Source organism: Sturnira hondurensis, unplaced genomic scaffold (genome assembly GCF_014824575.4).
Source record: "Sturnira hondurensis isolate 20B ecotype Veracruz unplaced genomic scaffold, ASM1482457v3 Scaffold0009733, whole genome shotgun sequence".
NCBI lineage: Eukaryota > Metazoa > Chordata > Mammalia > Chiroptera > Phyllostomidae > Sturnira > Sturnira hondurensis.
Window position 1 is genome coordinate 4,107,115 of NW_028082364.1, and position 70,476 is coordinate 4,177,590.

At 57.2% G+C, this 70,476-nt stretch overlaps 1 protein-coding gene across 1 annotated transcript; it reads left to right on the plus strand.

Moving 5' to 3' along the window:
* The first annotated feature begins 25,250 nt into the window (after positions 1 to 25,250).
* HRH2 (histamine receptor H2) lies at positions 25,251 to 57,296 on the plus strand. Its single transcript, XM_037057804.1, is given in 4 exon segments — positions 25,251 to 25,360; positions 40,650 to 42,218; positions 56,737 to 56,823; positions 56,825 to 57,296. Coding segments are annotated over 3 exon segments (1,242 nt in total). The 5' UTR covers positions 25,251 to 25,360; positions 40,650 to 41,142; the 3' UTR covers positions 56,904 to 57,296.
* Positions 57,297 to 70,476: the final 13,180 nt, after the last annotated feature.

The following is a 70,476-nucleotide window of genomic DNA, read 5'->3' on the forward strand; positions in this document are numbered from 1 at the left end:
CGACGTTACCTTTCACCCCAATAATTCTTCGTCACCCTCTGAGCACCCCTGGTTACGGAAGGATGAAGTGTCTCATGTCTTTCCACTACCCCGGCCCCCAACACCCACACAATTGCCTTTGGCTTTCCTGCTTCAGAGATACCCAGAGGCTCTGGCCCGGGTAGCTCAGCAGACTGAGTGTCGGCTGCGAACCACGGGGTTGCCGGTTTGCGGGCCAGGTCCCCAGTCAGGGCCATGTGAGAGGCAACCACACACTGATGTTTCTCTCCCTCTCTCCTCTCCTTCTCCCTCCCTTCCCCTCTCTCTAAAAATAAATAAATACAATCTTTAGGAAAAAAATGCCAGAGGAGCTTTCCAGCTGATATGGGCTCTGAGGGAGGAGCAGGCGTTTGCCGGGCAGAGAAGGTTCCAGACTAGAGGTGGCACTTTCCTGACCTTGCTGTGTTTGCAGCAACCTTACAGGGGTGGCTGATAAGGGAGTGGAGGCTGAGAAACCCCACCCACCCACACATACACTCCCGCCAACCGCCCCCTCCCCGCCCCACCTCCTTCCTTGCTAAGTCCTGGTGTGTTTGCTGTGCAAACTCACGCTGGGGCCTCTGCTCTGGGACCTCGCTGCCCCGCCCCACCCCCCAGGCTCCTCCGTGTCTCTGCTCCCCTTCTCAGGGGAGCTCCTGCTGCCTCTGCTGGGGTCTCTGGTCCTCCTGCTCACTGCACACCCCCTTCGGCAGGCTTTTGCTCACCGGGCCCTGCACCAACACTGGTCTGCCGAAGTCACGGTGACTCCGCATGCCAGGTCCCAGGCTGGCGGTCTGTGCTTCTCTGGCAGTACCCTTGGCTCATTGAGCATGGCGTGGGAGCCCCCTCCTGGAAACTGGCTTCACACCCCAGTCTCCTGGCCTTCACACCCCTGCCTTCCTCTCGGCCTCTTCTGCTCCAAAGACCTCTTTCCTCCCCTAAGTCCTTGGTCAGCGTCTTCTCACTCAGTCCTCCCTGCTGTGAGCTCTCAGTCCGACTCATGGCTTCCAATGTCATCTGTGTCTTTCAACTCCCAAGTTCACATTCAGAGCATTTGGCTGACCTCCAGCCTCACGTTTCTAAGCCCTACTCAGCACCCCCACTCGACCGCGTAACAGACAAACTCCATCTGTCTCAACCTAACTCAGACTGTCCCTCCAAACGCTGTCCCACCCTGACCTTCCCTGTCCCCGGTGTGGCCCCTGCCTCCTCCCACCAGCCCAGCGGGGACCTCGGAGCCATCCCTGGCTTCCCACTGCCTCTCACACCCCACTTCCCATCTGTCACAAAATCCTGTGGCTTCTCCCGAAATCTCTCAAGGATCCCAGGACTTCTGGCCCCTGGTTCAAGCTACCGTCTTCCCTGACTTGGAGGTTCAGCGAGGCTGCCCGGCCACCCAGGCCCTGGCCCATGCACAGCCCTCCCAACACAGCACTCCCGGGCAGACCGCTCCAGTATGAGCCTAATCTGCATCATTTTTCTGCTTCAGAAAGATGGCTCCCGTGAGTGGCTCCCACGGCACCCAGAGGAGAGCCTCCTCTCTAAGTCTGGGTTTACCAGGCCTCCGAGGCCCCCAGCCCAGCGCCCCTCCCGACCTCTCCCGCCATGTGTCCCTGCGACTCGCTCCAGTCCCCAGCTGCCTGGCATTGCCCCCGCAAGCCAGGCACCGCCCCATCCAAGGGCCTCTCCCAGGACCTGGGTCGGTCTGTCTGTCAGGGACATCCTTCCCAATATCTGCGGGCTAATGCCTCACCTCCCCCAAGTCCTCTGTCAGATGGCTACAGGGCCACTCTGTACAGTGCAGCCCCGTACCCCTGACCCTCGTCTTCCAAAGTTCTGTGTAACGTGCTGATTTATTTCGTTCTGTTGCCTGTGCTCTGCATTCCCCAGGTGGGGATCCGTATCTGTCTTGTTCGTCGATTTACCCCAATATGTAAAACTGTGCCTGGCACAGAGCAGTTGCTAAAAAAACAGTCGTCATTACATCGTTCTCTGCCAGGGGCTGAACCGGCCGCCTCAAGTGGCCGTCCCACGTCGAGTCTCGAGAATCCTGTGCATAACCTCAAGGGCAGAGAGGCAAGGCCGTAAGGAAAGGGACGTGCCCAAGGAGACACAGTGTCAGCACCCGGGCAGCGGCTGCCTCGGAGGCTGGGTGAGGTCCTGGGCACAGGCACCGCCGCTGGAGCCCTGGAGCCCCACGAAGAGGCTGGACCTCACCCAGGCCGCGGGTCTCACGTACAGTATCAGGACCCCTGGGGGGCTTGTTCAGTAGAGTTGTGAGCACTATCAGGGTTCAGATCCGGCCTCCCCGACAGGTGCCACTCAGGCATGTGAGTTATTTTGAGCCAAAGGCAACGGAGACCCTCAGGCTCATGAGAGATTTTTACCACTCCCTGAAAGGACTTGCTTTTGGGGCCTCGCCCGCACTAAGAATTATCACCAGAGACAACTTTTTGTGACCTGTCTACAGGGCAGGGCAGACTTCTCATCGCCGAACCTCTGCTCTGCTCCCCACCTACGGTGACCTCATTCATCCCCTCTGAGTCCCCACGGTGCCTGACTTCACCCTCAGCTCACAACGCCACGTGCACCCCATTTTCCATTTCCGTCTCTGAACCTCTCATGTACCTGGGGTCTCTGACTCGCTCACGTGGCTGGGGATGACCTCCCATACACGTAGATGTCATGAAGTCTGGTCATTCTCTCTTGCTAATCCCATCTGTCTCGTGTGGATTTCACTATTAGACAGATGTCGTCTTCCACATTAAATAGCGGTTTCTCCCCCGCCCCCCACAGCCCCACCTCCCAGGCTCTGAGTCAGCAGGTCCAGGGCGGGGCCTGGAATCTGCTGTTGGAAGAAGCTCCTGAGCTGCAGCTGAAGCTGGTCTAGAAACCTCTTTCAGAAGGACTGGAGCAGGCAGTGGGAGCCACGGAGGGGCTTTTACAGTTCGGGCAGGGTCTTGTTTTCTTTGAAAAGGGGATGAGACCAGGCTGCAGCCTGAGGAACAGAGCAGGGGGCGGAGGGCCGGAGAGCAGGTCAGCAGCAGCCCCTGGGACTCACGGCCCATCCCCGGCCCCCCCACGGCCCCCTCTTCCAGAACCCTCGGCAGATACAGGCGAGCCTCCCGGCTCCTTCCCCTTCACTTTAAATTTCAATGACAGCCTCCCCCACTAGGGGTGGGTGTGAGACAAGACAGCTCTGAAATTTGTGATTACCACCAAAAGAAACCAGAGTCCTGCTGCGGCAGTGCCCGGAAGCCATGGTGATGAATCCAGAGGTTCCCCTCGCCCGCGGGTACCCCGCCGGAGGATTCCTGCAGGGCCTGGGAGAAGCCGGGCTTCCTTAACTGTCAAAGTGGTTACCCCAGAACTACCCAGCAGGGCCTGCTGTGCCCCAGGCCTGGAAGGGACTGGATTTATCCACCTTCCCAAGAGGTCTTCACTTTAATATTCATACATTGATTCAACACTGAACTTGAAAAATGCGTAACTAGCACGTCCAATCTGTGCTGTTAAGAAGAATTCTTTTCTAAAACTTTATTTAAAATGAGTGGATCTCAGGAAAATATGGATTAAACAATACGTATCCAGCGCTTGTATCATGCTTAGTCCCTGTCTAAGCATCAACTCGTCAGAGCCTTATTGCAATCCTGCAAGCTCTGGGCCGCCATCACACCCACTTTACAGATGGAGAAAGAGAGGCACAGAGTGGCTGAGTAACGTGCCTATGGTCACACAGCAGGAGGCAGAGGGTGGGTTCTAACCTAGGCAGCCTAGGTTTGGATTCTCTGCTCTTCCCAACCCCTGGGCACGTTGGCAGGACATGGCAAATATCACACCGTGTTCCCCAGACACCGATGTTTGGGAAGTGCCGAGAAAGCTCCCCTCCTGCCTCAGCCATTGTGAGACCCCGAAGCGCTCTAAAGTAATGAGGCAGGAAGCGTGTCGTTAGAACTATCTGGGTCCTTCCAGCCTCGGAGCCTCCCCAGAGGACACAGGGGGGACTAGTGTCCAGGTCTGTCTTCTCTGAACGTGAAGGGCCCGTGTGACCCATCTCGAGCTCCCCTCCTTGCCTGTTAGACACGGGGAGCCCGTCACTCCAAGGGTGGATGGAGTGGAGCAGGCGAGGCCGGGGCAGACGGAACAGTGAGGAAACTTCCGCTTTCTGCCCTTTCCTTCCCTGCCAGCTCTCAACGTCCAGAAATCACATCCTTAACCATGGCCGCCGGTCCTTGCATAGCAACGGTGAGCCGGGCGGGGTCTGGCTCATCCTCCCATTGAGCCCTCAGGTAGGTACCATAATCATCTCTGTTACACGGAAGACAACACTGAGGCTCAGAGAGGTGCGGCGACTTACTCAAGGCCACACAGCTGCTGCGAATTTAAACCTGCTCTTTCTGCTCCCGAACCATGTGTCATCTGCCATCCCAGCTGCTGTCCCCTTCATGTGACCACATGACACAGGCTCCGTCCCCAAGACGTCTCCTGAACAGCCCTGATCTGAGTGAGGGGAGGCCGAAGCCACTTCGGCTGCCCAGGGACCTGGCTCATTCTGGTGGGGCCCCTGGCAGGGGTGTGCCTGCCCGTATGTGACACCCAGAGGGAATCTTTTTTCTAGCATCCCCTCTGCTATACGATGCAGGTATTAAATTATAATAATCTAAAGTAAAATAATGATCTAAAGTGAAATTGCTATTTTTCATGTATACACAAGAATTTGTACTCTCACACAAAAATATTACACCTCACGGTTTGTACTTTGTTTCATTGCTTTTAAACTGCAAACACAGAGAGAAATTCCAAGCAGTCACGTAGAATGACAGTAAGGAAACCCAAGTGTAGTTTCTTTGCCTTTGCGATTACTGTGCTTCCACTTAATTCACACCTGCGGTTGCCACGCAGGTGTGCACGGCGTCACGCACCTTCTCCAGAGGGAACTTGAATGAGTCCAGACCGTTATGAGCTTCCTCTCAAACAAGGGCCTGTAGCTGAGTTGAAAGTCTAACAGAGAGTCCTCGGAATTCATTCCATGTAGAGCAATATTTCTTAAAGAATAAGCAATAAAAATGTGCTGACTGGAAGCTGACATGTGTTATTAAAACTCTCTGCAATAACCACAATAATTGTTCAGAACTCACGGCAACAAAAGATTTTTTTCTGGGAGGAACATTTTATTACTAAGATTGTTTAGAACTGCAGGCACATGGTGATAATCCAAAAAAAAAAAAAGCAAACTGAGCTTCAGTTCCTTTCATTATTGTTGTTATATTTGCAGAAAATGTCCTTCTTATTGCTTCTCTGCCCACCCTGCCTGACCAGGGCATCGTCCCCAGAGCCCAGAAGAGGCCCAGGGTCCTGGCCCCGACGTTGGCTGCCCAATGGAGCAACGGTGGGGGAAAGCCTAAAATTTGGCATCAGAAGAATGGGCTGAAGCCCCAGCTTAGCTGCTCCTCTTGGAGCCTCAGGTGAAGCGAACAGGGGTGTTGGGAGAAGGAAGTGAAGTCATGCCGCAAGTGGGAGTTCTTTACGGGCCTGGGGCATACACAGAGCCCTGTGGGTGTTCTCGACCAGCAAGCGTCTCAGAAGAAAACACAGTTGGAAAGTGCCCGGTGCACGGAGCGTTCACTCTGCACCTGCGACCTTGGGTCGCCAATGCCCTCTGCACCTGCGACCTTGGGTTGCCAATGCCAAGAGCAGTTCTCACGCCAGCTCCCTGGGCACCAACTGCGGGTCCTGCGGTTCAGTTGCACAATGATGGTGACTGCCTGCAGCTAGCACAGACCCCCTCGGGGTCAGAGGCTGTCCCAAAGACTGTCCCCACCTTAAACACCAGTTGCAAGTCCCGGGTTGCCACCCACCCCACTGACCAACGAACCAGCTATAAATTCAGGGTCGCCCACAACTTCCTCCTCAGGTTCGAGACTTTGCCAGAATGACTCACAGAATTCAGGGAAGTATTTTACTTACTATTAACATTCCCAGTTTATTATAAAAGCCACACCTCACAAACAGCCAGAAGGAAGAGGTGCAGGGCAAGGGGTGTGGGGGGGGGCGGGGGAGGGCACAGAGCTTCCCTGCCTTTCTGAATGCACAGACCTCCCGGTACCTCCACATTCACCGACCCAGGAGTTCTCTGGACCGTCTGGGAGTTTCCATGGAGATGCTGTTCCTTAGGCATAAAATCATTGGCCGTTAGTGATTAACCCAACCTCCAGCCCCTCAAGGCTACCAGAGGATGGGAGTGTGGCTGAAAGTCCCAGGTCCTAAAGGCGGTGTGGTCTTTCTAGCAGCCAGCCCCCACTCTGAAGCTAGCTAGGGGCCCCCAGCTACTAGTTATCTTAGCAAACAAAAGACACTCTTATCACTCCCAGAGATTCCGAGGGTTGTAGGAGCACCAGGGTCACGGGCCAAATAAACAGCTGTCACCACCTGCCACTTTGTATTTACTATCTTATTTAACGTCTTTCTTCTCCTCATGACTCTGTGAGGTCGATGCTGTCATCCCCATCCAAATTATTCAGACACTGAGGCTCAGAGAGGTTAGCGGCCTTGCCTGAGGTGTCACAGGCCAGTCACGGTTCCCACACCGGTTCTGGACAATTCAGAGCTTGCCAGATACAGAGAACGGGTGCCTCACCCTGCTCGGCATGGGTGGAAGGGGGGCAGCTCCTTTCCGGGCACCATCCTGAAGGCAGGGGTCATGGGAACCGCTGGCTGATAAAGTGAGGGCTGTTGACCCTGGGCGAGAAGTCACGAGGGAGCTAATTTAAGCACGGAGGAGGGAAGACGGGTGTGCTCGCTTGCTCTTTTTTTTTGGCAACTGAGTGAAAGAAGGGTCAAAGTGATCTCGTGCTCTGGGCCAGCTGGCCAGGCAGCTTCTAGAACAAATGAGATGATGCCTTGAGGGGCCAGGTGGCAAACAACCAGGAACATGGTTTCAAGGCTCAGCCGGGGAGGAGACAAAGGGACAGGAAGACAAATTTGTAACCCTCTTTCAGATTTTGGATGCTGAGGCTGAGAGACAGAAAATGGCTTGCCCAAGGCCGTACCACCCCCACGCGCCAGAGCCGGGCCCTGAACCGTACACAGCCCGTGTGACAGCACGGTCAGCGCCGTGTCGAGAGTGCGTGGCCATCCCAGGGGCGGCGTGAGGGACTAGGGTGTGGCCGCCCTGCGTGGAAGCCAGGCTCGTCTCCCGGGGCGAGATGCTCCCACAGGAGCGGCGATTCTGCAGCCTCCGCCCACGACGTTTTCTATTCTGAGTGCAGGGTGTGCAATTAGCATAAATTTGAATATATTTCCCATTTTTAAGAGGAAATAGCAACACGGGAGAAAAGAGATGAAAAACTTCACGTGTAACCAGTACAATTCTGTGCCATCCTTCTCTAAGTCCTACCCCACGTACTGCCTTCTGCTGAGAGTCCCATCCTCACCTCTGCCCCCCAAAGAACTCCTCTCCGGCCTTTGAGGCCCAGCCCCAGGGTCCCGTCTTCTGCAGAGCTTCTCGTGAGGCCGCCAGGCAGAGTGGACGGCTTTGGCCCTTCCTCGGCCTTGGACAGGCGTGCCCCCCTCGCAGCCCAGCACCCTGCACTCAAACACGCGTGGAGGTGAGCCCCTGTGCCCGCCCTGCCTCGGGCAATTTGCTCGGCTGGAAGGCTCCAAAAAGATCTCTCCGTGCGGCAGGGGCCTGACCCGCTGCCACACCCAGCCTCAGGGTGAGAGCCCTCGCACCCCAAAAGTTGTCAGGCTAACTTCAGACCTTTTGGTACGACTATCTTCAGATTTGGGGGGGGCGGTTCTGAGGGCCTGCCCAGCCCGAGACTGTCCCTCCCAACGCAGCAAGGGTGCCATTCTGTCTCCACACAGGCCAGTGGGGAGCCCAAGCTGTAAAGGGTCCTCCACAGAGTCTGAAATTATCCCGATAAATCCCCAAATAAAGTCAGACGGCGACCTCTGGAGACTCCTGCCCGCGGGCATGGGCCTATTCTTGGATAGTTAAATAAAAACAGCTCACATTCCGTTCTGCATATCCACAGTTCTCCCCACCAGCCTTTGCTCTTATCACTCACTTCCTCTGAGTTCTTACCCTCACCGTTATCTTTGCTGCCCAGGCCTCCCGGGCGCACCCGCCCGACGACCTCTCTCCCCCAAATTACCGTGCACCCTGGGTTCTGCGTGTAGCAGGCTGTTGCTGGCAGCTCCGGGCAACGGAGGGCGGTTCCTGCCCGTGGAACAACATTAGCAGTGGCTTCCACTTGAAAACGACCCTAAAACCCCACCACGGGGAGCCGCTCACTGGCCACATTGACCCTTAGACGCTAGACTACCAAGTCCTTTTCCTGCCTCTTTCCTTCCCCGACAGTCTGCGCGGCCCCTCGAAATTCCCTGTCCTCTCACTCAGAATCTCCTGTAAGTTAGGAGCCTGCGGGTCTCTGGTCTCGTCTCTGCTTGACACTCTGGGTGCAAGTGTACGCATGGATGCATACGCCCATACGCACACAGATCCTCACACTGTTTTTCCTCCCAGGCCTTTGGCCTCCCTTCATGAAAAACGAAAGGTCCAGTTCTTAGTGTCTGTGAGTGTCGCTCACTCAGCCCCGAGGGGCTGAGTCATCCAAGGGCCAGCGTCATCCAGAGGTCCCTGCATGCCAGGCGCTGCCCTGGCCCGGAGGGTGCAGCCGTGACCAATAGACAGGTCCCTGTCCCTGTGGATCTCGCAGGCGAGAAACACAGAAACATAGAGGAGACTTGCAGAATAAAAGCACCACAAAGGACAAGGTCAGGGGTGTCAGGGGGGGAGCCACCCCAAAGGGCAGCGTCCCCCGAAAGGTAGGTTTCCAGATGAGGATCTAGGGGATGACCAAGAGCCAGCATTATAAGCACAGTGGGGAACATTCCAGGCAGAAATAACAGCAAAGGTGGTGGGAATCAACTTGACCTTTGAGGGAAACAGACAGGAGGCCAGAGTGGCAGGAGGGTGGTGAGCGAGGCAGGGCTGGAAGGACATGGGTGGGGTCAGCGGGCTAGAGTGGGCGAGGAGGGACAGGAGCCAGAGAGCAGGGCTGGGATTTTGTTCCCACTGAGGAGGAGGGTCCTTGGTGGGGGCGGAGGAGGAAGGGTCCCGATGATGTTGTCATGCGGAAACTGCATTTCTTTATCATGATCTTTCCTCCTTTCTTCCCTTTTGATTCAAAATGGCCTTGCCCAGCACCCTGACGCCCCTGCCTCCTCCTGCATTGCACTCCACCCCCTCACTCACTGACTCGAGGAAAGCCTCGGGTCTGTCGACCGCAGAGACAGTTTCCATCCAGCTACCGATAACACCTCGAGTTCAGCGGCGTTCCAGCCCCGGCTCCTGAAAGCCAAGACCCCACCTCCGGACCACACTCTCAGCACCCAGACAGAACTGCGCCGCGGCTGACGTCAGGACCTGGTACAGCGGTCAGCTACCCTGGCCCCAGCAGATCCATGCAGCCCACAGCTCAGCGCCCTTAGCCACCACAACTGACGACTTTTCCTGTGCAGAAAACGTGTCCCTGGGGCCACCGGGGAGCCAGGTCTTTGAGCACCGGCTTACCTGTGACTCCGGGCTTGGCGCCATTTCCCCAGCTAATAAAGCCCTAACTCCCCTGGCTGCAAACTCCCATTCCCGTTTGATGGCACTTGGATGTGTGCAGGTGACGGGGCCTTCTCCACGCCTTTGCAGGGACCACGGACGTGCCCTGCCAGCTCTGGATTATGGTGTGCCCGTGAGACGGGGTGCACGCTGCTCCTGGGCCCCGGCTGCGTCAGGCAGAGAGTTCACCCCCAGGACCCTGTTCTCTCCTCTCAGGCCTATCTCCACACTCTCGGCAAACGGACACGCCTTGGGCGACAACGGGTTCCTCTCACTTCCTTTCTTACCTTCCCAGGCCAGTGGGCTCTGCCCCTGGATTCTGACCCTTCCCAGGACCTTGCTATCGGAGCCACTGGCAGGCAGACAAGGGTGGTGTTTGCCACTCGGGCAGCGAAGCCAGGGCAGGCACCTCCCTGGGCACGCCTTGGAGGAAAGGACGCCTAGAAAGGAGAAAGCAGTGAGGAAGCTCCAGAAACAGGGAAAATTAATGCTGGGCACACTGAGGTTGGAACAGAAAGCGCCTTGTCCAAGGTCATGTGGCAAGTCGGAAACCGCCGGGAGTAATCTAAGTCTCCAGCGGCCCCGGCGTGAGGCTGTCTCACCAAACCCAGTAATCGCGTGGCCCTGGCATGTGTAACAGCAGCAACATCCACAGCCCTTGACAACTAGGCTTCCACTCTGTGCCGGGCACTGTCCTGTGGCATTTACGTGTTTAACTTTCTAGCTTCTCACAACAACCCTACGAGGGAGGGACTGTTGGATTCCCAAGTTCACAGACAAGGACCTCGGCAAAGAGATTCCGCTGCTGGACGGGATTCAGAGTGAGATCCGCTGCCTCCAGGGCCCCACTCTGAATGACGGCTGACCGAACTGAGGCTCAGAGAGTGGACCTCGCGTGCCCAGGGTCACTCCGCTCACTCCCAGCTACCCCCACGGGCTGTGCCGTGAGCATCTTTATACCAATGTCAAGGAGCCCAGGGAGGGCTTGGCACAGAAAACACTAGTTGAATCGAACTAAACATGGTAACAAGTTTTGCTTCCACGTGAAAGCCAATTCACTTGATACATGTAGGGGCAGCGGAGGGAAAGGAGGGAAGGAAGTGGACCCAACGCCCCAGCGTAGGCTTTCTGGGAAGTCACAGGGTACTCGGCGGAAACCTATGGCATCTTGAGCAAGTCACTTAGCCACACCCAGAGGATAAAACCCTGTCTCCCAGGGCAGGGATGAACTCAGCGGACAGCCATGGAGCTGGAGGCAGCCATTTTTTTTTTTGGCACAGGGCCAGACAATGAATGTTTTTGCTTTGTGGGCCAAGAGGTCTCCGCCACATCTTCTCAATCGCCTTTGGAGTGTGCAAGGGGTACAGACAATGTGGGGTTACAAAAACAGGCAGTCGCCGATTCGGCCCACGGGCCCTGGTCTGCTGACCAGGGCCAGGCGCACACAGTGCTGTGTGAGACTTTTGTGGGCCACGAGGACTTTCGCTTTTGTAGGTCCCTCCCACCGTAATAGAATTGTGTGGGTCCTGGAAATTTCCTTTGTTTATGTGAATTTTTTTTTTCCAGTTTTTAATCTTATGATTTCAAAAGACACTAAAATATTCTTCTGGGTCCCTAAAAGTCCTGGGAGCCCTCGGGGCAGAGCCCGTGTCCTGGGTTGGCGCGCGGCAGACGGCAGGGGCTCAGTGCAGGGGGACTCCCCCTCAATGGAGGAGCTCCCCCCTCCATTCCCCTCCCTCTGCTGGGCAGGGGGAGGGGGCTGAGGTCCAGGTCAGCTCATGCTGCCATAACAAAACCTGGTCAGAGACCAGGTGACTTCAACCACAGAAATTTAGTTTCTTGCAGTTCTGGAGGCTGGACACCCGAGATAAGGGGCCAATATGGTCAGGTTCCGGTGAGGCCTCTGTCCCCGGCTTGCTTCGGTGCCCTCTCACTGGGCGTGGCATGACCTCTTCTTTGTTCCGGAAAGAGAGGGGCTGGGCTCATCATTCAACCACATGTGAACCCATTCTGCTCACCTCTGGGTGCCACAGATTCTCCCCGAACCTCCTTCTTACCTGGATCCTGAGCTGCTGGCCCGAGCCCCACTTTCTAGGCTAAGGCTGGGACCCACTCTGGCATTACTCATTCTCTCCTCAACCCGCAGGTCCTTCCTGACCACCAACTAGGGGCACCCGTGCCAGGCAAGTGGGAGCACGTGGCCCCCAGAACAGGAGAAACATATCACTTGTGTTCACTGAGCACTGACCATCACCCAGGCTCAACCCTAATAATATCACACGGATTTTTGTCATTCGGTTTTTATAGCAACCCAGTGGGATGTGCTCTCTCATCACCCCGCACCCCGGTCACTCGTGGAGTGGGGCAGCAACAGGGCGCCAGGAGGAAGCCACGACCCGTGCTCATGTGATGGGCCCGCAGTGAGCAGCACATGCGGAGGGACCTTGGTCGGAGTCCCTCCAACCACTGGTCCACACACGCGGCCTCGCTGCCCGCTCGGGGCTCACAGCCTAGGCCAGAGGGACGCAGTCTGAAAACTACCCAGACCAACCAAGGCAGAGTCACAAAGTGTCCGCTGGGTGGGCACGAGATTCACGGAAGAGCTGGGGAGGTCAGTGCTTCGCAACACAGGCCCTGCTCCATCCTCCTGCTCCGCCCCTGACGTGGCGGCTCCTCGCGTCCGTCGGTCCACCCTGAGCCCTCTCCTGCACCGCAACTCTGTGGGCCCTGAGACACAGGGCTGGAAAAATAGTGCTGCCCCTGCCCTCCAGGGGCTCTCGGAGTGCCCGCGAGTAACTGCCAGGCCAGATGGAGGGTGTGTGGTGTGCGTGAGAGGGTGCAGCTCAGATGGGGAGGGATGTACAGCCAACAAGTCTCTTCTGAATTTGAGAAGGTGGGAGATCGGGGTGGGGGGCTTTCTGCAGCAGCGGCCTGGCAAGGCATGGCAGCCCCCTGGCCCACCTCTCCTCCCGGGCTCCCCCTCCCTCACTCCCACCACTCGGCCTTCTTTCTGTTGCTGGAACTCCTCAAGCACACGCCTGCCCCAGGGCCTTTGCACTGGCTGTTCCTTTGGTTGGAAGGCCCACCGCCCACCCTCCATTTCCCCACCACTGGTTTCTTATCATCTAGGTCTCCTGTCAGATGTCGCTTCCGCAGATACGTATCATTTCTTGGCTGCTCAGCCTCAGACCAGCGTTCGTATAAGGAGGTCGCACAAGGGTTAGCTATCCAGCTTCTCCCTCTCTCGCCCCCTGGGAATTATGAGGCAAACACATCACCCAGACTTGGCCACTCCAATGGGACGGCCCAAAACAATTCCCAGCAGCGAGAGCAACCGTGGCCAAGGTCCAGTCGGGCAGCAGAGGGCACGCTGGCCCTAGGGCGGCTGCTTCTTAGGCTGACTGACCCGTGGCTGATTCAGCCAAGGTCTCGCTCGGGTCTCGCCTCCTCCCCCGCTCCCCAGAGGCCCGCACTCGGGACCTGCTCGGCATTCCGCCTGCTGCCTGCGCTGTGCAACCATCCCTCACCTCCCTGCCCCACGCAGCCAGCCCTGTTCCACCGGCCACACGGTCCAATCACCACGGCTTCATCCTTTAGAGCCAGTCCCGACATTTGAGTTATCTTGCTCAAGGTTTCTTGACTCCTCTCCCAACTCAAATGCAAGTGACCTGGGAACAGAGGCTTGATCTGTCCTTTCGTAGCTGTGTCCTCGGGGTCTTGACCAGCGCCTGACACAAAGTCCGGGGCAGAAAGACGATACGTGATTGTCGAATGGGTACGTGAATACACACGGAGGGAAGGCAATGGGGGACAGGGGGAGGAACAGTGTAAACCAAGGCTAGGAGGCAGGCAGTGTTCGCGGAACCACAAACCCACACCTAAGGAACAGAGAGACAAAGGAGAGGAGATTGTGGGCCCTCACAGTGGGCGATGGGCTTCCTGCCGGCTCTCCAGTGTCTCAGTCCCCGCCCACGGCCGGGCCCACGCACAACGCAGCAGCTCCGGTGACAACTGCCAGGTGCATGCCCCGACCATGCCAGGGGCGGCAAAACCCAGGGTTCAACGTCCCCACCGCACAGGTGAGACAGGGAGCCAGCACAGGCATCAGCGCCATCTGAGCAGCTGCCCACAGTGCGTCGTCTGGACAGCAACATCCACGTTACCTTTTCAACGTCCACATCACACGCCCCTGTCACAGCAACCCACCACTCTGTAACTCACCCGCTTTGCTGCCTCCAATCTGTCGCGTTATCTGTTTGCTGAATTGTAACTCTTTCCTTGTCTCCCGTCTCCCCCCCAGGCCCAGGAGCTCTGTACGGGACCCCAACCCCACAGCCCAAAGTCTGATGGAGCTCAGTGATCAGTGCGCAGAATCAAATGGGGACTCAAAGACCCTCCACCAGCAAAGGAAAGAGAATGAGAACAACGCACGTGGTGGTCTGGAGCTCTCCTGGGTCACAGCGAAGCCAGGGAGGCCACCTCTGGACGGAAGCTGCGGCCCACGCAAGGAGGGAGGGCACTGTGGGCCCTGCCAGCCTGCCTGCCAGCAGGGACCTCTGAGGTCTATGAGTGGCCCTCACACAGGGCAGCCCAGCAGCGCTTTAGGTCCTGGGGCCAGGAGCCACAATCTGCTAGCAAGGACAGTGTTGTGGTCGGGCCAGGGCCGGAGCTTTCCCTGTACAGCCCTGGCCGCAACCCCGAAATAGGCTGAGCCGGCCTCCCGTCTTAGAGCTCAGGGAGGGAAGCGAGATGAGAAATGCCGGGGCGCCCCACCTTCCACGCTGGTGGAATGCAGCTCTGGAAGCCCAGAGAGACCCCGGACTCTGCTCAGGAACAGAGCTCAGGAGGAAGGTCGCCAACGGCTTAGCCGCTGCAGAGGCTCGTGTGGAGCTGGAGCTGGGGGACTCTCTGGGGACAGGCGTCCTCCGTGCTGAGTTGGGAAGGGAAGACCCCGTTCCCTGGAGCTGGGCTGGAGGAGAACCAGACAGAGGGGCTCGTGCTTTCCCTGGTAAGACGTGAGCCAGGATTAAAACGTGGGAAGAGAGGTTTGACGAGACCTGGGCAGCAGGTTCAGGTTGCAAGAGAACTCGTTAAAGAATTTATTAGGAGGGTCCATTTGGAACGTACTTGAGAGTGCGTTTTTTTTTTTTTTTCTTTTTAAGCTTCCCGATCAAGCCAGGAAGAGAGAACTTGACCTTGAAGCACCAGCCTCCAAGCCGTGAGAAAACGAGGGCCGGCACGTAAGCCCCCGGCCTTTGGCATTCTGTGGTGGTGGCCAGACCTGTTGGCCAATGATGGGGCTGAGACTGACGTCTGGGAGAGCAGCCCCCTGTCTGGCCCCGCAGGGACACAGGGTGACTCTGTGGCTGGGAGCCCGGGGAGCTGAAAGGCTGACTGGAACACACTGTGGAACCTCGGCCGTCAGCCAGTGCAGGCAACCTCACTGCCCTTTTCATCTGTGCCGGCAGGATACTTGCCACTGTCTCGTCCCTGAGCGAAGTCAAGGAGTGCGACCCTATCCCACTAGGGGTCCTGCCAGGTCTGGGCCCCTCCCAGGAGCCCTCCTCCTGTGGTTCGGTGCAGAGCCACGTCAGAAGCCAGGCCGCTCCCCTGGGGGCCCTGATGGTGGTGGGGGACAGAGCAGGGAAGGCCCTAGACCTTAGCCTCCAGGACGGGCTGCCCGATGATCCAGGTCCTAGCTGGGTGACCCGGAGCAAGGCCCTCACCTCTCTGAGCCTCAGTTTCCCTACGAGGAAAACAAGAATGCCGACAGTGACAGCACCTACCCCCGAGAGTCGTGGTGGGGTCGACTCAGTGAATGTGAGCGAAGAGTTACAAAGAGCCTGGCACGTGACCCGTCTGTGTGTTTGTCGGCCGTCACTCTCCCACAGACCATCCTGCGGCGCCCCAGCCCCCGCTGTGGGGCAGCCCTCTCCCTGTCCCTCCAGACCATGTCTGCACCCAAAGGCCCACCGTACCAAAGAGCTCCCCTGCCCTCCGGCTTCCCGTGGTGCTCAGTCAGTGGGCGGCGCTGCCAGGAAGGCGGGGGACGGTGGGCTTGGGTCTGTGCCCCCCACTTCTCTGGGGAGTGGCTGCCCACCTCCCCAGAAGGGCGAGGGTCCTTCCAGGCAGCTCTTTCCACCCAGCCCTCTACGTGCCGGTGCTGGAAGCTGCTGGCTGTCTTGTCCCTCCAGCCCCAGTGGCGCAGGGGCCCAGCTGGGGCCAGCGGAGGGCGCCACGCCATCTTCTGTCGCTTCCCTTGCCCGGCCTGCCGCTCTATAAAAAGTCCCCACACTCCTCTAATGGTCCGGCTGGAGGTGCCATCTGCTTCCTTCCGGGACACGAGTGCACCCCGCAGGGCTGTCAGGAAACTCCCTCGGGGGCCAACAGGGAGAGAGTATGCTTATTAACACATGGGGCAGTAGGTAACTAACTGTGCCATCAGAGGGACTAGGGGACGAGCGGCAGAGAGAGGGGTTTAAATTCCCCCACCCTGTGGGAGCTCACCGGGGCTGGGGAAGCGGTGCTGGGCCAGAGCAGCCAGCTGGGGAGGCCGAGGTGCTGGCCTCCCTCCATAGGCTCGGGCCGGCAGGGCTCTGAGAACCCCAGGGACTCTGCCACCAGACCGGGCCCTGCCCCCTCTGCCAATGCCCCGGGAATGGGGGGGAGCTGCCAGGCTTCCTGGTGGGCTCAGGCCCCAGAGACCTGGGCAGAAAGCGGCTCAGAGGGAGGTCAAGGTACCAAGGAAAGACCCAGGCAGGGCCTCTGGCCGGGGCGGGGGAGGCTCACAACTTCCTTGCTTGGCCACTGTGGTATTGTGATTTATAATAAGAAATAGCGATCTGGTCTTTGTCCTTGTTTCTGACTCAGCATCTAAAGCCCGTAGAATGTAAGTATTAAGAGGAGGAGGGCATCGTTACGAGCCCTTTTCAACCACAGAGAATTCGTGTTGATCAAGTGACTGTTGGGAAGCCCCTAGGGATGGGGGCTGGTCACCAGGAGAGCCAGCCCTGTGATTTAGAGGGTTGGAACTTCCGGTCCCACCCCCTGACCTCTTGGGAGGGGCGAGGGCTGGAGGTCGAATCAGCTGTCAAGGACCAATGATTCAATCCACTGTGACTGCACAGAACCCGAAAGGACAGGGTTTGGAGAGCCCTGAGTTGTGGACACTCGGAGATCAGGGGAGAGAGCGTGGAAGCCCCACACCTGTCCCCACACCTTGCCCAATGTACTTCTTCCATCTGGCTGCTCCTTGGTAATGAACCAGTGACCCAGGAAGCAAAATGTTTCTGAGTCCTGTGGGGCACTCTAGCAAATTAATTGAATCGGATGCGGGGGTCACAGGGACCTCAGATCTATAGCCCAGTCCGTCAGAGGCAGGGACGACAATCTGAACTTACCATTGGCATCTGAAGGGGGGGCAGTCTCGTAGGACAGAGTGGGGTCTGACGCTGTCTCCGGGTAGCTATAGTGTAAGAATGGAGTTGAACTGTATGACACCCAGCTGGTGTCGAAGACTTGCTTAGTGATGTGGGAAAGCACCTGGTAGCCGTGGCAGTAACAGTGGAAGAGCCAGGGAGCCGGGGGCCGGGGTGGGGGGGGGACACACACTTCTCCCCATGTCCCCACGACATTTGAGACCTCCACTCGCCCCTCATCTCCCTTCACCTGGTCTCTCTCTCTCTCCCAGAACGCTCCCCTCTGCCCCTCCAGTCTCTCCCAAGATGCCCTGCACCCCACCCCAGCTCCAGTCTCCACCTGGTCTCAGGCAGAGCTTTCAAGACTGTGAAAAGGGTTTAGACACTGAGTACTCAACACACGTGTTTAGAGAGCAGAAAGGCCCCTCCCCCAGCCACCAAAGAGATGGGGCACAGGGAAGGGGGTTAGAAATACGTTTTGTGTGGAGTGAGAATAAAATATCCACCCTGACAGTGCATTGCTGAGAGGTGTAAAATATTTGTGCCAGCAATATCGCTGTTATCAGACCAGCAGACACTTTTTTTGCACATTTGCACAGTATAGACAATACCCTAAAGGCTTTCACTAAAATATCCTGCTTAACGCTCACGGTAAACCCAGGAGGCAGACGCTACTTCTTCTCTGTCTTGGTCCAGGACACTGAGACTCAGGATGGTGGGGGGGGGGGGGCGGGGCTTCCTCAAGGTCACACACCTAAGTGGACTCACACCCGGACCTCAGGGCTCCAAAGCCAGCGCTCTCTGTCACAGGTGCCAGAGAGAGGGAGCCCAGCCCAAGACCCTGAGAGCTCAATCACTGCAATGGGAAAAGACCAAGCGAAACAGCAGAGCTTGCAGAATAAACCTGCCACAAGCAGGCAAGGCCAAGAGCGAGGAAAGGGTGCGGCGTTGTAAAGCAGCAAAGGCGGAGGGTTTGGTAAGGGGAGCACAGAGATGGTCCCGGGGTTGTAAGGTGAATATTGCTCCGCTTACTCCGTTAGTTGGTTGTAATGCCAATAAAAATCCCAGTAGCGCTTGGGAGAAGATCTGAACAAATGAATTAAAATGAATTAGAAAGAAAAAATGTTGAAGGGTAGCAAGAAAATGTTTAGGCAATGGAATAAGGCAAAAAGAGTCACTCTATGTTCTTACAAAACAAAACAAATCAAGATTAAAAAACACTCTCTTCCATTAAAAAAAGTTAATTAAGCGAGTTCAAATGGGTTCATGTCGCTGGTAACCAAAATAATACTGACCAAAATGAGTAGCTGATAACACAAAATACTGAACTTCTGCTGAAAAACGAAGAATTACAAACCAGAATAGAGATCTGCATCTCCACCCATCACACTGGAAAATGCTCAACAGACCGTTAAACGCTCAGTCCCGGGAAGTGTGGAAAGAATGAACACTCACACACTGTCGCTGTACCACACACAGTCACATTCTGGGAGAGCACTTATCCGAGAATCTCTTTGCCTGCTCCCCCCCCGCCCCCTGACAAGTTCACGAAGATACAAGTCCAAGGGTCATGACGCTGTTTATGTTGGTGAGAAACTAGAAATAACCTCCGTGTTCACCAGCAGAACAGTTAGTACACGGGACGTCCTGGCAGGCAGCAGCCCCGTGATCCCTGGCTCCTGGTGCTCACCCCACCGGGTCAGGCCCTCCCCTTGAGTGTGGGCGGGACCTATAACCTGCTTCGAACCAATGGAATGCCTCGAGGTCGAGTGGCTATCAGTGTTGTGATTAGATCGCACAAGTTTCTGACTTCTGAGAGGGAGCGGGTTGCCAGGCCGGGGAGGACTGCCGTGGAAGGGGTGTGAGGTTGACTTCCAGCCCACGGTCCAACAGAGGACTCTCACACCAAAAGGAACTGAACCCTGCCAAGGACTGAGGGAACTTGGAACTGGTCCTTCCTTGTCAAGCTTTCAGAAGAGAAACCAGCCCTGCTCACCTCTGGACTGCAGTCTAGTCCCTGGGAGACCTCGGGCAGAGGACCCAGCTAAGCTCCACCCTGACTCCTGACTCACAGAGGAAATAAATGTGCGTGGAGTTCAGCCACTGAGCTGGTGGTAACGAATACAGAAACACCACCATTCAGAGGGTTAGGTGAGACCTCTGTCTGTATAGACACAGGAACATGTCCGTGCTACTCTGATGCTTTTGTCTTAAAAAAAAGAAAAAAGGTAGTCAGCGGAATAGTATGTGTGACATCATCCTATTTTTACATATAAATGCCTAAAATATTTTTAGGCATTGAATGAAATACAGGTCAAATTATTCATAAGCTTATCTCTGGATAAATAAGATTTCAGGAAACTGACCCCATGTAGTTTGAATTTTTACAAGAAGCTTTACTATTTTTATTTGTTTTGTTTAAGAGTTTTATTTATGTTCAGAGAGAAGGGAAGGGGAGGGAGAGAAACATCAATATGCAAGAGAAACATTGATCGGTTGCCTCTCGCGCGCGTCCCAACCAGGGATGGGGCCCACAACCCAGGCATGAGCCCTGGCCAGGAATCGAACTGGTGACCTTCTTCTTTGCTCGATGATGCCCAATGCACTGGACCACGCCAGTCAGGGCAAGTTTTATTACTTTCGGAATCGGTAAAAAAAATATTTTATTTCGAAAAAAAGTTAAAATAGCACAGCTACAACATGTAAGAGCCCAACAGAATACCTTGCCCTTTGTGGTTGACGCCACTTAGTGACCCGCCCAACACGTCCATCCCCAGCCCCCTTCTCCTCTGCCTGCCTCCCACTGCAGAGGCTGGCAGGGTGACACTGTCACCGTGCCAGTCTCCTCTGTAGCTAGAGGTGGCCACGTGGCAGGTCCGCACCACTGGGACACGAGCGGAAGCCTGCGGAGGGCTTCCTTTCTGCCCCCTTGTCGTTTGCCCACAGGGCACCCCCTTGTGGGAAGAGGTCACCCCTAGACCCGGTGGCCCTGTGCACACTAGTCTGGGAAGGTGTGTGGCCAGCTGGGGAACGTAAAGTCGAGCTTCCAGAGGAAGTACTGCCTACGCTTGGCAGGAGAGCAGGCGGGCACTACGAAGGAAGCCGGTCCTCCCAGAGGACAATTAGGTCACCGCTCTCAACAGGCAGCACCCTGGGACGGGGTCATCTTCTCTGCACACGCGCGCATTTCCTTTTCAAAGCAGGATGCGTTGGGCTGGAAACTGTCGACGCCCCGACTCACCGTGGGGGGTCTCGTCGTCTCCCAGGTGGCAAGGTTGGGAAGCAGCCGTTCCCAGGGTTTGTCCAGCAGCCCCGCAACGTTTCGAGGCCGAGTTTCTCTGCGGTCCCCCTGCTTCTCCCTCATGGGCACAGCACGGCTGCCTCAGCTGCAGGAGCACGAGAAGGAAGCCGTGGAACCAGCAGGCAGGTGAGCAGGGAGCACCTTGCCCTGTCCCTCACACCCTGAAGTCTTCCCCATCACCTCATTGGCCAAACTGGGTCACATGACAATCCCATCGGTCACGGAGGTTAGGAAAGCAAGTATCCGACTTCCCAGCCTTGACGGTGGGTAAAAGGCAGGCAGAAAGGGGGTCGGAAATCACAGTGGCAGACAGCAGCAGTCCTCTCTGCCCCGCCAAGGTGCCTGAGCCTCTTTCTGGGTCCCAGGCTCCCCTCCTGACTCACCCAAACACCTTGCCTCCTGGCAACTCTGATTAATGACCCCCAGCCAGGCTCCCACAGGGCCAGCCCAGCGTGATTCCTGGACCTGGCTTTTCCTCCATTCTGGGCTTTTGGCGTCATATTGAGTCCCAGTCGGGGCTGCATCGTGTCCCTCCCTATCTTGTGAGCCAGAACCAGCACGGTGTCACCTTAGAGACCTAGGGGACACAGCCAAGTCCCAGCTCCGCAGAGCAGCCCTGGGAGGAGCCCGAACCTGTTGCAACAGGCTGGGGAGGCTCACACCCCGAGGCCTTTCCAACGTCTCTCTGAAGACTCCCAGCATGTGACAGCCAGGAAACTGCACCCTACACACTCCCGCCACATCTCGTGTGCCCCACCACACCCCCAGAGCCGCCCCAGAACCCAGGCATCAACGAGAAGTAGCCGATGATTAATACAAAACTGTGGGTTTCTTTGGCATTTTCCACAAAACCTCTTCAGCAAATGTTATCTCTACTCCATGTACCATTATTTTAATTGTTGCAATCTTATTGGAGTTTTTTTTTCAATCTTAAACTGCCATACTTGGCCAAGATTACTCATCCGAAGAAAGCACTTTCTTTTTCTATTTTGATGGAAGAGTGATTTGATTTTCCTTAGAATGAAAAGCTGCTTCTGACTTCCTTTCGAATAGTTCTTAACACACATTAAGAGCGAGGAGGACTCTGTGGCCATCGGACCCCACAGCCCTCAGCCAGGTGGGGGGCCTGTGAGTAAGGAAGGCTTGTTACACCACCAAAGTGCTCAGCCGTTTTCAAGTGTAGCTCAGAATTGGAATCGTTTAGAGCTGGCAATGGGTCACCAATGTCACCCCAATCTGTCAGGTGACTTAACTGTGAACTGCCTGCAGCAATAACTCGCCCCACAGTGTTCCCGTCTCCACTGAAACTCCCCGATGGCTCCATTTCATTTTGGACGAACTCCACCTGCCTCGCCCACGGCCTGGCACCAACGCCAGCCATCACCTGTCTCCCTCACACACTCAGTCATGGCGACCTGCTGCTGGTCCTCGCCGGGGCCCAGCTTGTACCTATTCTGGGTCATCTGCACTTGCTGCTCCTTCTACATGGGTTGCTGCCCCCCTTTCTCCTCGTACGCCTGACTCGGCTCAGGCCGCCTGCCTGCCTGCCCAGGAAAGCCTTCTCCAGCTGTCTGAACAAACGTCCGGCCCCCGGTTCCCTCCAGGCTGCACGGCAGGGGGGATTCTCTTGCTGGGGTTCTCACAGCAGTCCTGTTCGGCTGGAAGTCTCTGGCACACCCTCTTCCTCACTCCTCCAGCACGTCAGACCCTGTCTCGTGCGTCACTGTGCCCTAGAGGAAACCCCGTTGGACAAGGACACCTCCAGTAGACACTGTCGAGGGGATAAGGGGATGTAATATCCCCCGTTTTGGGTACCTGAGTCCCGTCCAAACTCTCTGGGGTGGACATCACCGTGATGCCCATTTCTTGGTGGAGAGGATGGGCTCAGAGATGTGAGCCGACTCCTGCTGAGGTCCCCTTTCCAGCTATGCATTGCTGTGCAGCAAGCCTCCCGCCAAAGTTACTGCCTTAGCCTGGCCAGGACACACCACTTCTCTCAGTTCCATTGGTTGCCCGGGTGCTTCTTCAGCCGGTTTTGCCTGAGCTCACGCACGTGGCTGGGACAGGTGGGACGCAGCCGTCTTCCTCCACGTGGCCCCTCATTCCAGCTGTCTTCACAGCCTGCTGGTCTCAGAGCATGTTTCCCAGAGTGGAAGGAAGCCGAGCACCGCAGCCTCAAAGTGGGTCAGCATCCCTCCCACCAGGTTCTGTCGGTCAAGGAAGCCACAGGCCAGCCCAGACCAGCCAAAGGGCCATAGACTCCACTCCTGCGGGCAGGTGCTGTTACAGCAAATGATCTGGAGCCAAACTGGGACCCACCGATGAGAGTCCATCACAGCCAGGCAGTGCTGGAACTGGCCTGACCGGACCCCCTACTTGGTAAGGAAACGCGAGGGGTCCTGATGATCCAGCACCAAGTGACTCCAGGAACCTGAGTGGCTTACAGCGAATTTGTCTGGCACTCCTATTCCGTGTCCGCCGGGGGCTGGCGGGGGCTCTGGGAGGACTCTACTCTGGGAGAACAGCCCTCCTGGGACGTTGCCTGAACGGAGCCAGGCTCGTGATGGAAAGGGAAGGGACAGGCCAGCAATGGCTGGCCCAGAGCCTCTTCACAGAGGGGACACTGATCACCTCCACCCACACATCAGTAGCCTGCAGGTCACTGACAGACCATCCTCTCTCTGGGAGGGAGAAGTGAACAGTAACCCCACACACATGGAGTCCATTTCCCTCTTCAGTCCTAAAAAAACAAAAACAAAAGCATCCTCTAAAGAACCAAAAGGACTCCTTCTACCCCTACCATTGTTCGAAGTGCTGCTGTCTCACCTGCCCCCTCTGCCCAGAATGCCCTCCCCGGAGACAAAGGTCGCCGCAGGCTTCTCCCTTCCGGGATATACCTCCCAGCCTTTCCAGAAACCCAGCCTGAAAACCTGCCAGAGACCTCGCTACTCACAGGATCAGGCCCAAACTCCCATCCCTGTCACGTCCTTAAAGCCCCCCTGTGCCCCCCGCCCCCCCAGGGCGGAATCCCGCGGGGCTGCCCTCTCTGCCTCCAGGCCCTTCCCTTCCGCCCCACCGTGTGAAATGTGGCTTCTCCCGTTCAGGTCTGGCTCTGAAATCCCTCCTCTCTGAGGCCGTTCTTTCTCCCCCTGGCAGGTCAGCGGACTTTTTCTTTTTCTAACCCCCTTCATTATAGCATCACGCATTCACTCGTCACGCACAGGTATCGGGCATCTATTACCATGTGCCGGGTGCTGTTCCAGGCTCTCGGGAGACACCGGGAATCGGACAGGCAAGACCCCTTCTCCCTCCGTGGTTCTGTCCTGGTGCAGTATGGCAGGCAGACAAGGAGTGTGTAAACAAGGTAATTTTAGATAGTGATAAGTGTTTTCATCTCATTACAATAAAAAGGGGTGATATGAAAGGCACTGTGGCAAAGGAGGTCTGTGGTGAGAGGGTGGGGCCTCGCCGACTGCGGGAGGGGGGCGGGGGGGGGAAGCTGCGGGAAGGTGTGGGGGAGGGCTATCTGCCTGAGATGTGGTCCATGGGGGGCACCGGGTGGAAGTCACCCCCCGGGGGGCGGCACACGGAGGGGGGGAGGCAGGGGATGGCGAGAGGGGAGATCAGAGAGGTGCACTGTGGCCAGATGGTGTTGACCGTGAGACAGAGTGTCCCGATTTCTTCTGACTACAACAGGAAGTCATGGGACCGTGTTCAGCACGGACGTTGCTTTGTGGATTTAGCAGGTGAGCAAGAGGGGGATCTGGGAAACCAGCCTGGAGGCTCTTGATGTCCTTCCAAGACGCTGGTGACTTGGATACACAGACCACACTGGCCTCACCTAGAAGCTGTGACCTCGCGGCTCTAGGGGACTGTGCCCTTAGCCTCTGCCTCCCTGTGTAGCACAGGACTGGGTCCACGGTAGCAGAAGGGTTTAGATGGGTTTGCCAGTCACTACGCATACATGTCTGGGATTTACAGTTACCTGAACTAGCCCCCTTTCACTCACCTGTGCTAAGCTTCTCCGGAAACCCCCCTACAGGGATCATGTTCCCCAGGCAACTAGGGGGCAACCCACCTGCCCCTCTGCTAGGTGAGCAGCCCCAGGCTTCACACAACACCCGTGGCCATCCTGCCCACCGGGCTCCCACCGCCGAGGTCTGGGGGGTTCACGCAGCCGCCAAGATAGCTTGGTAGTTGAGAGCTAGGTGTGTAGCCCACATTTGAGCCTCCATTTTCTCACCTGGAAGATGGGGGTTACTTCTCTGCCCAAAAAGCCCCTTTCCCAAGACCTTCTTCCCTGCCTCTTCTGTCTCTCCACCCCTTCTTCCTTCAGCTAGGACAAATCTGCTGTCTTTTCTGAAGTTCCACTGACCCCAGAATGACCAGAGCTTTCCCTGGAAATTAGTTCTTCCTTTCTCTTTCAGTCTGATTCTGAGCTGGGGCACCACCTGACCCAGAGATCCAGCCCTCCCAGGGCAGACCCTCCAGCTGCGGGCGGAGGCTGGTGCTGGGCCTCAGCTGGGAGTCCCCTTCCACCCAGCCAATTACCGCACAGCTGGACGCTGGGTTCCTGGCCCGGCTGCAGGGGGTGTGGGCACAGGCTAGGGGAAGGAGTGAGAGAAAGAGCAGGCAGTGTGGCAGAAAGAAAGAGGGAGGGGGAGGGAAGCAGGTCCAGGAAAGAGGAAAATAGAGAGTGGGTGAGAGAGTGGACAGGGACACTGAGTGGGGACAGGAAGAAGAGCACAGCGTGCGCGAGCACTGTGCACCCTGCAGCTGGGGGAAGGGGACTGGGAGGGGGAGAGAGAGACTTGGAGAGAAAGGAAAGGAAGGCGGTGGAGAGCGAGGAGGAGCGAGTTGGAGGCGGAGACCAGGAAGTGAGTACGAGGCTGGGGCTCCGGGCATGGGCTGTCCTCTCCATCCCTGCTGGGAGCCGTCGGAGCCGGCTCCACCGGTGGGCACAGGACCAAGGAGAGCCGGCACCGCGCTGGGCAGCAGCAGCCCCAGGTAACTCAGCCGCCACCTCCCTGAGGGTCCTGGGCTTTCGTGGGGTCCCAGGCTGCGTCTGCCCGGGGTTTCCCCATGGCTGTCCTGTCCCCAGCCCCGGGTTCCAGCCGCTCTGCTGCTCCCTGGCTGTGTGTGACCTTGGGCTAGTTCCTCAGCCTGACAGTCTCAATTTCTTCTCTGTGACCCTCGGGGTCATACTCCTCCCCAGGGGGATGCTGTGAGCACGGCATGCAGTCCCGGTCTGCCCGGGGTTGGGCGTGTGTCCCCTCTGCCCACGTGGGGTTGGATTTGCAAAGTCCACTTGTGTGGAGACACAAGTTTCTGGTTTGACCCTGGGTCTCGGTGGGAGCACTGGAGCAGGAAGCCACTTTCTGCCTAAGGAAGGCCAGCAGAGGGCCTGGGCATCGAGGCGGGGGACTCCGTTCTCCAGGGCTGTTGCCCACGCTGGGAGCTAGGATGCACAGCCATCAGCCCAGTGGGAGTCGTCCTCCGGGGCCATCTGGAGACAGATTCACCTTGGGGACGAGCCAGGCAAGTGACCTCGGCTAGAATCCCAGTCCCCCGCTTAGACAAGGCAGCTGGCCTTCAGCAAGAGACCTCAGTTTCCTCCCCAGGAAGGGTTATGCTAATGCTGGCTTTGAGATGGAGTGAGGATAAGGGGGGGCAGGGAAGCACCTGCATGTTGTGGTGTCCTCACCAGGCATCTGTCCTACCCTAACTTGGGGGCCCAGAGTCCAGGGGACCCATACCCTTTGCCTCCCTGGGACTCATCTGTCATCACCAGGTCCTCCCTGGTTTCCTTTACTAGAGACGATGAGTGGCCCCACTGGGCACGAAGCAGGGCCCAGGGAATGGGGGCGGGGCAGGAGGCCTCCCACCGCCACCCCCCACCAGCCCAGACACCCATCCTGATGGTTCTCTGGGACATGAAATCTGTGAGATGACACTTCATGTCCTGTAGAGATTCCTGGGTTTATCTCAGAACCTCAGTCCCCTGTTTGCGACAGGAAGTTATAAACTCTTAACCTACGGACGCGTTCCCTGTAGGTTATGAAGGGCAGTTAGACAGACACGTGTATTGTCCCCTCTGACCCTGAGGGAGGACGAGACCCGAACAGAACGAGAAAGCCACACCTCTCTGACAGCTGCCCCGCGCGCCCCGCTGTGCCGAGTGCACAGTAGTGGCTACGGTCATCCCGAGGGTCCTGGGAGGCAGTGCCGCTAGACCCCACTCTACAGAGGAGGAAAACAAGGCTGACGGGGGGTCTCTAATGCCCACAGGGCCACCCTGGCGGGAAGCGCCCATGCTGGCATTGGCCCCAGGCCCGCCTGGCTCCAGACTGCTTCCAACAGCACCACGCCAGCCCCAGGGTGGGCTGTGAAGGGTGCCTGGCACTGGACCAGGCACCTGGCAGGTGCCAACCCGACCCGCGTGGATTTTCTCTTGCCCCACGTGTAATAGGAGGAGCTGCTACATAATCACTGGGAAAGTGAGTTTGGAAGCTGGCAGTGGGGCTGGGGTGCCTTTGCCAAGGGATTTCTCAAGGGGCCCAGAAGGAAGGAAGTTCACTGTCAACACCACATGGGAGGCAGAGATCAGGCTGACGCCCATCCCACCTGCTCCTCGTCCTTCCTCAACCGCTTCGTCCGCGGTAACCTTGTCTCCATTAACCCCGGGCCCAGGCTGCGTCTCCTGGCCTCACGCATACTTTCTGTTCTCTGTCCACCGTGGAGGACTAACTCCGCCAACCGTCCCAGATGAGGTATCTGAGGGGAAAACAAGGCCAGCTGCAGCCCATCTGCCTGCACCAGGGCCCCAGAGAAGGGGAAATGGGATTAAGACCCAGTCCCCAGGATTTAGCTCAGTCCCCGGGAGGGACTCCCTGCTGGTGGGAAAATGGTGTTCAGACAGGCTAGCGAGGTTTCTTTGCCAAAAAGTGTTTTGAAAGAAGATGTGCACATCCAAACCAAATGATGGGAAATGAACAGAGGCTCTTTCAAATGCAAACATATTCACCAACAACTGGAGAATGCCTAAATGTCCAACCAGAGGGATCAATTGAGTTATGAGACACTATGTCACTGCTAAAAATGGAGAGTCTTTAATGAATGGGGACATGTTGATGCATATGCATGTATATGGCATGGTCACAAATCTGGGGCAGGCACTTGGGAAAAAAAGACTGGAAGGAAAGGAGCCAAAGAGCGTGAACAGTGCTTGCCAGTAGGTGGCAGCACTATGGGATGCTGGCATTTCCGAACTTTCCGGATTTTACGCGGTGAGCACACACTTTAACAATGAGCAAGCATAGTACTGTCTGGCTTCTGGTGACAAGCCAACCACTCCCACCTCCTCCTGGTCAGCACCCAAGACAGGGCTGGCACGTGGACACTTGTCAATGATCGGGCCACCTCTGCGTTGGGGTCTGGGTGGCCCTTTAGAAGGGAGGGAAATACTAACATTTTTTAAAGATTTTATTTATTTATTTTTAGAGAGAGGAAGGAAGGGGGACAGAGAGGAGGAGAAACATCAATGAGTGGTTTCCTCTAGCGGGTGGGGATCTGGCCTGCAACCCAGGTGTGTGCCCTGACTGGGAATCGAACCAGCAACCCTCTGGTTTGCAGGCTGGCACTCAATCCATTGAGCCACACCAGCCAGGGCTAAAATACTAAATTATTAATGTCTGACATCCACTGTGTCCTTACTATGTGCTCTCCATGAGCCTGTGAGGTAGGGGCTATCAATACCCCATTTTATAGAGAAGAAACCGAGAGTCGGATACATTCAGCCACTTACACAGCCCAGTGTCTGTTGCGCACTATTCAATCCCAGGCCTCGACATCCAGAGCCTGCACTTCTCTAAGCAGAGCCGGGGGGCGGGGGGACCGACAGATTCCGTCAGCTGACACTGGAGCACCTAGTGCAGACCCCTGGGGGCAGCGGTGCATCTCTGCAGGTGAAGGAATCTCTGAATGGCTCTGCATGGCTCTGCATGGCATCTGCATGGCTCTGCATGGCATCTCTGCATGGCTCTGCATGGTATCTGCATGGCTCTGCATGGCATCTCTGCATGGTATCTGCATGGCTCTGCATGATATTTTCAAGGTCCGTCCAAGTTGCAGCACGTGTCAGCACTTCGTTCCTTTTCATGGCCAAAATCACATACCTCCACCGGTCGACGGGCACGGGGGTGTTCCTACTCTTTTGGCGACTCTGAGGGATGCTGCCATGGGCATCGCTGTACAGCGATGGACGCCCATTTTTGCGAGGACGCCCATTTTCATTTCTTTGGGGAGCGTACCTCAGAGCGGAATGACTAGGTCATGTGGCAACTCTGTGTAACCGTTTGAGGAACTGCCAGGGTGTTTGTCCCATTTCGCATTCCCACCGCAGTGAAGGTGTGAGGGTTCCAGTGTCTGTCACCTGACTTCAGCATTCTGGCCGTCGTCGTGGGTGTGACACGGTACCATTGCCTCGTGGTGCTGATCTGTGTTCCCTGATGGCTAACGAATCTGAACATCTTTCCTGGGGCTCCTCGACCGTTGCCAATGCAAACCTGGCAGAGGCCTGCCTACCGGGCTGTACATGATCGGGCGCCGCTGGTGTGGGCTGCATCCCTCCTCACTCACTCTGCTCTGGCCACACGGGCCTCCAGGCGGCAAGCTGGTCACCCCCCAGGGTCCCCCCACTCGAGGGCTTTACATGGATGTCTCCCCTGCCCAATCACCATCTGCAAAGCCTTTCTTGGGTCAGCCTCAGCAAGGCCACCCCTTCGTCCCTGTCCTCTCTGTCTCGAGGGCTAGCACCTCCCAGCCCCCTTCTAGCACATCTCAAAACTTCTTTGGACATAAATGTATATATTTTTTACTATCTGATAAGAGCTGGAAGAACTGGGCTGCAGACATGACAACACCTCTCGTCATGGTGTGAACCTGGGCCAGCCACCGCCCCACCTCAGGCCCAGACAGGGGCACACTGGCTGAGGTCCCAGGGCTTTGCTGACTCAGCCCTTCTGTGATCCTGGCTTCTGCGAGACAGCACTGCCAGGAGGGCACGGGCCTGGCACCGTGGCCGTGAGAGCAAGGTGGCTGGAGCCAAGTTGGTCATGGATCAGAGCTGGAGGAGTGGCTGATTACTGCCAGCCCCGTGGGGACAGTCTCCAGGTCCACACGGCTGCTTTGACTTGGTGCCCAGCCTCCAGGAACGGCAGAAAGAATTGTCAACAGCTCTAGGAAGGACTGGACACCTCGGCCACTTTCAGTTCTGGAATGGCCTGGTTGTCCCAAGAGAATAATCTTCTCCCGGCTAGAGACCCTCTCTGAGCATGCGTGAGGCTGTCTGGGCGCCTGGGGCACAGACAGCGTGATGGGTGGGGGGAGGAGGCCGAGTGGGGGGCTGGAGGAAGGCGGGGCCAAGTCTGGGCCAAGCGTTGTGCCAACTGCTTGTGCATCATGTGAGCTCACACCCACTGAGTTCTGTGAGTGCTGGGCCATTTACTCCTCCCAACAGTCTGATAACCGGGACTCTAGTTACTTCCTTCCGCCAGCTGAGGCATCCGAGGCAGAGATACCAAGCTGCTGCTCCCTATAGCCCTGCGGAGAGATGCAACAGGGCCAGAATGTAACCCGGGTGGCCAGTTCTAGAAGCTTCTTGCTCTCCAGCCCCACAAGCCTCTTGACCTCCCACCGCCCCACCTGGCCCTGTGTGGTTGGGATCATCACTCCCGTTTCCCAGGAAGAGAAGCCGGGCTGAGAGCAAAGTCGCCTGGCTAGCATGGCCTCACAGTGAGAGCAGAGCTGGGAGCAGGACCCCCCAGCTGCTGCGAGAGTCCTTCCCCTCCAGGGGCCGGAGGCTGAGAAGAGGGTGGGGTGAGCGGCAGGCTGGGAAGACTGGCCTCCTACTGGAGCACAGCCCCGTCTGGCCTCGTAGACCGTCAGGGCGCTCCGCAAGCCGGCCCTGCACATGCTCTTCCAGGTGAAGACCCCTGGTTGGTTTCAGTGCTCATGTCTCCCTGATTCTGGCAGCTTCTCGCCCAGAAGGGCAGCCCAGAGGGTGGCCATGGGGAGGGGAGTGACACTTTGAGGAGCCGCTACCCTCAGTACCATCGCTTGACCGTCCCATGTCCTCTTCCCATTTCACAGGTGGACAAACTGAGCTTCAGAGAGCTTCTTGGCTCCTTTGCACTGCACAGAGTTGGCCCCAGGGGTGAGTGTGGGGCAGGCAGCCCTGGGGTCCTGAGGTGGGCTTGGGTGGTCTTGCACACCCCCTCGAGCACAGGCCAGCCTGCCTTCCTCACGAGGGGAGGGAGAGGCCGGGCGCTCCAGGCGGCAGCAGCTGCAAGGGATTCAACAGCAGTGATCGTGTTTCCTCCGCGTGCATTTCCAGGGTGACCTGAGGGGAAGCGATCCCGGTAGTTGCTGTAACAATAAAGCAATTCCTTTTGCAATCAATTCAATCACTTTAAGAAATGTTAAGTGAAAAAACAGAGCTGGTATCTTGTGCGTTTGGCAAAAATCATGGAGGTGGGGCTGGAAGGAGTGAGGTTTGGGAAACAGATTGGGCCGGGCAAGTGGTACTCCCGGCTGTGCCATCTCAGCCTAGGCACTCAACCTCTCTGTGCCACATTTGCCTGGAGCCCAATTTCCCTAAAGAGCAAGAAGCTTCTAGAATGAGCTACCTGGGTTACATTCTGACTGCTCCACAGAGCCCTCCTGCAGGCCTCGAAATGAGAGCGTGGAGGGGCCAAGGATGTGGGGAGGGCCAGGAGCCGGTGTGTAACCAGTGTGTAAACGTGTTCCTGGCAGGCGTTGGCTGCTTGCTGCTGATAGTGTGCAGGTGGCAAGGTGACCCGGCGGCTGCAGGACTTGTGCCTGGAACAGTGAGCTGGGTCTTGCTGGAAGGGCACAGCCTTCCTGAGGGGCGGCTGGCGGGGGGAAAGAACAGAGGAAGGGAAGTGCAGGGTGGCGTGGCTGCTGGAAGCGGTGGTGCAGGTGGAGGTGAAGCTCCCGGTGGTTAGGTGGTTCCGTGGTTACTGCAGTAATCAGTAATCAGTAATCTCCATCGGTGAGGCGGTAATCACGAAAAGCAGGGCAAGAGCAGTGGGCGTGGCCCTGGTGATGGGGGGAGGGGAGGGCTCAGTGGAGGGCCTGAGGGCTGTTGTCATAGAGAAGCAGACCCCTGGGGCACGAGGGGCCCTGCAGGGCTGCCTGGAAAAGGGGCTTGTTCTCCGGCCTCGGGGCTCTTTAGGGACCTACAAAAATCTCTGCAGACTCACAGACCTACGCTTGCGTGTACCAGATCTAAAAGGAAACCACAAAAGTGCAAGTTATACATGTTTAACTGGGCATCTAAATGTAGCACCATGACAGCTTAGTCAACGGCAGCAGCTCACTATGCTAAATAGCTACATACAAATGCTATTTCCTGAGGAACGTGCCTATATCACAATGTGCTCATTCCGCAGAAGGGTAGGGACTCCAAGAGACGGAGTGGGTATGGCTCTATGCTGTCTGGAAACAGCCGTGGCTGGCAGGCAGCTACTTTGTAAGACGGAAAGCCCCCAGACCCCAGTCACTGGAGGGGTGCAAGGAGAGGGGCTGCCTTTCTGGGATGCTATAGAGGGGGTTCCTGAACACCAGGTGGTCCCCGAGGGTTGTTTCTGCCTGGGTCGCTCCCATTTTATTATTTGGGAGGTCATGGCTCCTTCCCTCCTACCCCCTCTATATGCACACAGGCATATTGAGTTTCTGGCAGAAACCTTTGAGATGCTAAGCCTGTCTCCTGACCTTTCTGCTGAGGAAGCTGGGGCTACAGAACATATTCGAGGTAATGCAGCAACTCAGAGTCACCCCAGGGACTCAAACCCTGGTCCAGATTGCCAGCCCAGGGCCCTTTCCTCCCGGACCCCTGCCCCCTGGGCGGTCTGCCCCCCGGCGGCAGGGATTCGGGCTTCCCAGCGAACGTTGGCAGCTAGAGCCTCGCCTTCCCCAGAAGGACAAAGGCAGGATTTCCAGGTGGCTCAGTCCAGCCTCTGCCCCGAAACTCCCTGCCTGGCCACTTCCCACAGGTGCCAAGCACCCACTGCTGTCATTGGACTTCGGCCAAGTCACAAAATACCATGAACCCCAACTTCCTCACCTACAAAATGGCAATAACAAATGGTGTCCACACAACAGGGATGTTGCAGAGAGTAGGTGGCGTAAAGCACCGGAATGTAAAGCACTCAGAACATTGCCTGGTGCTTTCAGACTGCCTGGCAAACAGAACATGACACTGTCCTGACGGCTGTTTCTGATGTGTGTGTAGTCACCCCCGTAAATATGAATGTCAACTGAGCCCCAGGCAGCGCCTGCAGGGGGGAGCCTGACCCTCTCCAGTGGGGAGAGGACAATGGTGAACCCAGAAGGCCCAGTGGAGAAATGGAGCAGAGGTGGTCGGCCTTGGGGGCCGAGGAGGGCCCCTCTGTGGAGCTGAAGGGACTTGCTCCGCCACAGGGACACGGACGTCCCGGTCAGCGGCGGTCCTCCGGCAGAGCCCCAAGGCGGGGTGTCGGCATGTCCAGGGCACAGCGGCGAGGTTGGTGTGGCCAGGTGCCTGCTGAGACCTGGGGTGAAGCAGGAGGTCAGAGAGGTGGGGTGCATATCCCAACAGGCTCGTGGGCCCTGGGGAAGGTGGAGCAGGACAGCGTGGGACAGAGAGAAGCAGGGAGTGGGGGGGTGGGGTGGTTAGAGGGCGCTCAGGGAGGCCGACTGAGAGCAGTCGCAGAAGCCAGGGCACAAGGTGGTGCCGGCTCGGAGCAGGACCAGGATGGTGGCGGCAGCCAGGAAGAGTAGCCACGTCCAAGAGAGGTGTGTTTCAGAGGCAGCCACCACCGACCCCTGATGGGCTGGATGTGGGGACGAGGACAGGACAGTAGTCAAGGACGACGCCTAAGGGCAACACTCAGCCTGAGCACCCAGGTGGGTGAAGGGGAGGCAGAGGGTAGGAGAGAGGGTCAGGGACCGTCCCCAGCCCCCACTTCCCAACTCACATGCGCTCTGTGCCCACCGTATCTGGAAGAGGCACGTGCACGGAGCCGTAAAGCAGGCTGGTGGCGGCCAGGGAGCACGGAAGGGGGCAGGGGTGCAGCTCCGTGGGAATGGAGTTTCCTTGTCAGGCGATGGAAGCGTTCTGGAGCCAGACAGAGATGGTGGCCGCACCACGGGGCGAAGGGACTGAACGCTGCTGAGCTGTGCACTTTAAAATGGCCATACGCCTTTGACCTCGATTTTCGAAAATGAAGGGGAGACACAGACTGTCTCAGGCAAACAGTAACTCAGGGAATGTGACATCACCAGATGTCATCACCGCCACCGGGGAATGAACTAGACCTGGTGCATGTATTCAGGGGCGGGAGGGTGCAGTTGGGGTGCAGGGGTGGCTCTAGGTGCTGAGAGCCTGGGCGAACCAGGCCTAGCTTCAAAGCCCTGCCTGCCTCTGTAGCAGCTGTGTGACCTTGGACAAGTCACTCAACCTCTCTGAACCTGGGTTTCCCCATCTGTCAGATGGAAATAATAACGACCCCTGACGCACAGAGACACAAAATCATCCCCATGTGCACAGCAATGACCTGGCTTCTGGTCCAGGCCTCACTGCGGGGCCCCGGGACCCCTCATCGCAACTGTCCTGCTCAGGACGCAAAGGTGCACTTTGGAGGGGTGGGTGGGGCTCTTCCCAACCTAGACCCAGAGCAGCCATTACAGAGCCCACCCCAAATTCCAGACAATGCTCACTGCTGAGCTGCACAGAGGGGCTCACCGAGTGGGCCACGATGCATGGAACGAGGTGCGCTTGAAGGACAGCCCCTGGCTTTGGGCCCCAGGGGGCTCAGAAGAAATGAAAGGGTGGGTCCCAAGACCACTGGGAGGCCAGCCGGGCCTTTCTCTCTCGTGAGCAGCCTCAACCCAAAGTTCTTTACTGTCTTGCAAGACGTTTTTACCCAACACCTAGTGCATTGCGGGGAGGGGGTTGCGTATCTGCAACCACAAAGATGAAAGAAGCGCTGATATTGCGAAGGAGGAAGCGTTTCGTGCCTCCGGTGTGCAGAGTCCTGCCATTTCCCCGAGAGCCAGAAGGGTGGCTCCCTTCTCTGTAGGATGAGCTAAAGGCACAAGTGTCCCTGCTTCTGGGACCCCTGTGGGATTCCTGACAGGGACAGAGCTCCCGGGGGGCTGCTGCTGGGGGCCCCTCTGGTGCCCACAGCCCTGGGGACTCAGAACACGTGATATGGTCAATTCTAGGTGGAAAGTGCTGAGAAGTTACAGCTCATGAAGATGAGAAACTGCCTCCCCAGTACCCAGGACACGGGGATAACCGGGGTGGCCAGCAGGGCTGGCTCCGGCACCCCCTGAGCTGCCATGCCCAACCCCCGGTGCACGGCAGGCGAGCAGGACCCGGAGCCCCTCCCCGCCTTCCTGCCACATCACCTCCTGCCCACCCCGGCTCCCCTCCCCAGTGTTGAAAACCACCATCTCTGCCCACAAGCTTTCGCAGGGGCCATTCTCCCTGCCTGGGAACCTGCGTGTCTCCATCTTCACTGAGTTACCCCTACCCCTCAAATACCTCCGCCTCGGGAACCCTCCGTATCCCCCATTACACACTGCTGTGCAATGGCCTGTCTCCGCCACCATAAGAGAAGGTCCAAGCGGCGCCTGTCACGCTCGCCCCTGGGCCCCAGAACCCGGCACCGTGTCTGCGCATGGAAGGCACTCAACCACGATGGAGGGTGGCTTCAGACAATATAAAAATAACATCTTTGTAAACACAGATGCTCCTCAACTTACCATGGGGTTACATCCCAGTAAAGCATCGTTAAGTGGACAATGTTGCAACTGGAAAATGCAGTTGACACTACGCTGGAGACGCACGTTGGCTGTTTACTTGTGGTCCCGGGGCTGCCACCGGGCCGAGCTTGTGGCTGCGGTCCGGCACCAGGAGAGAGTGTCGACCGCACACCGCTAACCCGGGAACCGATCAAACTCGAAAACTAGAAGAATGATTGCTACTGAGTGTGTGTCGCTTTCCAACCATCTTAATGTGACCGACCACGTGCCAGGCGCTGTTCTTCACACCTTCACCCTCTGCATTTCCACACCCCCCAAGTGAAGGAGGACATATTATTACTCCCACTTTACAAATGAGGAAACCGAGGCTTGGAGAGCTGGCAGTAATGGGCCCAAGGTCACCTGGTACTGAATCACGGCCCCGGAATTAGAACCCAGATATGGCCAATGCCAAAGTCCTTGCTTTCAGCCCCTGGGGCTCCCCTAGCTTCTCTGACTGCCAATGTTTGCAGAACATGGGTCCAAACCCTTCCTTCTCACAATTGCCCAGAGTTGCCTTGTGCACGGTTTGCCTGACGAGTGTCGTTTTCTTTTCCTACTGTGAGTTATTGCCTAGAAGAATCAGACTCATCTTCCAGGATGAGTGAGAAACCCTATCAAAGGTGCCTTAACTGATTCCTTAGAAAGGCTGGCTGCTTGAACAATTGCCGGTCCCCTGAGGACTGTGCCCGAGCTCACGTACTGACACCAGAAAGGGGACTTCCTCTCACTGCCCAGTGACAAAGGAAAAGAAAGTGCTGGACTCCAAGTTCATTGAATTTGATGGGCAGGAGACGCCAGCCCCCAGACCGTTTCTTTTCTGGACGGCCTCGCCCCTGCAGCTGGCAATCAAAACGTCCCACCAGCGGCATGTCGTCTGGGATTGCGGGAGAAGCAGTGAGAGAAGGGACTTGGGGCATTGGGCGGACCTGGGTTTGCCTCCGAGTGACACCTCTGATGGTGGGTGACCCTTGACCCTCCGAGCCCCCAGTTTTGTTGCTGCTAGATGGCAGGATCCAGGAGGGAAATGGTATCCCAGATACCACCCGCAGCAACTCACTTTCTGGGGAGACACATTCTGATGGTGAGTCACCGGGGGCTCCACTAGGATAGTTTTCCTGGGGTCCGGAAAACTAAAAATTCTATCCAGTGGGGTTAAGGAATCCCTCCTTCCTGTGCACCCCAGAAAGCGCAAGCCTCTGTCAGAGGTGCAGGTGGAAGGTGGAAGTGAGAGAGGACAGAGCAAGAACCTCTGGAAGACTTCCTGGAGGAGGTGACACTCAAGGCCAGGTCTTTAAGGAACAGTGAGGGCTCACCAGGCTTGGAAGGGAGGAAGGGCTTTCCAGGCAGTGGGAACAGCATGTGCAAAGGCACAGAATCAGAATGGGCCTGGTCCTTTCCGAACCGGGAGGAATTAAATGCCACCAGAGCTGTGTTCCTCAAGGTGTGGTTCTAACACACTAAAGGGCACGCAGCAGGCAGGAGCTGAGGCTAAAGACTGAGACAGAGCCGGGCCACCGAGAGCCTTGAATGCCATGCCAAGATCTATACACAGAGACGCCCAAGCAAAGTGGTCGGAGCAGACCCCCCACACTGGGGGTTTCACACACATCTGCGTGTGCATCCAGCACATTTAACACACTCAGCTGTGGCGGCCCTTGAGGGCTAATTGGCCAGTGCGGTCTCTGAGAGCCACAGAACAAAGTAGACACTGAGTCAGCCAAGGCCCCATGTTATGGCCACATTTGCTGGGTGGTGACTGTCGGTATACGTCAGAAGCTTCCCCGGCGGGGCAGAAAATTCTCCAGAAAATGACTTTCCAAAGGTTGTTAAGGCAAAGATGAGAAGACGTAAGAGGAAGCAGTGTGGCATGCACGCCTGCCGCCCCTGTGGTCAGCCTTTGTGGTGGGGAGAGGAAGGCACTGATGCCCGCCGTGCTGAGTGGCGTACATCTCCCTCTCTCTCTCTCCGCCCACACGCACACAGAACACGTAATTACTGAATCTGCACAGTCAGACAGGATCTAATGTACATTGTGTTGTTTTTTTCAACTTTTGTGCATACGTTTGAAAATGTTCCATATAAAATATTGGGAGAGAAGGCCCCGTTTTCTCACACCCAGTTAGACGTACTAACCAGACCCAGTGCATCCCCGGTGAGCATCCCCCAGCTCCCAAGGGGACGATACCCACAGGCCCATGCATCCACACGCATGCACAATCCAGTTATGTCACCAACAGGAAATTCTGCGTGGACAGATGTTCGGACAGATGGACAGGTGGATGGGGCGTGGAGACGGGTGGCCAAGATTCAGGCCCTGCCCGAGGGCCAACACAGAGCCACGTTAATAACACAAGGCAGCAGGGGCCAGTGGTCCTGCCTCCAGGCAGCCAGGAAGGCGGAGGCATTGGAGCTGGGCCTCGAAAGGAGGGGCGGTGAGATGAACAGGGCGTTGCAGGTGACGGAGGCGGCGAGGGCGGGAGTGAGAGGTGCTGCATTTGGGGCCTGGCTGCCCAGATGGCAAAGTCAGGGGACAAATGGAGCTGGGAGGACATACCGGAGTCCACCCCAAGCACGGGCCCTGCGGCAACGAGAGCTGGGTCTGAACGCAGGCTCTCCGGCCACTACGAGGGCTGTCACTTGGCCTCCCTGAGCCTCACTCCCCTCAGCTGTTGCCCTGAGCAGCGATTACCCTGTCGTGAGGGTGGAATGATATTTGACCTAATGTGCGTGGTATCGCCTTGCCCAGGGCTGTCCTCCAGGACAGCTGTGCCGCCGTGCTTCGCCGAACCATCCTCCTGCTGACGGACATCCAGTGTCCGTCATGTGTCCTTCTCTTTCCATCTTCACCCAGCAGTGGTCCAAGTCCAGTTTCCCAGGAGGACGAGTGGAATCTGAATGACCTGGAAGGGCATCCATCGTATGGCAGTAATTTTTAAAAAGATTTTATTTATTCATTTTTAGAGAGAGGTGAAGAGAAGGAGAATGAGAGGGAGAGGGTCATCAATGTGTGGCTGCCTCTCGTGCACCCCGTACCAGGGACCTGGCCTGCAACCCAGGCATGTGCCCTGACTGGGAATCGAACTGGCGACCCCTTGGTTTGCAGGCCGAAGCTCAATCCACTGAGCTACCCCAGCCAGGGGCGATAGTCATTTTTAAAGAGGCTAAGGAAAGCCGCTAAGTACTGTGTACCACGTGTATGAACCAGTGTCCTGTGTGTACCTGTGTCCATGCAGGGGCACAAAGAGAGAAGGGACCCATCACCCCTAACAGTCGGCAGCAGACAGACACCTCCCGGGAGTGGGGGCTTGGGGGTGCGGCGCCCGAATAGGCGGCCCTTCCTGCATGCCTCAGGACACTTGGTTGGCTGGGATAGGCATGTCATTGCTTTGCGGGTCTGAGAGGAAAGCTGAGGAAGTGTTTTTTACGTTGGCTGTGATGGTGACAATGGTGATGGTGCTGTGGGGATGCCACGGCCCCCTGTGGCACTCATTCAATCTACTGGGTTTGGGACGGACGGCGCGCCATACAAACGGTCACCAGAAGCTTCTGGTACCTGAGCTGCAGAACAGAAACGCCACAGGTGTGGTTCTCATGGGAAAACGGAACCACTGCTATTTGGGTCATCGCTGTGCGTCCAGCACCTGTAGCCAGCATTTGGCACATTGGAGGCTCTGAAAAGTATTTGCTGAATAGAACAGGGGAGGGGGGGAGGAGGGAGGAAGGAAGGAAGGAAGGAGGAAGCAGGGAGGGAGGGAAGAGGGAGGAATGAACTTCTCATTATATATGACACCGGTTCATTCCATCCGGAAACCCCCCAAACATTAATTACAACATCGGGCCAATGCCAAAATGCCTATACCGCACTGTTAAGGGAACTCAGAGGATATTTTGATCAGAAATAAGGATCCTCAAAAAGATGACCCTTGCTACCACGTCCCCAGAGTTGAGTGTGGTGGTGAGAGCCATGCTGTCTGGGCTTTTTACGTAACGAAAGGATCTAAAAATAACACCCGGAGGCATAGTTGGTGAGGCCGAGTGGCGGAGCCGGCTGGAGCAGCAGAAGGTACCCGGGAGCCGTGATCCCTCCAGCAAGACGGCGGCTACGATCAGATGCTGCCTCTCACACTCGGGGTGCAGGACCACTGCAAGGGGGAGCCTGGGAGAGGCTTAGATTACGTTACATGGCGGCAGGATCGCTCCCGAGAGGTTCTGCTGTCCCCCGGGTTCCTGCACACCCCCAGACCCCGGGACACCGGCGGCGCTGGGGAGAATCAGGAAGCCCTCCCACGGAAGGGCCCGGCAATCAAGCGGGGAATGAAGCACGGTTTGCATCCACTGGGGTCGTGGGACATCACCATTGGGAGGCAGTCTCTGAGATGTAACCAGGAGGCACCGTGGGTGCAGCCACTGCATCGCAGTGATGTTTTCAGTGGGACCGGATGGGAAGACGGGGAGGGAGGGATTGGAAACCACCCAGATACTCACGATAGGAGGGCGATAAACTTCAGCCGGCCCCAGTCACGCAGCCACTCGAAAGACTGCGTGAGTCCTGTAACAGCCAACCTGGGTGTGCGACCACACGTGTGGCCACACAAGAGAAGGTTTAGAGGGGTGGGTGGAGCAGGGGTCGGTTGGGGTGCAGCTGGCCGACTTCGAGGGCAGTAAACCCGGCCCTCTGCCTGGGTCTGTGCTGCCCGTGAACTAAGTAAGAATGGCTTTCACATTCTTCAATAGTAGCTGGAAGTAGTTGTACAGAGTTGGAGAAAACAGGAAGAACGGTATTTTGTGACCTGTGAAAATCATGTGAAATTCAAAGGTCACTGCCCGTAGCCAGGTCTCCTTGGAGCACAGGTCGGCTCGCTCATGTGCCCGGCTGTGGAGGTGACAGTCCTTCCCCCCAGGGTGCCAGAGCGGAGTCCCTGCAGCAGAGACCCCGTGGGACACAGAGCAGAAAGCATGTTCCTGAAACAGTGCGTCGGCCCTCGATCTGGGCCACAATGGCATTTAGTACAACGACTATTCTCGGCACTGTCTCAGAGTAAATTCATTACGTTGGTTCACTTATTCATTCGCCTTATGACTTATCCATCAGAGTCTTAACGCCTGCCCGTGGGGACCCAGCACTAAACGGTCAGACACGCCCACCTCGTGGAGCCCGGAGCCTCTGTCTAGATCTTTCTTTCCCCGGTAGAAACAGTCCCTCCAACCAAACCTCGCGCAGTGACCGCGGTCACCCTGTTGTATCCCAACTCCCTTCCTCGTCCACTGTGTACACTGATGGCCACACGGCCTCCTAAGAAGAGGCACTTACACGGGCCTCCTGGTACCGTGTAGGGAGGTCAAGGTCTGGGGCGAATCATTATGCAGCAGGTCACTCTCTTGGTCTGGTTTCCAGGTGCTCAACACTCAACCTTTGCATTTTCAGCTCCTGCTCTCCAGTGTTCCCAAGGGGCAGGGGCAGCGGGCCTGGACCCCTGTCACATGGATGGGAGCAGCCGTCAGCTATGAAGACGGATGCAGCCACATCTCCGCACGACCCCTCCCGCGTAAAACCAAAGCCACTGCCAGACAAACGCTCCAGTGGCCCAGTCTCGATGCCAGACCCGGAGAGAGGAAAGCTGCTCCGGTCCCGGGAGGAAGCCACCTCCTCGGGGGGCGATCTGAGGACTGGAGTTTCAACCACCGACTTGGCCTCTTCTCCGGCCACACTCATGCCCAGCACCTCCTAGGAGACTGCTGTATTTATTTGCAGAAAGGCAGCCCTGAGCTGGTCATTGTAGCGTCCCCACGCTTGGACACTTCCTTTTGGCTCCACTGGGCAGCCTGGAGCCCCGTGGTTAACATAACTGACACCCTGGGTTGCAGGGAGAGAGGCAGCCAGGGGCTGTGGGCAGAGGAAGGAGCTTCGGGGTCCCAGGATGGAGCCCAACAACGCGACCTCTTCCTCTTGTCTAGACTCTACTGCGTTCAAGATCACTGTTAGCGTGGCCCTCACTGTCCTCATTCTCATCACTATCGCCGGCAACGTGGTTGTCTGCCTGGCCGTGGGCCTGAACCGCCGGCTCCGCAGTCTGACCAACTGCTTCATCGTGTCCTTGGCCATCACCGACCTGCTCCTCGGCCTCCTGGTGCTGCCCTTCTCGGCCATTTACCAGCTGTCCTGCAGGTGGAACTTTGGCAAGGTCTTCTGCAATATATACACCAGCCTGGATGTGATGCTCTGCACGGCCTCCATCCTCAACCTCTTCATGATTAGCCTGGACCGGTACTATGCCATCACAGACCCCCTGCGCTACCCTGTGCTGGTCACCCCGACCCGGGTCGGTGTCTCCCTGGTGCTAATTTGGACCGTCTCCATCACCTTGTCCTTCCTGCCTATCCACCTGGAGTGGAACAGCAGAAACAAGACCAGCGGGTTCAATGCCACCATTCTGTCCTGCAAGGTTCAGGTCAACTTGGTGTACGGCTTGGTGGATGGGCTGGTCACCTTCTACGTGCCTCTGGTGGTCATGTGCATCACCTACTGCCGCATCTTCAAGATCGCCCGGGATCAGGCCAAGAGGATCCATCACATCAGCCCCTGGAAGGCAGCCACCGTCAGGGAGCACAAAGCCACAGTGACGCTGGCTGCTGTGATGGGGGCCTTCATTGTCTGCTGGTTCCCCTACTTCACCGTGTTTGTCTACCGTGGGCTGACAGGGGATGATGCCATCAACAAGGTCTTCGAAGCTGTGGTTCTGTGGCTGGGCTACGCCAACTCGGCCCTGAACCCCATCCTGTACGCCGCTCTGAACAGAGACTTCCGCACGGCATACCAGCAGCTCTTGCACTGCAGGTCTGCCGGCCGCAACGTCCATGACCCTTCTCCGAGGGCTGGCTGCTCTCGGCTCTCCAGGACTCAAAGCCAAGAACCCAGGCAGCAGGAAGAGAAGCCCCTGAAGCTCCAGGTGTGGAGTGGGAAACAGGTCACAGCACCTCGTGGGACCACAGACAGGTAACTTCCCTGGCTATTGGTGCCCAGGCAGGGGCACAGGGACGGGCCCCACTAATGGTGACCATTAAGGCGGTCACTGCCCACGGGTGCTGGCACTCTCACGAGCATTTGCGAACGTTGCAATGTGTCACAGTGCCCATAATCCCCTCAAGGTGAAACATTTTTCCTCTATTTTAAAAGGACTACAACTTGCCCAGAACCACAGAACTGGGACCAGGGCAGAAGTCCCCATATCTGGAACTTGTGGGCCCTTTTTTCCAGCTGCATCGTCCTGACCATCAGAAGTCCTAAGTGTGAGGCCTGACTCTACCCCTTAGCCAGCAGTCGTTTCGTAAGCACTCACTGAAACCCTGTGGGACAGTCCTCGGGGCCACACAGCAGTGCCAATTCCTGGGGGTGGAATGAGTAATCCAGCTGGTCCGCTGAACACCTGTTGTGCACCTGCGTTTATGCTGGGGGTGCACAAATCAGAGGGGAAAGAGGACTGACCAAGTTAGGGAGGCAGGGCCTTGGACAGTGTACCACGGGCCTCAGGGGAAGACTGAAGGGTTAGAAGCAAGGAGGGGTGACCCAGGCAGCTCTGTGCTTTGGAAGGAGGGCTCTGGTTGCCCCTATGTTGTGGATGAGAAGGAGGAGATGGGACATGGGTGAAGGGGTCTGGGGTGCTGGTCCTTGAGAGAGGAGAAGAGAACAGGGCAGAATCTCGGCTATGGAAAAACAGGCGGGGATCGCTGGGTGGTCAGGGCATAGGGGACTTAAGAGAAAGGATGCCCCAGGATTCATCTCCAAGGGGTAGCCCAGCTGAAAAATAAACAGGATCGGAAGGAGACATGTCCACCTAAGCCTCCTCCTCACACAGCCAATGCAGGGTGTTCAGTGGGAACCACGGACACGGAGATGCCCGCTCTCCGCGTGGGGAGGAAGGCCTGGGTGACCTGGGCAGGAGTGAGTGACAGTACGCTGGTAGGACGCCTGGCCCACAGGTGTGCTCAGTGAGTGTCCCTTTCCTTCTCTTCTGCAGAGCATGCCTTTGTGCCCCAGAATGGGGTCCGTGTGACTGAGCCATCCATTCATTCATGGATTCCCTCACCCACAGACATTTATCATCTTCCCACACAGGCTGAGAACTGGGCCGGGCACCAGGGATGTAGCAATGACTGTCTGAGCATGTCGCAGCCCTGCCCTCACTCCCCCGGCTTGAGCAAGTCCCTGCCTCTCTCAGGACTCAGTTCCCTCGTCCCACAGAGCATGAGGTCAGCCCTCATGCAGCCTGCCCTCCTCCCCTCCCAGAGTCGCCTGAGTGTATGTGACTTACGGAGGGCAGCAGGCTCTGTGACTCCCCTGGGTACACGTTCGGTCTCGAGAAAGGCTGGGCTGGACACCGCAGACCCCCACCCTCGGGGTGCCAGACTCTGTGGGTCATTGCGGGGGCAACTGCCCACTAGACTCCTGGGCCCCATGTCCTCCCTGGTCACTGCAGCAGCCAGGTGTGGGGGTCCCGCCGTCCAGAGATTTGAGTCTGGGGCCCTCCCACGGCCGGCTGCTGACCTTCTGTATCCAGCCCCCTCCCAGTCTCTGGACTGTCCCTCTCGAATCCACCCTCAAAGCCACCTGCAGGTGTGTCTCCACAATGCCCGTCTGGCCCTGGTGGGTACGACGCCCATCCATGTCCTGCCTCACCCCTCATTCAGGAAGCAGCCTCGAGGGCAAAGCTAATGCAGTTCACGAAGCAAACAAAGAGCAAATTGGGCGGTGTGGGCTCTGGAGAAGGTGCCGATGCGACTCAGTCATATAAACCACTTCCTCCTGCTCCTACCCATGTGACCTCCGGGTGAATAGGCTGCTTTACCCTGATCTTCAGGGAAGCATCAGCAAAACACTTAACAGCAGCTTTCGCTCACTGGGCACCACTAGCTGCCGGGTTCACGACTGTGCCCTTGTTTCCGAGTAGGGGTCATTCTGTGAGGGCATCCTGTCCCCGACCCTGGGCCAGAGGCTGAGGGTGCCAAGGGAGACAAAGCCAGACCCCTACCCCGCACCCCCCGTGGCTGCGTGGGGGTAGCTGAGGAGCACACTGGCCGTGGCTCAGGGCAGCACGTGCCGGGGATTGAAATGCTGAGCGCCAGGTGCAGCGGCACAGGACCTGGGCAGCCCGACATGGGCAGCCCGCCCCAGGCAGCAGACCTCTGAGCTGAGCCTTGAGTGAACACAAGGAAGACCCGTCCATCCAGGGGGTGGCGGACCCTTCCGACTCTAGGCCTCCTTCCATCCTCTGCACGGCCCAGCAAAGGAGGTGTTCGCTTAGTCTTCCCTTTACAGACGGGAAAATGAGGCTCGGAGAAACCCATTAAATGGCCCAAGTGACTCACAAGCCAGTGAGCCAGCCACCGCCAAGGCCCGAGCCACCACAGAAGGAGCAGCCCCCGTTCCTGACTTCCCTGTGGGTACCCAGCACGCTGCAGGGCGGGGGCATCCTCCTGCTCCTCTGATCCTCATGGCTGCCGTGGGGGGCGGTGCCTAGGGAGACGCCCCCCATGGAGGCCAGCCAAGCAGCAGAGCCCACCTGCACCCCACACAGCAGCTGTGGAGCACCCCAGGGAAGCAGTGGACAGAGGGGTTTGGCAGAAAGGGACGGGGAGCCAGCTGGAGGGCCTCACACGAGGTGCGGGACATGGGGTGGCGGTGCAGCAGGCCAAGGACAGACGGAGGTGGGTTTTCCCACCAAGGTTGCAGGGCAATTGCGACCTTGAATGGCCCTCCATTAAGGAGGGCTCTCAGCTTCCCTGATGTCTATAGCATGTCCTTCCTGCTGTCCTTCTGGGAACAAAACCGAGTGTTGGCCTAAGAACCTTGTCACTTCTGGAGGGGCTGGGGTATCTGCTCGAGCTGAGAATTCCGAGGGACTGATCCAGGCCTGCCCTTGGGGTGGTGGCACGGTCAGCCGAGGGGACGCTCAGGAGAGGGGGAGGCCCAGCTGACCTGTGGCCAACCAGCCGCCACCTCCACAGCAGGACGTCCTGTCTGCCCTCCCTGACCCCATCCGCCTCCTTCACCCCACGCCTCAGCACCTCCGCCCTGGACAGCCTCCCCTGCCCCCTCTCTGCTCCCCAGCCCCTGGCCTCTCCCCCTGCTCAGTGACCTGAGCTTCTACTAAACAGAGGCCGTGTTCGTTTCCTGGGGCCGCTGTAACTCATGGCCGTGCACCTGGTGGCTGAAAGCACACAGACTCATTCTCCTACAGCTCTGGAGGCCCCGAGTCTGAAACCAAGGTGCTGGTGGGGCTGGCTCCCCCTGGAGGCCCCAGAGCAGAACCCGTCTCCTTGCCTTTTCCAGCTTCTGTGGGCTACCCGCACGTCTTGGCTCGTGGCCCATTCCTCACATCGCCCCGACCTCTCACCTCCACCCTCCCATCTCCTTCTCCTTCATGGCCAAGTCTTCCCCTGCCCCCCTCTACAACAGGGCACCGGGGATTCCATTCAGGGCCCCTGGGAGAATCCAGGACTACCTCCCCATCCTTAAGTCCTCAATCACACCTGCCAGGATCCTTTTGCCGTATTAGGGTAGCGTTCTTGGTTTCGGCCACGGGGATGCGCGCCTCTCTGAGGGCATGTTCAGCCACCACGAGTCCCAGTTCCTTAGCCTGTTGGCAGAGGCCCTGCCCACTTCAGTAAGCATGGCCACCACCCCCAGACCCCCGGGGACCCTCCGCCCCCTCCGCCCCTGCCGACCCGAACCACCTGAGAGCCCAGTGACTCACAGGCACTCATCAAGGACTTGCTGTGTGCCCTCACTGTTTGGGGCATGGTGGTGAGCAAAGCAGAGGCCCCCACCTCTGAAGGGTGTTATTCGAGAAGAGGGATTCTCGAAGCGTAGCCCCCAGCCAGCAGCAGGCTTCCAGAGGCAAGGCAGTCAGCATCGGGCCACGCAGCCTCACGGGTGACAGCTGGGACTCGAGCCCAAGGGGCCTCACCCCGAAGCCTGGGCTCCTTCCGTGATGAAAGGCTGCCTCGGCTTGAATTGAGCCCAGACTCATAGCTACCAGAGGGGGAAACGAAGGCAGGGGGAGGTCAGTGACCCGGCTGAGGCCCACAGCCAGCTCGGGAGGGGCTGGGAGCAGACCCTTACCTCTGGGCCCGGGGCTCTCAAGTGCTTCTCCCAGTACTCACTGCCTCTGGATAACTTCCCTAGGCAGGGCGGTGCTCTCCACACGCCTCTGGCGCAGCAGCGGCCTCCCTGGGGTGGGTCGCTTCCTCATTCCCACGGTGCCCCTGTGCCCACAGCTACAATACGCCTGGTGCCAGGAACCAGGGCTTAAGAAAGACTTCGGGAGAAGAGGTGCAAAGGGGGGAAAGGCGCCCCCTCCCCTCTGCCAGGTCTCCCCTGTCTGCTCTCCTCGCCTCTGCAGCCCGAGAACAGTTCCCAGCGTAAAGGGTCGTATGCACTACCCTCAACCATAAAACCCCGAGTTCTTATCCTGGCCGCTGAGGCCCTGCACCCCGTGTGCCCTGCACCTTCCCACCCCCCTGCTGCGTCCTGCATGTCCAGTGTCTGCTCCCCTGGACGGCGAGCTCCCTGAGGCAGGCCATGTCTCTGATGTTCTCTGCCGTGTCCACAACACGGAGACACGAGACAAGGGCACGAGACAAGCACCTGGCACGAGACAAGCCTGGCAATATTTGTTCAGTGAATGAGTGAATGGCCATAGTACCTTGTTCTATGTCCTCAAGAGCCCTGAGAAGTAACTAATATGCTCCTACTTTAGAGATCAGAAAACCAAGCCTCAAAGAGGGGAGTTCCGGGAACCTAATGGGAGCTCGGAAGTTCCGGGTTCCCCTTTTCTAAACTAGATGTGACAATGGTCCTCCCTCCAAAGCACTGGCATCGGGGGCAGGCCTCTCAGGCAACGTGTGCCAAACGCACAGGAAGTGCTGCGAGGTGGGGTGGGGTCCCCAGACGCTGCCTAGCCTGGCCAGAGGCTGGGGGCCCAGGGGACAGTGGAGCTGACTCCTCTTTGCCAGAAGTCCAGGCCAGGCAGGCGGACGAGGCCACAATGCCGTAGGAGAAAAAGCCGCAACTGCTGCTCAGAAAGGAACTCCCCCCTGGAAGAGCTCAGCTTGGCTTACTGGTGTCATTGGGGCTCAAAGGCAGCCTGGCCGTCTGGCACACTGACTCTGGCACTCCCTATGGCCTTTGGGAGTGCCTTTGCAGACGCACCCCAAACAGTTTGCTCCCCACCCCCAAAGTAAGGGGCCCCGCTGCTCCCTGGCAGCAGATCCTGCTGGCTGCTTGTCCCCTGTGTCCTTGGTACCTGGCCTGAGGATCCATCGCGCCACAAGGCGGAGGGGGTGCTCTCCTGCCTCAGCGTGAAAATTAGGGAGCGCGGTGTGAGCCCTGGCCCGACCATACGACAGCCGGCTGGTGTTGGGCAAGGCCCTGGGCAGTCGGAGCTGCAGCCTCCTCACCTGTACATCCGTGGGAATCGGCTCTGCGGAGCCGTAAGAACGAGAGGGAGCCGGGGACACCCTGTGCGGTTCCCGGCAGAGGGACAGGGACTTGAACAGACACGAATTTTGTTCTTCACCATCCATCATCCCCTCTTTTCTCTCGTTTTGCCTCTTCTTGTTGTTCATGTCCCATCTTCTATATAAATAGTCTCATTGAGATGCACTCCACACGGCAGAATTCAGCCGTTTAAGGCGTACAATTCAGCGGCTTTCAGTGCATTCCCCGGGCTGTGCCCTCATCGCCACCATCCATTGGAGCACACTTTCCCCACCCCCAGAGAAGCTCGGGAGCCTTCGGCTACCACCCCCGACCCCTGCCTGCCCCAGCAGCCACTAACCTGCTCTCCGTCTCTATAGACTTGCCTACACTGGCTGTTTCCCGTGACGCCTGGTCTTTTGCACCGGGCTCCTTTGTGCCAAGCTGTTTTTGAGGTTCTTTCTTCTCTACCTTCCCCTCCTTCTTGCGTTTTCTCTATTCTGTTTTGTGTTTTCTTTTCCTCTGTTTCAGCCCTTCCTCCTTCCCTCCCATTTCTCCTTCACGACGTGCTTGGGCTTTACAGCAGCGCCCGGCCGTGGCAGGCCCGTGAGGCTGCCCCAATCTGAGGCCGTGTCCCGGTCCACTGGGTGCCCACATCCCCAGTCCCTACCCCCCGCCCTGGTGGCCGGCCACAACAAGGAGTTAATCCTTTTCGTCTTCTGTCTCTTCAGAGAGTTTGGGGAGTGAGACCTCCCCACCTCCGCCTGGGAGAGGAAGTCAAGGGAAGGAGAGCAAAGGGAGAGGAGGCGGAAAGCCTTTTACAGCCTCAAAGGTCAAGGAGAATAAATCATGACCCCCCAGGAGCCACTTGAAAGGTAGAGAACCCTGCATTTACCACCCGCCCCCTTCCCCCATGATTGTGCCTTTGAAGCCAGCCCCCCTCCCTCTCCCTCCGCCTTGAGCTCTCCCACCCACACTTCTGGCTTCTTCTGATGCTGATGGGACCTGATGGGACCTGCTGCGCGGCTGCCTTCCCAGGGGCTGTGATGGGGAGCGAAGGGGACCTGAGCTTTGAGGTCACGCTAGTAGCTATGTGCCCGTGAGAACAAGGTGAACAAATTAGGGGAAGGCCCTCTGTCCAGGGAAGCTGGCCCCAGGGCACACGGTTTGGCCAGCTGACAGAGCTCTTGGATTTCAGTCCCGATACCCTTGTGCAGGGAGCAGGCTGCCGACCCTCCTGGCCCCAGGGGGATGGCCTGGTGGAGGGCAGGCGTCAGCAAAGCTTCTCTGCAAGGGGCCAGGCTCGCAGCTCCTGTGCTGTCTGCGGCAACTGCTCAACCCCGCCCTTACTCTACTAAAGCCGCCACAGACAGTTCGTAAGCAAATGAGGCGGCTGTGTTCCATTAAGTCCGAATGTATGGACACTGAAAATTGAATTCCATATCATTTTTACCAGTCATGAAATATTATTCTTCTATTCCTTTTTCTCCCCGCTGTTTAAAAAAAATAGGCGGTGGGCTGGATTTGGCCCACAGGCCCTGGAGTCTGCCAACCCCCGATGGAAAGGAAAGAAACAGGGGCCAATCCCAGCCCCAGCACTTGCTGGCTCTGTGACTTTGGGCAGGTGGCTTGCCTTCTCTGAGCCTCAGCTTGCTCATCTGCAAAATAGGAATGAAAATGCCTCTTCTTGAGGATTGCAATGCAGCTTAGCACCAATTTAAGCAAAGCATGAGGCCCTGATCCTGAGCCCGGTCTCCCTCATCTGAAAATGAGGGGCCCGGATCAGTCTCCAGAGACCATCCAACATGAATTACGTATAAATGCTGAATAAGCGAGAGAAACTATGCAAACCCCGAGCTGTGTTTGTGTCAAGAATCTTCTGCAAGAGCAGAAAAGAACATGCTTTTCATAGTAATGAACAGTTCTGAGCTTGGAGTTCTGAGTTCAATGCCAGTACAGTAAAATATGTCCTTGTCACGACCTGAGCTGTGCGCACAGGGGCAAGCGGCAGGCGAGGTGCAGACGGGGGGGCAGGATGGGGCTGCCGAGAGCCCCAGCCTCGCCACCAGGGCCTGGGCCTCTCACTGCCTCCGCGGCTAACTGTCTACGTGGCCTTGAGAAGAACACGCCCCTCTCTGAGCCCGGTTCCCTTGCCTGTCGAAGAGCTAACACTTCGGGTAGCTGTCACTGCTCCCGGAGAAACAGGGATGAGTCTGCTTCGTGGGGTCCCTGAAACCCACGAGGGCTGTTTGTGGCAATGTGGGGGACAGGGTCGTGTGCGCCTGAGATCCATTGGCATTGCAGGGTGTCCACAGCCCCAGAGGCTCTCCTGGGGTATGGGGACCACTTCCCCTCTACCCAGAAATAGAGGGGGGCAGTTGTCCCAACTGTCAGAATGTGGCAGATGGCTCTACACAGCATCGGTGGGTCTGCTCGGCTCCGACCGTGCACAAGGCCGCGTGCACAGGGAGGGACATGGGCTCTGGGCATCACAGGCTCCGTGGAAGAGATGAGGGCCCTCCTCACGCCGGGACAGGGCACATGCCCCTGTAACCTGCGCCCAGACCCTCAGGGCGGGTGGCCAGGAAGTCCTCAGTGCCCAGGGACCTTCCCTCTCCACACCGACCTGGGAGACGCAGAACACTTGCAAACACTGAACTGTTGTTGAAACGGAGTATGGGAATGTGAAGCCAAAGAGAGACCCCGTTCCCATGGCCGGCGCCCACCGCCCCTGAGGTCATAGCTCTGTGCTCCCTTCCTGACTTCCCAGGGCAGACGGGGCCTGAGCCACAATGGAAAGAGCCACACCAAATCCCTGAGCAGGCCGTGCACGTCTCCTGTGTGGGGGCTGCCGAGTCTTACTGACTCGTATTCCCTCACGCTTCGTGTCCGCTCCCACAGGGTGTGCGTGGGGAGGGGGACGCTAATGAAGGCACCCTCCCCCCAACACAGGCCAGCAGGTACGGGCACAGGCATGTGCAATGAGCTCGGCCCTGGCAGCTGTGGGCCCTTGGTGGAGCTGCCACACAGGCAAAGGAGCAGCGTGTGAAGGCTGGGGGAGGGGCGGGGGAGCCCCAGGCAATGGGGAGCCATTCGGTGCCTGGCCTGCTGGGAGATCTCTGAGTGTTGCTGGGGGGTGACCTTGGACAAGGTCACCTTCCTTCTCGAAAACTCTGTCCCCGTTTGAAAAGTCAGGCCGATGGTTACGGCACCTCCCTCCCAGGGCTGGCGGGAGGACCCAGGACGTTGACGCCGGCTCCTGGACACAAGCTTACAGCATGTCCCTGAGTCCGCCCAGGTGTGAGAATCTCTGTTTCACTCTGCCCCCTCACAGACCAAAAAACGTGTTTTCCAGGTCAGGGGAGCTCAGTCTACTCCAGTCGTAAAGCCAGTCAGTGCAAGATTCTCTCCACCCCCGCCGCCTCCGTCTCCCCAGGACAAGCTAAGTTCCCGGGCTGTCTGGCCCCTGTGGCATCCTCTCGGACACTGTCTAGACCTGCCCTGCTGGCTTCTCCATCCCCAGCACCCGTGCCACGCCTGGGCCCAGGGGACATAAGTGGCCTGCTCCCAGGCTCTCCTTGGCACTGCAGAGGACCAACCATATCCTCCCAAGGGCCCGAGCCTCTGCTGCAGCCCTCCGGCCCCCTAGGGTGCCCCCAGCAGGCAGGCCCCAAGGCCCAGCCACACCCTGGGGCTCGTTGTCAGTCTGGGGGATTTTAGGGGCCTCCTACACCCCGTGGGAGAAGGATTGGGGCACAGAGGCTACACGAAGCCTCTGCGGAGGCCCCTCCCGCGACCTGGTTTCCAGCTGGTAAGAAGGGCACAGCCTCCTGTGTGTTCAGATCCCCCCACACCCCACAGTGGCCCGACCCCGTCTCCAGTCAGGGCTCCCACCCCAGAAGAGAGGGGCAGCGGCAGAGCCCACTCTAGCACCTAACTCTCCGCCTCCTGCCCCAGGCGGCCCCCAGGGGTTCCGCTGCCCCTCTGGGTGGTGGGGAGAGGGGAGCTGCTCTCGCAGGCTCTAGAAAACCACACGCCCCTGGGCTGTCTCACCAGGGTTTCTGTCTGAGGCTTAAGAAATCGCCTGGGCCCTCACCTGCAGTTGCTGCCCGAATGGGGGACAGGTGGCAAGGGCGGGGGCAGCCCTGGCAACGGGGCAAGCATGGGTGAGAAGCCACAGCACCCCCTCCATATCTCAAACGAGTGTCCTTCTCCCTGCACCTGGGACACAGCACACACCTGGCCCCAGTGGATGACTAACCCCCTGGTGATGGTAAGGAGTAACCGCCGCTGCCCTGGGAGCAGCTGTGCCTGCAGGGTCGGACTGCCTGGGGGTGGACTGACCTTGGGCTGGCTACTTAACCCCTCCACGCCTCAGTTTCTTCATCTGTAAAATGGGGTGTTACTAGTGCCTGCTTCAAAAGCGGCTGTAAGGATTAAAGGGGAGGATAAAGACACAGGCAAGGCCAGAGAAGAGTGCCTGACACCAGCCGGTGACGGGCCCCTGGTGGGGAAGGGGGCGTGAGGAGCCTCGAGGAGCCTCGGAATTGTCTGAAATGAATTATGTGTGTGCTTGACCGCCATCTCCGCATTTTTTGCTATTCGAAGCAACCCGTGATGAGCATCTGCATGCAGAGAACATTTTGTTCCTTTCGGATTATTTCCCTAGAAAGGACGCTCCTAGAAACCGAATTACTGGTCAAAGGTGAGGGGTATTTTGGGCCTTTTGTTACACTTTGCTTAATTGTTTTCCAGACAGGCCACTGGCCTCCCAGCCCCCAGCCATGTGGGAAGCACAGCTTGCTCTAAGCCATGAAAGGCTCGGTCCTGGGCGCACCATGGGTGCTGACGGGGCGCAGGGTGCAGCGCAATTCAGACACCGACTATGGGAGGGGCCCTTGAGGACTGTCAGAGTCACAGCCAGTCCCTCCCTCCATGAGCTCCCAGGACGGACCCAGGCAGTGACCCACCAGTGCTCAGGGTTGTGTGCCCTGGGCGGTCCCCAGTCAAAATCCCTCTCACGAGCCCACAGTGCCATGATTCTTTGAGTTCCCTTGTCACAGGGGAAAAACAAGGAGGGAGTTCTGAGTGCCCTTTCTAGAAAGTTTTCCCTTATTTGTCATGACCATAAACAACGATGTTTGCAAAACAACTGCAGGAATTGCCCGGCGTGCTCTGACCCCTGCACCAGAGGGCAGACAGGCAGCTCCGCCTTGGGCCCTTACGAGTGGCTGGTGTCCCTGCCCATCAGACCTGCCCACGGTCCTCCTTGCTTCTTTTCATTTTTAAGTTTGTATTTACTGAGGAGAGAGAGAAGGACTTTCAAGCAACGGAAGAGCACGGGCCATGGCGCAAACACAAGAGAGCGTGCGGCGCTTCTGCATGTTTGGCCGATTGCACTGTCAGCCCAGTGGAGTAACGGGAAAGGCCTGTTGTCACTGTCTGTGGTCCTGACTACCTGCCATCTTGTGAGGTCGCTGTCACTGACATTCCCCCAGCGGAAAACCGAGGTGCGGGGAGGCCTCCATACGGAGTAGCACTGAGACTGTCCCTGACCCCCTGCAGGCAAGGCGCATGACAACGCCCTCAACGTGAAAAAATGAGATTCGGCACTTAGTCGGGATGGGGTCAGTCAGGGCGCGGCCCACTGCCCACTGCGGGGAGCCAGTTCAAAGAAGCCGGGACGGTGGGAGGAAGGAATCAGCTCATCGCGGGAGGGCCCAAGAGCGGCTGCAAGCACGCCTGGATCCAAATGCTTCAGTGTCGTTAGAAATGTGTCTTTCTCCGGCTTTCAACTCCGGGTCACACTGTGTTGACTTCATTCTCAGTTGGAGTCTCCCCAGGGTGCCGCCCGCACTCCCAGCTGCCATCTCAGTGGCCCCGTGGGAAATACATCCCCTGCCTCAACATTACATTTCGGGCTCAGGTCTCATTGGCTGGGATGGGTCACGCGTGTGCCTTTGAACCCACACCTGGAGCGGGGGCAAAGAAGAGGGTAACCCCACCACACCCACACAAGCCAAGAGTGGGGTAGGTGGGGTCCCCAAGAAAATTCAATGTGCTGTTCCCAAGAGGAAGGGGATGGGGGACGGGGAGGTGAAAGCGACAGGTGCCCACCACAGGTGCACACTGAGTGGCAGGCGCTGTGATCTCCGGGAACCCCCTCAAACTCCCTTCGGTTAAGTGTCGGGGCCCAGGGCACAGATGGGCCACGGGGCCAGGAAGCGGGTCATGCGCTATCAAGCCCACTCGGACGTCCGGAAGTGTGCAGTGTGATGGAGTCCACACCGCGTGGGAAGCCGGCTCGGGGGCTCATCCCAGCGCTCACGTGGCAGGGATGGCGAGCTAGGTGAGGGAGGAGGGGCCCCTGCCACTGGCCTTAGGTGAGGTGATGTTCACTACGCAGGTTCCAAAATTTTCACAACAGGGTAAAATCCATACGGTGAGGAAGAAAGAGAAGGAGGGGCGAAAAGGCAACTCAAGACAAGAAAAGACAAGAGAATTTTGAGAAAAGGAGGGGCAAATATGGAACACAAGATCAGACTAGACCAGTAATCACAGCACAGGTCCATGGAGCGGACTGCACAATGAAAGCAGTGAAGACTGCCAGATTTCATATTTTATATCTAAACAAGCATTTCTTTTTATGAGAGATAGGCGTAAGGAAACAAAAGTGTTGAAAGTATAAGGAAGGAAAAATAAGATAAACTAGGCAAATAGTAACCAAAGGAAGCATATGGGTAGCTAAATCCATATTAAACGAAGTGAACCGTAAGCAAAACAGTGTTACTCAAGATAAAGATGGTCACATTTTTAAAGGTTCAGTTCACCAGAAAGAAGATAATTCTAAACTTGTGTGCATCGAGTAAACTGGCTTGGAAAATGTGTAAAATTGACAGCACTAAATTAATCATTGCCATCATGAATAATATTAAGAATGGAAGGGTAACATTGTTAAAGGTGTCGCAGAGATGAAGAGTGGTGGCAACACTGATCGATTTTATGCCCCATACAAGGGGACATGCAGATGCCCCGAACTGTCTTTGATAATTTCACTTCCTCAGGGAAAGTCACCTTATCAGAGCCCCAGGCTCCGTCTGGAATGTTAATGCAAGGGCAGATACCTGCCTGCCTGGCCAAATATGTACACTGCCAACACGGAGAACGATGCCAGCCTCCAGAGAGCCAGGAGTATGACCTTGAGGTCCAGGTGCGGCTGGGTGTTCTGTGGAGGGAGGGCCCAGCCGAACCGCCAGGGAGAGCTGGGGCCCCCAGCGTTTCAGGAGGCGTGGGCCCCGCCCGGCTGTGGCCTACTGTGCAAAGCCTTGCAAAGTCAGGCAACCAGATCTGCAGCTCCCACCTGAGGGACCCTGAGCGGAAGTTCTCCCCCTCTCCACTTGGAAAGGAAAAGAAATAGGGAGTTTGACTCCCTTGGTGACTTAAGAGACAGTGGCTGGAACTGAGGCCACAGGAGCCTCGTGGGAAGGCAGGGGAACCAGATTGGGCCTTGGCACCAGGTGAAGGACAGCTCCCAGGTTGAGAGTGGACCAGCCGGGGCAGGGAGGGGAGAAATGAGGCTGCATTCGTGGCCTCCAGCCACAAATCCACCTAAGGCTGGATCTTGTCTTGCCCCGGAGCTGCAGGTCCGCCTGACAGAGTCTCTGGGGACACCACGTCATGCTCAGTGTCCCTGTGTTCAGGCCCAGGGTGAGCTGGGACAGGCCGGGGACTTGTGGCAGCACTTCCCACACCAGAGTCGCGTGTAAATCCTCTCCTGCCCAGCTCGGCGTCCTCCCTGACCTGCGTTACAGACGCACTTAAATGTCTGCACCAAGTCTCCGTTTTCACCGAAAGGCGTGCATGAGAAATCTCTATATTGTCACCGAGAGTGGATATGCACTATTGCTTGAGGAAAACAGAAGTACTTGTGAACATAAGCTGCAATACACAGAACAATGCCACCAGTTCGTCTGGATCCAGTGGCCGGAGTGGAGCTCTCGGCCCACGCCCTGCTCCTGGCGGTCAGTTCGTCTGGATCCAGTGGCCCACGGAGTGGAGCTCTTGGCCCACGCCCTGCTCCTGGCGGTGAAGGGAGAGGCAGGTGCTAGGCCCCGAAACACAGGCGCTTTCGCTGGGCCTTTCCCTCCGACACCCTGAGGCTCGCAGCACAAATGAGAAAGGAATCCCGGTGAACGTCACTGCAGGGAAAGCAGGCCGGCCACCCACGTCTCAGCAGGCAACAGCTCGAAGGGCCTTTGTAGGCCCGGAAGCGAGGGGAATCCTCTGCTTCCTGAAAACGTATGTCACATACTTGGTGGAAAAACCGTCCTACCAAGCGTTCGGCGTGTGCACCTTCAGTACCATCTCCTTCGATCAGATTGACCTTAACGGAGGACCTACTAAGTGCCAGCCACACGGCAGGAGTTCGGAAGACAAGTGCCTTGCCTTTGGGGAGCACGCATTCGAGTGGACAGACAGCTGTTCACGATGGATTTTGACGCAAGGGCCTGAATAAATGTTTGCGCCGACTCCTCCCAACCTTCCCCCAGTTCAGGCCAGGTGTGTTACAGGTGCTGAGGAATCGTTTCATTAAGATTCAAAAGCGGCAAGCATTAATCGGGGTCCTACTACGAGCCAGACGTTAGAACACTTAGTCTTTTCAAGAATTGGAAAAGCAGTTAGATAAAGAATATATATAAAAGTGTGTATATACATATATATACACACACACAATAGATTATCTCTTAAAGACCGTTAACCTCGTATACTTCCATATGAGGCTCAGACGGGTTAAGTCACTTGACCAAGAGCACACAGCAAGTTAGAAGCAGACTCGGGATTTGAAAGCAGGTCCCCAGGTCTCCAGAATGCTCCCCACTGTGGGCTGAGGGAAGAAGTCCCCACTGCGGGAACACGGGAGGTTGGCCGCCCTTCCTGGGGCCTGGCTTAGAAAAAGCAGAGGCCAGTGGCTGGGCCCCGGCCCCACTGGCCCCACTATCGGTCACCTCAGCCCTGACCTGTGCTTGTGTCTCCTCAGGAAGCCCAAGCTGCCCTGTACCATGTGCTCCAGCAACCTTCGGAGCTGCTGCAAGGGTCTGTGGGGCCTTCGGTTCCTCCAGGCTCGAGGGAGGCCCCTCGGAGGAGCAGCCGATGCTGACGCCACCCAAGGAAGCGGTGAGGACGCTGCCCTCTCAGTCTGTCTAGACCCAGGCCCAGGACATTAATGATACTGCTCCTTGGTCACGAAGATGTAACTCCTGGAGCTACGAAGGGGCCAGCCGCCCCCAAAGCCACCTAGGAGGCACCCCAGCCTGCATCTGGGGACTCCTGGATCACACGGTGGGGGCTGCTGGGCTCCTCGGGGCTGGGCGGAGTGACCTGTCTGTGCTCAGCCTTCCCAGAGAGGTGTCCAGGGCCCCTGTGGGTCCCGAGCTCACGCTGGTGCTGGCCCTGAGTTCTGAGCAGGGACGGGCACATTCGGGGGGTGTGCACATGTGTGCGTGGATGTGTCTGCGCCCTCTGAGCACAGCAGTGGGTGTTGCCAGAAGCATTGGCCTCTTGCTCCCCATGGGTTCTGCAGGATGGAGGAAAGTAAAAGAGAGGGAAGGGAAAGGAAACAGGGAATCAGTCCTCGAGGCTCCTGCTGTGAGCGACGTACCTCACCTGCATGGGTTACCGTAACCCTCACCGCCTGCGACAAGGGCCACTGCCCCTACTTTGCAGAGGTGGAAATTGAGGCTCAGAGAAGCAGGGGCCTGCCCAAGGCCGCTCAGCTGGAACACGTGCCTGGCGTACAGGAGGCTCTGGGGGAACGGCTGTCGAAGGGATGAGTGAACAAACAAACAGGACGATGGGTGAAAAGCCAGGCCTCAAGCCCATGTCCTTGACGCTGCCTCTCAGGAGGTCGAAATGTTCCCTCCACTGAGCCCACCCAGCAGGGTGCAGAGCAGAGCTGGGGCCCTCACACTGCAGTGTGAGTGGACTCGTGGGGGGCAGGCCTGCCGGGTGTCAGAGAGGGAGGGGTGGAAGTGGGGGGACACAATAGACGTGCGCGGGGCAGCTGACCCTGCAGCATCCTCTGCTAGGATGCATGACCTTGACCGAGGCAGGGGTCCCTATGAGCATCTCTACGCCTCCGTCCAGGGGGTGAGCTCCCCTGTCCTATTTACAGGGTGTTGGAAACACCCAAGGAGGTGGGTGGTGACAGCCCCGGAGAGGTGAGGGTAGCCCTGCACTCTCCTCCCTGACCACCGCCCCTCCCTGAGCAACTCTGCCCCTCGTTCCCAGACCCCTCCTGGTGTCCCCTCCTTGCCCACTTGTCCTCTCCTGGCCATCAGTGTGACTGTTCCCAGAGCCTCCTCACAGCAATCTCTCCCCCTCTGTGGCTTCATTGACACCCTTGGAACTGAAGTTACCCAGAGACTTATTTCTGAGCAGATCTGTAAGGGGAGCCCAGGCCCCTCTGGGAGCTGCCCCCCACGGCTGCCTACACAACGCCTTCACCTGGGTGTCTCGACTGCCCTTGACCTTCTCTTCACACCTGCTCCTCTCCCAGGGTTCCCTATCTCAGACTTCAAAGACTGCAGGTCAGTCCTGGCCTTCTCTCCCCCTGCCTGTCATCGCCCCCTCCCACTGCTGTCCCCTCTCTCAGGACCGTTAGGACAGCTTCCTGAGGAACCTCTGGGGGTTCCTCACCCTCCTTCCTCCCGTCCACGCCCCACCTGCACCCCGTGCAGAGGCAAACCTGGCTGTGTCACACCCGGAGGAAACCGTCTGGTCCACCTGCCAGGCCAGAGGCTGTTTGCACTGGAAACACTCTTCCTGCCCTTTCAGCTGCACATCCAGCCGAAAAGGCACTTTTGAGGAAGTCTTCCCCAGCCCTCCCCACTAGGCCGTGCCTGGCACACGGCCCTGAACTGTCCTCAGGAGCTGCTGGCATGGTCGTGATGCGTAGTGTCTGTGACTTCCTGGCCCGTCCACTCAGGAGGTCATGGGCCCTGCCTGGGTCTGCTGGCCACTCTATGTCCAGCCCCTAGATGACCATTTGGCACACAGTAGGAGTTTTATGCAGCTTGTCTGCCAATACACCCAAAGGCATGAACTTTCCCCAATGGCAGTTCTCAGACTCTTGGTTGGATTCCCCCGAAAGCCCCCGAATCTCCTCCTTGGAAGTTTTGCCAAGAGTCTAAAGAAGGTGGGTCTCTAAGTCATGGCCGAGTAGTCGGAGGCATAAAACGGGTCTGGCTGATCACGGACTCAGCTGGTCAGGGCTGAGGTCAAGGTGCCCACGTACCATGTGTCACCCCAGGGGCCCCCTTCAGGCCTGTCTCTGCGCTGCCCCTGCCTTTCGGGAGGCCCCCTGGTGCCTGAGCCAGCTGCAGAAGGACCCCCTGTGGTGGCCCCCACGTCCACGGCTCATGTTACCGTGACATTCCAATAAAGATACAAAACTGATGCCTCCGTGCGGTTTTATTTTTTAACTTCCTGGTGAGGAAATATTCCCCAAGGGTCATCAGAAACTGTGTCTCGATTTAGAAAAAGCATTATGATAAAATTCTTTTTCCTAGAAAAAGGCCAACTTTTTCTATGGAAAAGTTCCTGTGGGGTAGAGGCCAACTTAGAAGTTGCCCTGAAAAGTAAAGACATTCTCAGGAAACGACGTTCCATCTGAAAACGCCACATCGGAAACGAGAGACAAACTGGTCGGAAGGTCAGGCCTTGAGGGGCTCACCTGGTGAGCCAGGGGCGCCCTAGGCGCTCAGTGTTCGTGGAAGGGAACGTCTCCCAGGTTGTCAGCTTCAGAGACCCCTCTGTTCAGTGGGAGAAAAAGACACCTTTGGACCGGAACCCTGTCAATCGAAGAAGTCCGAGGTCGAGAGTAGGCGGGTGAGGTTCAGGGAAGAAATCAGGTCAAGGAAAATGCACAGTTTCTGGGCGAGGACCGAATCCCAAAGGGAGCAGTGAAAGGGTCTGGCACATGCGGGGAGAGAGCTGACCGGAGCCAAGTCGTGGCCGGACGGCCACAGGGTCAGTGGTGAGCAGGGTCCCCTGCGGTGGGAGGGGGTCTTTGAGGAAGATGCATAAAGGACCCACAGGGATGAATGTGCGTGGGAGGCGGAGGAGAGGCCCTGAGCCACCACGGCGAAGGCCTGTGGGAGCTGATGGGCCTGAGTTTCGACACCGCTGGGCAGGGGCGGGACAAAGCCGCGTGCAGGGTGCCCGGGAGAGAGGGAAGCCGTGCGTTTAGCCCACAGATGGTGCTGAGCAGATCTAGGTGCCCCCCAAGTGTAACCCAGGGGGCAGCGAATGGGGAGCACTTCACCGGCAACCAGCCAGGACTGGAAGTCCGGGAAGTCCAGTTTGCAGAATCCCGTTCTGACAGATTTCGACTGCACCCACCGGAAGGGGAAGAGAAGCAAAACCATCACTGCTGAGGAGCGAAGGGGGCGGTGGCAGGAGGGGCGGGGACAGGGCAGCCGAGGGGCCACCACAAGGAGCGGCATTAGGAAAGTCGGCTCATCCCCTGAGTCGCCAATGGGAGAGCTTTGAAAGGTCTCCGTCAGGATGGGGCCCAAATGATGAGGTCCGTGTTATGAAGAGATCATTCGGACCCCAGTGTGGGGGAGCAGGGGGCAGAGTGTGAGCAGCCCCACTGCAGGGGAGGGTCCCCGGTCGCATCCAAGGAGGACCTGCTCCAAACTCCACTGCAGACCTGGCCCTCCATGCTGAGGCCCCACGGGAACCAGACTCTCCCTGCCCTCCGGAGGGCCGGGCTTGTACCTGGACATCAGCCGGGAATCAGGAGAGAACTGGAACACAGGGCCCGTGTGGAAGTCGCCGAGGGCAGGAGCAAGGCGCAGTGCGTGGCAGGTGGGCCACAGCAGCCATGAGGTCCCAAAGGGGGCCGTTCCTGGTGCACACGGGGCCGGCTGTGTTTACTCGGGGTAGAAGCGTGGTGGGGGGGTGTGGGGGTGCTCAGCAGCCCAGACTGGGGGGATCTGCGTGGAACCCCATCTCAGCTAAGTGGCTGGCAGCTCACGTTCGCTTAGCCAGTGCCATTGCCATCTGGTCCTGGGGACTACTAGCTTTGGAGGAAGGTTTGTCACCTTTATTATCCTTTTGTGGGAGCTCTTTCCAAGTTGTTCACGCAGGAAACGACAGCGAGGACGCACATTTCCCACCAGAATCCCAACCATGACAGTGGTGACTCAGGAACCTCCGACAGTCACTGAGAGCTGAGGGGTGGCGGGGAGGAGGCCCCCTCCTTGCCGCCACCCGCCCCGCCAGCAGCCCTAAGGGGCTCTAAATTCAGTATTTTGGAGGCCACTGCAGATGCCGGTGCCAAGTCCTTGACCTCCCCAATCAGGGTCACGAAGCACAGCGTGCTTCTCACGCCCGGAGATGCCGCTGTGTAGAGCCCTGGCCGGGCTGGACCACCTCCCTCACTCCCTGGGGCTGTGCCAAGGCTCTCATGTGCCCTGTGGGCCTGGCGGGAGTCCCAAGGAAACAGGGCCCCAGAATGACATGCAGTCTGGGCTGCGTGACTCCCAGATAAACCTGTCCCTCACTTTCAAGTGACATTTACATTCAGGAGCCGCTCCCTGAACCCAGACGTTGGGTCTGCCCCTCCACGGGGGCGGGGGCGGGGGCTGGGGGCGGAGTGAGTGCAGCCCCCGCCTCCTGCCAGTAGAGGCCTGTACCCCCCCGCAACCGCGCCTGAACACCAAGTGCCCGAGGTGCAACACCCAAGTGACACAGCCAGGGCCCCAACCCAGAACCTCTTGTCTCTAAAGTCCTGTCTTCTCTTTATCATGCAGATTCTAAAATTACTTCTTAAGGGTGAGGCAACATAGAGATACAGCTGCCTCTCTTCAAAATCGTGGCCGGACAGCAGAAGCCTGAGTTCCTTGGCCATGCGACCCCCTCCTTGGCCCCCAGTGGCGTCCCCGCGGCCGCCACATGCCCCAGGTTGTTGAATGGGCCTCGGCTCCTTTAGCTCTGGTTGTCATCGTAAAAGTGACGCTGCGTCTAATGAGCTGACCTCAGTCACTCCTCTCCGGGGTCACGGCAGCGGTGCCGCCAGAGGCTGGGCCAGGCCCTCGGCGCCCCACGGCTCATTTTGCTGTCCCCCCGGCCGTAGGCAGTTGAGTCATTTGTAACTTTTAGCTGTTTAAGCACAAATGTGCTGATCATATGACAATGTTTCCTTGTGCACGTGTGTGAGTGGGTTTGTGGTGGTGTGTGCGGGGGTGAGTACACCACACGTGTATTCTGGGTGTGGGGGGGTTCTGCTGCTGATGGGCCCTCCCGAGAGGCATGGCTGGTTCAAGCTGCCACCCACAGCACCGGGGTTGGGGGCTGGCGCCCCACAGCCCCACAGCCCCACCTGTGTCTATTCTTCCGTGCCTGTGGCTTCGTCCATCCCCTAGAGCAAGCGTGTCCAACCTTTTGGTGTCTCTGGGCCACACCAGAGGAAGAGTTGTCTTGGGCCACACATTAAAGACGTTGTGACATGTAATCACACACACACAAAAATCTTGTACTGTTTTAAGTAAATGAACAATTTCCTGTTGGGCCGAATTCATAGCCTTCCTGGGCTGCATGCCACCCACGGGCTGCGGGTCAGGCACCTCTGCCCTCGAGGTTGGAACATCCTTCCTAGAGCCGCCCCACCTCCAGTGCCTGCAAGACAGGGCGTTGAGGGGGAAGAAATTCTCGGAGCCTTCCTTGGGCTCACCCCAGGCCTTCCAAGAGCTGCATCAAGACCTGCCTTCCTCCCGGGGGTCTCTGTGCAGGAAGCTGGCCCTGCCCGAGTCACACAGACAGGGAGGGGCTGTACCAACTAACAATGGCCACAGCAGTGCTGCGTAACAAACATCCACGGACTCTAGGTACACGACGGCAAAGCTTTATTTAGCCCACACATCTGTCCCCGCCCTGCTCCCTAGAATAGCTACCACTTCCCCCCAGGCGCATCCTTTATCACAGGACACGTCTCACGCATCCCAGGCTCCAGCACCTTCAGGGACCACGGGAAGTTCACTGGCGTGAGACAACAGAACCAAGCCCACGGCAGTGTATCCGGCTGCTGGCCTCTGCCCCTGTGTCACCCCGCCAGGAGGGGCTGCAGCAGGTCCATGGCACCAGGGGGCTGCCTCGTGGTGCCAGGGGGCCCAACCCCCCCTTCTAGGAGAAGCCGTCAGTGTAGATTTCTATTGGCAGTACTGGATGAACTGACACTTGTAAAGCTCTCAGGAAGGTGCCAGGCTCAGGGCTGATACAGTAGAAGTGTTCAGATACGTGGGTGGGCGGATGGGTGGTTAGACAGGTGGGTCATAGGTAGATAGAGAAGTGGATAAACAGATAAATGGATGGACAGATCAATCTTTGGAAACTTGGTAAAGAAAAAAATTTAAACAGCCGTCCAGATAAAACCCAGCCTTTTCACAGGCCACGTCTGACCAGAAGGCTGCCAGCCCCTGGCCTCGGGTACAGGGCCCTGTCTCCTGGGAAGGCCCTTGGAGGAGAGAGTGGGGAGGTGGTATGTGGCCTCCCACTCAGAGCAGCATCCCTGTGGACACCCCCCCCACACACACACTCCCACCCCTCCCTGCTCCCCTAGCGCCCTGGGCCACATAGAGAGAGGGCAAAGGAGAAAAGGCACCCAGAGCACGTGAACTGCGTTGTCCCCGCCGTGGCCCCTCTGCAGTGCCGAGAGAGCTTCAGGTCCCCAGAGAGGGTCTTCAGGTGCCCCCGCCTTCGCCGGCAACCGGAGTCAGATGTTGTGGTGGCTTCCTTCAGCCACTAACCAGCTTCCCGGTGTCTGTTCTCCACTCCCTGAGGAGAAGAGCTCGGCCACCTCGCGGAGCCCACAACGTGAGTAAATAAATCACAGTGTCTGCCTGGTTTTGAACCCCAGCTGCGTAAACAAGTTACTTCCCCTCCTTGCACCCAGTCTCCCCCTCTGTGAAATGGGATAATCACAGCCCCTCACGGGTTGCTGGGGGGGTTCCATGGGTTCGTGCCTGCCAAGTGCTTTGGGCAATGCAAAGAGCTGAAAGAGCAGGGACACCAGCCACGCTCGGTGACCGTCGACCAGCTACCGCTAACACGCCGGTCTCAGCACTCCGCAGCTTCACCACCCATGCAGCTCCCCTCACCTGGGGACACAGGCCAGGCTCCCTGGCTTGACGTTCCCAGCCCCACCAGATCTAAGCCACACTAGCCCTTCATGCTCTCAGGTGGGCGCAGGTTCCAGCCACAAGAGGCACATACCCTACTCCAAATGGCCGTGCCTTCCTGTTGGGTCAGTTCTGAGCCTCCCAAATGCAAACCCCTGGCAAGCTACCCCTGCCTCAAGACCAGGGAAACCTCTCCCATCCTGAGCTCAGTCCAGGATGGGAGACCGAATCAGGACTGCTCTGGACACCCAGTGTTCCATATCACTTTAGGGACGGAGCTCATTCTGACTTCACTCCAGTGCGCATCTGCTCGAGAGGGCTGAGCCACGCAGGACAACGAGAGGGCCGGACCCCGTCCTCTCCGACCCTCATCTGCTCACCCACGAGCCGGCAGTGCTGCACACGTTTGTCTCTGTGCTATTTACAACCCAACTGGCCTTGTCCAGAACAGGACCCTGCATTGCTAACAGGGCCCCGTGTGTCCTGCACCGCACCTGGAGGTATATGCAAACCCGCTCATCCGAGTGCGGGCAGGAGGGCAGTTTGGAGCCCCTGAGCCTCGGTCTGGGGTGGCAGATGGTGAGGAGGAGGAACGGGGAAAGAGGACCAAGACGAGAGCCACTGCGATGGGGACCATGCACACTCCCAAAATGATACCCCGAGGAAAAGAGCACCAAGGGTGCTCACTGGGGGCACTGGTGTGATGCAAACCCCCCTCCTCCTGTAGAGGGAGCTCCAGGGGAGTCCGCTGCACCATGAATATTTTGTACAAGCGGCTTTCGGGGGAGTCTGGGGAGGGGGTGGGGTTTCACATCTGGAACCACACGGAACACTGTGGAAAGGCCCTAGAGGAGACAGGTGCTCGGAGGCAAAGGAGACCATGAGAGCCAGAACATCTGGGCCCTTTGAAAAGCCACCAGGGCCTGGGGCTGGCCCCAGAGGGTGGGGACTCGGCGGGGTCAGCCACCCTTGGCCAGCTCTCACGGGAGTAGGAGGCCTCAGATGTCATTCTGGTTGCACAGGGTTACTAACGTCTGATGTGCAGGCTGCAGTGAGAATGGAAAGAAACGATGAGTAAAAGCATCTGATAGATGCCTACGGGCACAACCACTTGGGGCGGGTTTTCTTCATGGTTATTACCTCCTCCAGAAAAGTCTCCCCCGAAACACGTCCCTAAAGTAGGCCCTGCCCAGGCTGAATTCCCATTTGAGCCAACGAGCCAGGGTTCGAGCCCTGAAACATTATAAAGATAAACCACAAACGTGTTAACACAGCTCCCCAGGACCACTGTGCTGGCAAAGTGCACACCGACCACGACGACAGAGTTTTTTTTTTAAACCTCTTGTTGTGCTGACCCTTCTCTTTTTTTAAATTGATACACAGTTCACACGCCCTAAAACCTGCCCTTTTCAAGTATACAGTTCGATGTTTTTTCGCACACTGACAAAGCCATGCAGGCGTCCCCGCCGTCTGGTCACAGAACGCTCCCATCGCGCCACAGAGATCTGGAGCCCGTGGGCCGGCACCCCCAGCCCCCAACACACTCCGCTCCTCTCCGCCTCCACCGGTTCGCCTATTCCAGACACTGTGCCGCGTACACGGAAGCTCGGAGGCCACTGTGACAGTTGCTGAAATCCAGAAACCTAGTCCTTCCTGCTGCTCACCCATAAAATATTAAAATTACCTAAAATTAAAGCTTTGGACTGTGCCTCCCACTGAGCCATTTGATTTGGAGATGCCCTGAAGGCAGTCTTGGGAAGGAACAATAACCACCAGAAAACGGGAAACGTTTAGCTGGGTCTTTTCAGAATCCTGGCTCAGCTGGGGCCAGGGACACGCGGGAGGAAATAGGTCTCCTTCTGTGCATAGTTCTCATGAAGAGAAAACCCCGTTTCCCCCCGGCCCCACGGAACCAACGTTGGACGGACACTGAAAGGCACAGATCTGAAGGGACGCCAGGCTGTTTACCTGCCTGGGCACCCACGCACCAAGGGCCAGCCCTGACCCCAGCAAGGACTTGCTCAGAAAATCCCTTTCCTTTTGTGAAGAAAATCATCCGAAACTTGGGAATCAGGCTAAAGAGTGACAGCACATTATCTGGGTGTCGCATGGGGGGGTGGCCCAGCCAGGACTGTCTGCTTCTCTAGGGAAACATCCCGTCTCCGATTTTCTGTTTATTAAGACGGACAAGACTCTGCAGAGTTACATGGTAAGTTGTAGAAGGTCCATCAGTTGCAAACGATTTTCTTTTGGCCAAGCAGAAATGCAAATGATCTTGATTCAGTAGGAAAGATAACACCGAAGGTTACAGTTTACTGTCCTGTGGGACACTGGCCAGTTTGTCCTAACTTAGCGATTTTACTCCAAGATTCTTCGTCTCTAGATAAATAACTGATGCTCGGATAGTCTCCCACCCTGCTCGCTCCCTCGTGAGTGGGTTACGTTCGTTCCCATCACGTGCTGACCACACATGCGTCTGGCTCATGTTTTCAATCTTTTGAAAATTACGTTTTGACAAAATACTTGAGTTGCTCACCACAGCCAGTGAGCAAGGACGCCCCCTGCTGGCAGGGTCATTCTGTTCATTGACACTCTGAGCCCAAGGTTTTCCAAGGCCTATGAAGGTATTTGAGACCTGAAAAAAAATTCAGAGCCTCCAAAACACAAAAGTAAAATGGATAAAATGAATTAAAAAATGAATAAATGCTTAAAAGCCCACAAAACACAGTATTTTAAATGTCTATGAAGTATAACTTGTTGACCATAGCTCAGCTCATGACTACTTAAAAATCATTTTTAATACGGGATAGTCTCAGTACTCACAACTGATGCTGGGAATCCCTCGAGACAAAAGGAGAAGGAATATTCTGTGGGTCAGTTTCACTGAATGTGAGGTGGAAATTAAAATGGTTACTGGGGACATTCTCTTGGAGGGGCAGTGGCCCTCCCTGCCCCGTTTCTGAGAGATGGATTGTAGTTACAGAAACCCGGGTCCCCCTGCCAAGCCCACCTGGGCTCCCCAGCATCTGGTGAGAGAGGATGGACACAAGTCATGCCCTCCCATGACTTCCCTGCCACCAAGACACACTTGCACCTTTCTGTGGTCCCTCACCATGCTTCAGGGCCACTGGGGTGGGCTGGCGTCTTGATGCGAGTGAGCTGCCCATCTGAGCAACAAGAGACCTCCTGCATTTTTGGCCAACCCGCCGAACTCATGGGAAATGTACCAACCAGAGTCTCCCTCCACTACCTGATGACAACAGTCATGCAATTGGCTTGGCCTCCTCAGGTCCTAACTGCAGACTGTGAAGGCCTGGCACTAGGAATGTCTTGGTCTGGGGCTTCTTCCAGGTCATCATTCGCTGGTTGGTATCCATGGTAACCCCTCAGGGCAAAGAAGGCTCCCTCGGGGGAATTTCACATCACCATGTCAACAAGGTCACAGGTTATGTTTTAAGAGATCTGAATAATCCAGAAGTGTCAAAGGCGGTCCACCATAGACAGCATTACCTGTTTGGGCACCAGAAACTCTGAGCCACCCAAGATCTCTCTCCCAGCCATGGGGGGAGACGAAGGCTCCTGTCCTCACTTGCCTGAAACTGCGCTCACACCCACCACGTCACTGTGGAGACAAAGCCAGGTTCTGGTCTGACCCAGCGTAACAGAAGAAAGCAAACAGGAAAGGGCGGCTCACTCCACGTAGTATCGGCACATTAAAATGTGTCAGGCTCCGCCTTAAGTGTTGAACCCCACTGCGGCTCCCCAGCTGGCATAGTATTCCTGCTTGCAGGATATGTTTAAATATAAACAGTGATTGGTTTTGATTTTGAAGTCTTATTTTTATATTCTGGAATCAACTTAAAAAAAAAATACAGGCAAAACCCAGACAAGGAAAGGGCGACAAAGCAGTGAGACGCGGAGGAAGCCCTGAGCTGGAAGTTATAAATTGCAGCAGCTTCTGTAGCAGGAGCATTCTGGGGTTGTTTAAATATTTACCCCAAATGTAAACAGAATGTGACTTGCCAAAAATTGGAAGGGACTGAAAATCCTTTCTTTGGCAAGATCAGACCCATCCTTCTTCCTCAAACCAGTGGTCTCTGAAAACACAAGTGACATGTCGTTAGAAGGAAATGTACTTGACTTTTGCACACTGCTGAGCGCACTGCTGGCTTCAGTCCACTGACCTTGCTGTCNCAGCTTCTGTAGCAGGAGCATTCTGGGGTTGTTTAAATATTTACCCCAAATGTAAACAGAATGTGACTTGCCAAAAATTGGAAGGGACTGAAAATCCTTTCTTTGGCAAGATCAGACCCATCCTTCTTCCTCAAACCAGTGGTCTCTGAAAACACAAGTGACATGTCGTTAGAAGGAAATGTACTTGACTTTTGCACACTGCTGAGTGCACTGCTGGCTTCAGTCCACTGACCTCGCTGTCCCCGGTGTTTTTCGCCGCGGGAGGCAGCTATCAATCATGGCGGCCCCAATCTGGGAGCGCGCGCTCTCTTTTTCACGGCTTCCTATCCTGCGGATTCCCCTGCCTGGCACGAGATGCAAACATCTGCGTTCCCCAGCCTCCTTGCCCCTCGGGTGCAGACTCGTGACTGAACTGTCCTGTCAAAGGCAGCAAGCGCCTCTGATTTAAAAATGGGCTCTGGGCAGAAAGCACCAGCCTGGCGGGTCATGCAGCCCTGGATCCCAGCCACACAGTCCAGCCACAAATCTGCTCTGTAATAACCCCTGAGCTAACACCTTCCTGCTCCATACCCAGCTCCTGGCACGTAATAAGTACTCAGCGAATTCCAGTCGAACTCAGGGCCCGTTGAACCGAACACTCTGCTGGGTACGGGGTTTCAGGAACCCATCTTCTTGGAGAGAAGGACTGGGTCTCTTGGAGGCATGTCTTTCTCTGCTGACTGGGCAGGGGCTGTGTCCTCTGAATCCTTGGTTGCCGGGGCCTGGCAAGCACTCGGCCCAGCATGGGCCCCGCTGAACCCAGACTGGTAACATTCGATCCCCTGCAAGCCTTCCTGTCTCTTGGGGTTGCTTTTGTTCAGGCATGTCCCTAGAGGGCAGGGGCCTGCCCATCTGAGAAGGCTGTAACAAGGGGCTCTTCCAGGACCGCCCAGGCGAGGGGCTCCTGCTACAGGTCCTGTGCCTTGTAAAGTCCTGCACCGGCCCCACAGCTGCCCCTCCTAGCATCAGCCGTCCATAAGGCCAAGGCGATGTGCCCACCTCTCCCTCCTAAATCTCCCTTGGGACCCTGGGTTTCCTTGGCCAAACGATGTCAAAGTCCAATTCCAGGGCCTGTGTGGACCCTTTCCCCAGACCCAACCTCTCAAGGGGAGACAGTGTTGATGGTGCGTGTCTGGCTGAGCCCAAATAGCCCGGCAGCTATTTGCACAGGGGAGCGGCTGTGTATGGAGTTTCAACCCTGGGGCATGTGCAAGACCTGGGGTGTAGGGGACAGAGCCTGGGTAAGAAGAGAACAGTGGGAGGGGGGCGGGGGGGCGGGGGAGTGGCTTCATGCAAGGTCCCACTCTTCCCCTCCCACCACGCTCTGGTGCAGAACTCCAGAGTCCAAAGATTCTAGATTTGACCCTGATGTTCCAGGTAGTTTTTAGAATATACTTTGCGAAGGTCAAAGGTAGAACCTATGTAATTTAATAGTTTGTATGCTGGCTGCCTATTGGTATATAAGGAATTACCCCAAAGCTTAGCAGTTTCAAAACCACACGTGAACTGTCTGACAGCATCTGGGGGTAGGAAGCCCAGACCCGCTCAGCCAGGTTTTCTGCTTCACGGTCTCAGGAGGCTCGGTGCCCGCTCAGGGTCGACGGTCTCATCTGAAGGCTTGACCAGGGAAGGGCTGGCTGCCAGGCTCGAGGTTGTCGTGGGCAGCGTTCTGTTCCCCGCAGGCCTCTCCTTGATGGTGGTCCCCGCCGCACCAGGCAGCTGACTGGTCGAGGTGTGCAAGCCAGAGGCAACGGAGAGAGTCCACCAGGAAACCAGAAGTCTCCGTCCTTTGCAACCAGTTGTGAAAATGACACCCTACCCCTCTGTCTATTGGTTCGAAGGAAGTCACTAGGCCAGGACACACTCGAGGGAAGAGCGCAAAGGCACCCCCTCGCCTGCCCCAAATGTCCCACCCTGGGGGGCCAGCAGAAACCAAAAGCGTCACGTCGAGTCAAGCCCCGCACCGTGCGGGCATCATTCAACCCAACAGCTCGGCCTCCCCGGGGTGCTGCACCCCGGACGGACGAGCAAAGCCTGATGCTGAGGGAACACCAGTGAAGGACAGAAATTACCACCTCCAGTTCCAATTACCAGCTGAGCTAATTGCAAAAGTAATTGCAATTGAAGGGTCTAATTACCAGGCTGGGCCGGAGGAGCGCCTTCTCCCCGCCTTTGGGGAGCCCCCTGCTGCCTCCTGGGGCCATAGACTTGGAGGGAATCCCATTCTTGGGGGAATAACTCTGGCCTGTGTCCCAGAAACCAGATTGCCAAAGACAGGCCCCCACCTCCCCAGCCAGATAACGCTCCCAGCCCTGACGGTGACCTCTCCCCTTGCATTTCCGCCCCAGCCCCGGACTCTTGAC